The 50,912-nt window shown below is 40.3% G+C and overlaps 3 protein-coding genes and 1 pseudogene across 3 annotated transcripts; 3 read left to right on the top strand and 1 right to left on the bottom strand.

Annotated features, from left to right (window-relative positions):
• Nucleotides 1-2,629: 2,629 nt before the first annotated feature.
• LOC142853582 (olfactory receptor 1f45-like) lies at nucleotides 2,630-3,559 on the top strand. The gene has a single exon (XM_075978743.1). It carries the CDS (start codon nucleotides 2,630-2,632, stop codon nucleotides 3,557-3,559), a length of 930 nt encoding a protein of 309 aa, XP_075834858.1.
• An 816-nt stretch (nucleotides 3,560-4,375) lies between these two features.
• Nucleotides 4,376-24,845, bottom strand: LOC142854116 (class I histocompatibility antigen, Gogo-B*0101 alpha chain-like; annotated as a pseudogene).
• Nucleotides 13,026-13,985, top strand: Or12d3 (olfactory receptor family 12 subfamily D member 3). Its single transcript, XM_075979217.1, has one exon. The coding sequence runs from the start codon at nucleotides 13,026-13,028 to the stop codon at nucleotides 13,983-13,985; it is 960 nt and encodes a 319-aa protein (XP_075835332.1).
• A 5,700-nt stretch (nucleotides 24,846-30,545) lies between the features above and the next one.
• On the top strand, nucleotides 30,546-35,185 carry Or5v1 (olfactory receptor family 5 subfamily V member 1). The gene is made up of 2 exons (XM_075978742.1): nucleotides 30,546-30,690; nucleotides 34,178-35,185. Exon 2 carries the CDS (start codon nucleotides 34,232-34,234, stop codon nucleotides 35,183-35,185), a length of 954 nt encoding a protein of 317 aa, XP_075834857.1. The 5' UTR covers nucleotides 30,546-30,690; nucleotides 34,178-34,231.
• The last annotated feature ends 15,727 nt before the right edge of the window (nucleotides 35,186-50,912 follow it).

Raw genomic sequence — 50,912 nt, 5'->3', positions numbered from 1 at the left:
TGATGAACAAGAATATTTTTCTTTCTTTTCTGCTAGTAGTAGAGTTTAATTTATTGCATTAGCATAATGAACTCCTTCCTAAATCTCCATTGTTCACCCAATCTTCATATAAAAGAAAGAGCAAAAACATAAATAAGAAGAAAATGCAGTAAAGCAGAAATACTGCTGAGGTATAAAAAGACGGGGAATCACAAAGAAAAGAAGAAAGAAACAAACAAACAAACATAGAAAAATAAACAAGATAAATTGGGACAAAGTGTTGGAGCAGTCTCTCTGTCAGCTTATTCTTAGTAGTGCACAATACATTTTTCTCTACACTTTTAAGATTTCCTTTCATATACCTGGTGGGTTTGCAAGACCATTTTTTCCTTTAAAACAGAATAATGTTTTTCTTATTCTGACTCTCCTTGACAAGGTCATATGGAGACAACTTCCAGACTGACATCTTATTCTGAAGACCAGTAAAACTCCTTACAAGAGGCATGTATTCATTCACAATTTAGCTGAAGAGAGAAAATTTATATATCACAGAAACTGGAAAACCCCTTCAGACAATATCAACCTAAGCACCAGGTCACTTTTGTCTATATATTTAATAAGAGATAGGATAATAAAAGGTAAAGTATTAATAGTAGTTTAATGGTGGGGAAGAAGATAAAGTTATAACATAGTCTTGAAGCTCTGGTAATATTTGACTAAAGATAAAGAATTATCAGATGAGAGATAACAAGAGTGCATGATGTCAGGGATGACAATTAGTGGAACTACGGGTGACCAGCCAGAACAATACTGCCTGGCCAGGGGTGGAACAGGTAGGCAGAGGCACAGTAAGAGTTCCTGGTAACCAATCACAGTAGAGTATATGTAATTAATAGGAAAGCTTTTTTCCCTATTATTTGAGCAAAAGAAAGTTGAGGCAAAAATAGAAAGTATATAATTCTGTAAAATGTTTGCAGCTTGAGTCATAGTAATCAGAGTACATGAGTGTAGTCAGCTGTACTGTTGATGGAATAAGCTTTGAGTAAGTTGATGAGAAAATATCCACTTAAGGTAAGAAAAGAAAAGGTGAGCAAGGGGCTGCAACAAGGAAAATTTTGTGGAGAACAATGTTATAACACTGTTTAGATATGAAGGAATGGAGGAGAGATGCACCGATGCTTTCAAGTCATGGTAGCAGCACAATGCCTGGAGGAAAGGTGTTTCTTTCCTGAAATAGTAAAATAAAATAAACCACAGAAGAGAACAATGGAGTGCCTCCTTCTGCTTCTAATTTCTTTTGGTCAATTTATCCATTTATTGATATTTGTTTCTTTTATGACAAGCACTTTGAAGAGGAAAATCAGATTCTGCTCTGCTCTATCATAACATACCTCATTTTCTTGTGAATAAGACAATTACCTAAAACCTTACTAAATATCCAAATAAAATATACATATGGTAACTTCCTTCATATCACAATTGTGGTAATTTGTGGAGGTTCAAGGTAGATCTGCCAATCAAAGAAGCATAAGGAGCCATCCCAGGAAAGAAATTGAGATCGTAAGGATGAGCTCTAAGGGTTGAAACCATTTGTTCTCTCTCAGAGTCACATAAAAACTCAGTACTGAGAGGGTGGAAACTAAGTCTTACTGTTATATAGCTTTTGGCTGTCTTTTGGATTAGGCAAACACAATGATTAGATGCTAGTGGCTTAAGAAGAGCATCCACAAATCTCTCTCTCTCTTCCCGCCTCCCCCCCACTTCCCACATCTTGGTGTCTCTTTCTCTCTCTTCCCTCCCCCCTCTCACACACACTTCCCACATCTTGGTGTGTTGCTGTCTGTTCTCTCAGACAAAATGGGTTATCCTATCTTTTACTTGACCTGTGATTCAAAATAAATCTTTTTTGTTACTTAATTTGTAACATTATGCTAGCAACAGAAACTGATCAAGACAGAAAATTGGTACCAAGAGTTGTGACTGTTGCTGATAGGATTGGTAAGATATCCCCAAATTAAAAATACTTAGAGCCTTAGAAGTCATACAAAGACTTATACAGTCTCATAAAAAATATAGTTACCCTGGTAACTGTTTGTAAGCAAATAAGCTATATGCTTTTGTTTTTGAAGAAACTGTCTTAGCAGCACTATGAACAACACATTAGATGAGGCAACAATGGTCACAGCGAGTCACTCAGGTAAACAGCAGCACTCTTCCTAGTCAGCTGGAGCTGCAAACAGAGTGATGACTCTGTAGATGGGCAGGAGAATTTATTGAAATCCCACCGTGTGTAAGCACTGAGTTAAGTACTAAGATGCAACCTCTGCCTTTAAAGGAATCATAATAAAAAAGATTCACAGGAAAGTAGTTATTCTATCATGTAAGGCAAAGTTTAAATAGGATAGCTTTCGCCTAGAGAATTCCAGGAAGCCACTGCCCATCAACAAATTATCTTTATATCTTTGTAGGGAGCTATTTTTTAATGAACTCTAAGTCATGTCCCTCCCTTTGCTTTTCTAGTTTCCATTGTTCAATTGGTGCTATGAAGGAAACACATTGCCAAGGGACCAGGTCTGGATTGACGCCTATTCTTGCCTGCAGTGAGTGAATTGTCTTCACACCAATTCCTTCTTGAAACACAAGACTCAGAATGAACTGCAGTCAGGCTCTAGGCTTTGTCCTTTTAGGACTTTCCAGAGACCGAGAGAAATGGCTGCCCCTCTTTAGTATCTTCCTAGCTCTCTACTTGCTGGGCCTCCTGGGGAACTTGCTACTTCTGTTAGCTATTGGTGCCGATGTTCACCTCCACACCTCTATGTATTTCTTCCTCAGTCAGCTCTCCCTTGTGGATCTTTGTTTCATTACCACTACAACCCCGAAAATGCTGGAGGTTTTGTGGACTGGAGATGGATCGGTCTCGTTCTCTGGATGTCTCACTCAGCTGTACTTCTTTGCTGTTTTTGCAGACATGGATAACCTACTTCTGGCAGTCATGGCTGTTGACCGCTATGCTGCTATCTGCCACCCACTGCGCTACCCACTCCTAATGACGTCTTGCAGATGTGGGGTTCTGGCCGCTGGGTCGTGGGGAGTAGCTCATTGTGTGTCTCTGGCCCATACATTGCTGCTCTCCCAGCTATCTTTTCATAACAACCAAGAGATTCCTCATTTTTTCTGTGATTTCGGTCCTCTCTTACAGCTTTCTTGCTCTAATACACACCTCAACGAAACCTTGATGATGACTTTGGCTGGCATCTTAGGACTTAGTGCACTTCTCTGCATTATGAGTTCTTATGGTTGTATTTTCTTTGCTGTGGCTAGGGTGCCATCAGCACAGGGTAAAAGGAAAGCCCTGGCCACATGCAGTTCTCACCTCTCTATGGTCTTCCTCTTCTACAGCACAGTTTTTGCCACATACCTGAAGCCTCCATCTAGTTCTTACTCATCCGGGGCGGTGGTTGCTGCTGTCATGTATACCCTGGTCACTCCCACCCTGAATCCCTTCATTTATAGTCTGAGAAATAAGGATGTTAAGAGTTCATTGAGAAAGATCCTGAATGTGGAAAAGTTTCAGGATTAAGGATCGTCACTGAGGAAGAATCACACCCCACATCACTACTACATATGCAAAATGAGTCCGTTAACATTGTAGCTCATGGGAGAATTATATAATTGCTATGGCTAATCTTTAGTGTTAACTTGACTGGATTTGGAATCACCTGGAACACACATGTCTGTGAGGGTGTCTCTGGAGAGAATTCACAGAGGAGAGAAGATCCATCCTGAATGTGGGTGGCACCATCTGTTCCATAGGATGGTCCTGAAATGATTGTAAGGAGCAAAGGAAGAAAACCTACCTTACTGTCACTCTTCACTGTTGACCACAGATGCGATGCGACCTGCCACCCCATTTTCCTGCTGCCAGCCCTTCCACATCCCATGTACTGTATTCTTCATAGCATGAACAAAATGAAACTTTGTCCTTAAATTGTTTCTGTCAGGTATTTTGTCCCAGCAACAAGAAAAGTAATAAGCACAACAATCTGTTGGAAATAACACATGTTGTGTTCTCTAGCTTTTGTCTTCTTACACTCATTTTCCTGAAGCATGACTCTCCATCGCAATCACTACAGTCATCTCATAATTTTAGAATTTCTACTAGGGGTTTAGTAACAACAGCTCCCTGATAGCCTTATAGGCCTTACAGTCTCTCTTGTTCAGAAGATCAAGTGATTTTAAGTATTTCTGTTTTTCTCTAATATCCTTCCTCCAGTTGAAACTGGATGCCACTGACAAATCATGTTAAAGGGAGTTGTAGAGTTCACAGAAGTTAAATCACAAGTAAGAGGTCAGGAAATTGGTGAGGCTGGCAATAATCTAGGTCAACAGAAGCAGGTTGAGAAAGGATATCACTTTATTCTCTTTTATTGGAGAATATATCCCAGGATTCTTTTCAAAATAATTTATTATTGCTGCCATATGTATGCATACACACATATAATATGTGTAAAGTAAGATGTAGCATTTTATGGGAAAGTAAATTGCAAATTTCATCATCAAGTCTACATGCTCAAGCCCAAATACACACAATAGAAAAGGACCTTTCAATTTCACACTATAATAATAAGAAATGAGCATTGTTCTAGTTTTTTCTGTATTGGTGTTTTGTTTCTATAGTTTTCTTTTCATTAATCATTAGTAGCAGTGCTCTATATATTAACAGGCTACAGTGCGACAATTTAGTCCATGTCTGTACTGAGTAATGATTTAATTGGTGCACTCTTTATGGTGTGTTCAATAAACAATTCATAGTAGTTCACATAGTCTTTTAAACCAATTTGGAAATTGTTGAACTAACTGTTATTGTTCCCTTGGGCATAATCCAGGAAGCTTTTCAATCAAGGCATTTAAAGTCCAATAGAAAACCTTCACTATCCCCTATAGGTCACATTTCAGGTGCTTTGCAGTAGAGAAACCTGCTTAGTGCCTGATGCACCTCCTGGTCCCTCAAGGTATAGATGACAGGGTTGAGGATCGGAGTGACCACTGTGTAGAGCAGGGCTACAACCTTGGAGAGGAGCTGGGAATGGACAGCAGAGGGCGCAATGGACAAGACCAGGAGTGTTCCATAGAATGTGGACACCACAGCCAGGTGAGAGGAGCCTGTGCTTCTCCGCTCCTTCAGCCAATAGCCTGTAAGATACCAGCCCACTTGGGCGTAGTCTGTGCATCATGTAAATGCCCAGTGCCTGTGGAGACTAGAAGAGGGTTTTAATCCCCTGCAACTGGAGTTATAGATGTTTGTGAGCTGCTGCATTGATACTGCTAATCAAAACCAATGTTGATGAAGATGTGAGGCTTATTGCTGCCTCATGGAACCGTAAAAGTCTGACTGGGTTTCAAGGCAACTATATAGTTTGGCAGCAGCCCAGGAAGAATCTATTATGTTTAGAAAAAACATTGTTTCTAGCAATGCTCTGTTTATAATCCCTTTAAGGTGACCTTATTTACCACAATTGAAACACTTGACATTTTGATTTTTCCTCGAACCCCTGGAAATCACCTCTTATCCAAGTATCCTCATGGTCACTACAAAATACCACAGTGCATTGTGTGAGATTAAGAGGGGAAAGGAGGAGGTAGGGAGAGAGGGAGGGAGGGCGGGAGGGCGGGAGGGAGGGAGAGAGAGAGAGAGAGACAGAGACAGAGAGAGACAGAGAGAGAGAACATGCAGGAGAAGAGAGCAGAATTCTGAAACCTCTAACATGCACCAGACAAAGAAAATATGGAAGCAAGAAAGTCCTATGCGTGGCTTTGGCTAACAGAAAAAAGGAAACATTGTCGAATCCATGGCACATTGTTCAATTCTGCAGAACATAATTTTAAAATGGAAGGTTTGCAATCTGATCAGTAAATACACTGGAAAGGGAGCCTCTGTTCCTCTAGCATGTTCATTGGTACTCTGGTGGGGAATCTTCAAAGAGGTCTTGCAGTCCAACCTTTTGGTCACTATGAGAAGCCCTGGAGTTTTTCATAGGCTCTAAAGTCCTCCCTTTGCACTGGTGATCCCAGTAAGAATCCCCGGAGTCAACGCAGATACAAGAAACTGCCTTGTATACAGATTCATTAACACAGTTGGCAAGCTTGACTGAATGGCACGGGAAACAGTTCTGAAAGGTAGAGAAAACAAAGATGGCATTAAAACACAAATATTGTAGGCTGCCGTTTTGTCTTGTTGACCATGTCCTTTGCTTTACAGAAGCTTTTCAGTTTTAGGAGGTCCCATTTATTAATTGTTTCTCAGTGTCTGTGCTGCTGGGGTTATATTCAGGAAGTGGTTTCCTGTGCCAACGCATTCAAGAGTACTTCCCACTTTCTCTCCTATAAGGTTCAATATGGCTGGCTTTATGTTGAGGTCTTTGATCCAACCACTTTTGGGTATGTATATGAAGGATGCTCAATCGTGCCACAAGGGCATGTGCTCAACTATGTTCATAGCAGCATTGTTTGTCATAGCCAGAACCTAGAAACAACCTAAATGCCCCTTGACCAAAGAATGGATAAGGAAAATCTGGTACATTTATACAATGGAGTACTACACAGCAGACAAAAATAATGACATCTTGAATTTTGCAGGAAAATGGACGGAGCTAGAAAACTCATTTTGAGAAAGACAATTATCACATGTACTCACTCATAAGTTGTTTTTAAACATAAAGCAAAGAAAAACAGTCCACAAATCACAATCTCAGAGAACTTAGACAACAATGAGGAGCCTAAGAGAGACATACATAGATCTAATCTGCATGGGAAGTAGAAAAAGACAAATTCTCCTGAGTACATTGGGAGCATGGGGATCTTGGGGAAGGGTTTAAGGGGAGAGGAGAGGCAGGGAGGGGAGCAGAGAAAAATGGAGAGCTCAATAAAAATCAATAAAAAGATGACAAAAGTTAAAAAATAAACAAAAATATTGACATAAATTCTGATGAATCTAAAGTTGATTTTAGTGATGTTTGATGAATTGACACAAAATATATTACTACTCCACTTATAGTCAGAAATGATATTAATCATAATGTCAATTCAAAATGAATTTATTAGAAGGCTTGCAGTGTTTCAATAGGCCCACTTGCCACTTTTCCCAAGTGTCTATATAAATACCCGTCCTCACAGGGAAGTTAGGCAAACACTTAGGTTGCTCAGTCTTCCGTGTCTGATGGTAAATGATCAGATGAAGACCTCATTTTAATTTGCAGCATAGTGCTCTAAGTTTCATGACTTTTGCATTCACCAGTTGTTAGATTCTCGAGGAACGCGGCGGTGCCGCCTCAGCTTTGATATTATGACCACTCTTTTCTCTTTCATAATTGGCAAAGCATTTTACCAAATTTTTATTTTTAACATTCATGAAACTGTTTGATTAGAACAAAAGGAAAAGGAGTAAATTAATACTTATGGGAAAAGAAATTTGGACAGAATGAATCCTTGGGGAGAGGACCCCAAGATATGAATGCCCAAGACGCTGCTGGGGAAGTATGAGAGGAATCACCCTGATTTCTGCTGTCAGAATAGAGAGTGTGCTGAGAGTAACGCTGTATTTATAGATAAGTTCTTATTTCCACTCTAAAGTATGAAGAGCAGCTTAGACTAAAGGGCAAGCGTAATATTGGCAGAAACTTTCTTTTGTTTCCCCCCTCTTTCTATTTCTCTCTTTCCCTCCCTCCTTCTCTCCCCCTTCTCCCCTCACTCCCTTCCTTTTTTTATTAGACAGGTTGCCATATAGCCAAAGCTTGTCTGAAAATCACTATGTAGCCCAGGTGAACTCTTTGAACTTTTGATCTTCTACTTCCTGAGATATTGGCTTATGGGGAATATGCCTTCACATGGACTATTAGAACCAATTTATTTCTGAGACAAGGAAGTTTAGACCACAGCATTGGGTGAGTAAGGGTAACCTGGGGCTAGAGTTGGCTAAGTTTGTGAAAATTATAGCATAAACTGAGTAGGTTCACCTTACTATCTGGAAGTCTTTTATTTTCCTAATTTGTTTATAGATTTTTTTGGCATGCACATGTGCCAGGGGAGAATGTTCAGAGCTCACGGTAGGTTGTATGACCAAGCATATAATATGTTGGAAATATATGTGTGACTTTAGTGCATCTCGTGGTAGAAGTGGGCATGTGTGTGCGTGTAATGATGAGAGAGGAGATAAGGGGAAGGGTGAGAGAAAAGACTTAGAGGGTTAATCTCTTAGTTTCTGTTAATATCAGTGAGCTTCAGAGAAGCAGGTTGTATTTCAGTGTCGTTAACAAGTTAGGCTGTATTTGGTGTTAAATAAGCACACAAATCTGTAGGAGTGTTTTTGGTGGAAGAGGGGTAGTTCTATTTCAGGAAAAAATGAAAATAATTTGTGAACTATAGTAGGATATACTTCTTAAATTATTTCATGTGTGTATACCCAAGTCCTTGACCATGTGTGTAGTGATATTTCATTTGTATTTTAATAAATAAAGCTTGCCTGAAGACCAGAGAACCAAACAGCCATGCTAGCCAGTCACATAGGCCAGGCAGTGGTGTCACACAGCTTTAATTCCAGAAGCCACACTAGCTAGTCATGGAGGCTACGCAGTAGTGGTGCACGCCTTTAATCCCAGCACTGGAGACGAATATAAGACAGGAGGAGACTGGAACTTACTTTTTCAGTCTGAAGATTTCATAGAGGTAAGAGCTCTCTAGTGGCTTGTCTGCTTTGCTTTTCTGATCAGCAGGCTGAACCCCAAAATTTGTCTCTGGGCTTTTATTAATCGTGCTACACACATAGGTCAGTTAGCATGTCCTCTGCTCTGTTCATGATTCTTGAAATTCCCCACCATCAACATTTACATTTAGAACATTTCTCTTATATATGTGTGCGTGGCAGCCATCTCCTTGCTGTCTGTGTTGAAATTTTCATACTGCTTCTGATGCTGACTAATCCAGATGGGTCATGCCAGACAACAAAATTCCAAAACAACTGTCCCCCACCCTTGCTAAAGCCATTTACTGAATCCAGGACACAACTCCCTCATGTTCTGGTGTGTTGTTTTCACAAACTCTGACGTTAAGTTTAGCATCACAGTTAGGGGAATCTTGTTGGTAAAGTGTAGATACAAACTGTTATAAAAGGGAAATAAGACCTCAAGAGGTTTGTCAACGAACACTGAATATGTAATATTAAGCCATTAGTTAACCCAGTAAATGCACAGAGGAATTGGTGAAATTTCTACTTTATGCCTTTTGGTTTGTTGTTTTTGAGAGAAAGAGGTGTGCAGAAATAATCTCTATTTCATAGATTGCAAAATATAGACCATGACTCACTTCAAATCTCAATGTTCTTGAATGGAATAAGTGAGCTAAAACTTGTGTATCCTCAGCCCACTTTTCTATCTTACCATTCTAGTCAGGGACAATTTCCCCTTCCTGTTTTTAAACAAATGCTTTGAGTTATATTTTGAATAATTTGCATGTTAATATTTAACAACAAAATAAAAAAAATGTTCTAAGAGGCATGCATTCCCTACACTCTTGTCCACTCGCCCTCCAGGCCTTTCCCCAAAGATCACGATGGTTAATAGTTTTCTTTGTCCATTGGCCCTCCAGGCCTTTACCCAGATATCACGATGGTTAATGGTTTCTTCTGGTATGTTCAGAGGGACTGACTACCCACAAAAGAAGATTCAGTGAGAAATATCAGCACCTTGATCACCTTGTACTGAATCTTGATTTTTGTCAATCAGCAAATCATCCTGAAATTCAGAATGTATATCCCTATGTGTGCACCTGTATGCATATATGTATGGATGTACATACTTACATCTTATGAGTTTATCTGGTAGTTAAGATTTATTTTTGAGCATATTCATATACATATATGTATTTAAATTCTACATGCTATTTCCTTTTATAAATGTAATAATTTCATCATAGTTGTGGGTATTTAGAATCTTTTCATTCACTTGTGTTTAAAATGGTCACGTGAACATAATGGTGTGGTATATAATTTTCAACTTGTTGAGAGACATGTACAAGTAAAGTTTAATAATTATGCAATTGATTAAAATTTCAATTCTAGGGGGCTGGAGAGATGGCTCGGAGGTTAAGAGCACTGACTGCTCTTCCAGAGGTCCTGAGTTCAATTCCCAGCAACCATATGGTGGCTCACAACCATCTATAATGAGATCTGGTGCCCTCTTCTGGCATACAAACATACATGGAAGGAATGTTGTATACATAATAAATAAATCTTTATAAAAAAATTTCAATTCTGACAGAATTGAAAATTTATCTTCATTTAAATAGTACAAAATTTCACCGTGACAAATTCCTATTTAAATATTTTCAAAAATACAATTGGTTTGTAAATACTTTGATGTCAAACTACAGTCCTAACTGTAATCTTTGTAACATGCAGTTATGACGTTAAATAATGCAGAATGCTGTGTTCCCGTACTCCGTTCTTCCAGAGGTAACAGATTATAGCAGAGGATTACAGCCAGGTTATTGAGCTGCTGCAGTTCATCCGTCCAGTGATCAACCAGCTGTCCTTGCTCTCATCCGTTCTGTGTTTGTGTCTACTCCTTCATAATCTCATGTGTGTCCTCACAGCTAGCACTGCACTGAAAATACAGAATAGCGTCTTCACCACGGGGACCAGCCAGTATTCTTTTTATGTTCATGGCTACACATCTGCCCCTTCGTACACCACATTCTGCCAAGCTGGGAACTACTTATCTGTTCTCAGTTTCTAGATATTGCCTACGTAAAAGCATGCTACATAAGCACAAAGCCTGGGTGTAAAACCTCTTGGGAGAGGCTTAAGCAGATTCATGAGGATTTCACTGAATTTTTCATTTCTTTTTTGCAATTGTTTTTGTTTTTCAAAGACAGGGTTTTACTATGCAGCCCATACTGGACTGGGACTTATGGCAGGTCCCCTTCCTGCATCAGTCTCTCAAGTGCTGGGATGGCAAATATGAGGCACTGCATCCAGTTTGTTCATTCCTGTTGTTGCAGAATTGTTTTCTCTGGCATATAAAATTTGCTTTGCTATTCACTGATTGAAGGACTTCTGTTCTACTCTGAATTCCTGGTTTTAATAAATGAATATTCTATAAACAATGTGTAAGATTTTACGGTAATATATTTTACATTTTCATTTATTTATTTACTTTTAACACAGTCTTTTCTCGTTCCACGCAGCCATCCCTGGTCCCACTTCCTCCCCATCCCACTCACCCTTTCCCCCACCCCACCCTTCCCCCCCACACCCTGAAAGGGCAAGGCTCTTCATGGGGGGTCAACAAAGCCTGACACATCACTTAGAGGCAGGACCAAGGCCCCTCCCCATATCTAGGCTGAGCTTTCATTTTACTGAGGAAAAGGCTTAAGTTTTGAAGAACTACAGTGCAGCTGTGGCTGTAAATTCTTTTTTTTTTTTACATGACACTGTGTTTGTTGATACTTGATTGTTTTCTGTTTTCTTAACATTGATCATATCTGCAAACAGACTGTCTTTTAAGTTGGTAACATATATCTTATGGCATTAGTTTTCACAGTCTTTTAAAATAAGTTCTGTCTTTGTTGATTTTTCTGCTATACATTTTTTATTGTAAAATTCATGCTATTTTTATTATTTATGCCTTATTTTCTTTAGGTTCAAGTTTCAAAAAACTATTTGAATAGTTCAGCTTTCTGAAATAAAAACAAACAAGCAACAAAACAAACAAAAAATCCCCAAACTTTAAAAAGGACTCAGTCTATGCTTGACTTAGTAAATGTTCAGTGTGCCCTAGTGATAGCATGACTTCTTTTATCTTTCAGTTCAGTGCTTTACATGCGCTAAATGAACGTGGAAGCTGCGTTGTTCAGCTCTTCATATCCTCAGATACTTTTTGGCTGGTTATTTAATCAATTGTATAGAGAGGCATGTTAGGACATTGGATTGTATATTTGACTACCATTCTTTTAGCGTTTAAAGCTACTTACCGGGAGTTTGTATTGTATTCTGATACTCTGGGCACTAATTATCAGAGACTCTTCCCGTGGGTGGTGGTGGAAAGTAGGCCATACACTTTCCCCAATGCCTCAACTCAGCCCAAGGGCTCCACCTTCTGTTGAGCCTGTGCGGTTGGTTTCTTTCTCAAATGGTAGTTTCCCTTGTTCTTAAACTACTCTGCCCCTCCCTTCACCGTCAGTGTCAGTGTTCACGCTGTGCTTTGTCTTCCTCCTGCTAGCTCCCCTTCTCTCAAGATAATCTCATTGAAGATGGTGTTGTGATACTGCTGGAATTGCTTAGGATTTAAAGGTTTTCTGAGCTACACTCAGAGCCCTGCAGCTGTGCTGCAATCCTGTGATGCAGACTGCCTTACTTTTCCTTTACTTACATGATATTTGAGGTTTGTGTGCTCCCCCTTCCTCTCCTTCTACCTATAACTCCTGTCACCTGGTTCCTTTCTTTTTCTTTCTCCCTCCCTCTTTTGAAACATGGTCTCACATTGTAGCCCAGACTGGCCTCAAACTCACAATCTTCCTTTTACCTCACTGAAGATTTAGGTGGTCAGGGAGGATGTAGAAATCCCTTGTCAGTGTTTGAGTTTCAGGAGAAGTGGGGGAAATTCCCACTCTGCTGTGTCTGCAGGATTATCAGAACCTAAATCAGAAGATAAACAATTACTCTCTTAGTCTTTGTGCTTTCAACAAGTGTAAACCTTGATTCTCATGCTGTGTGGAAGGTTATGGTTAGATCCTGCAAAAAGTGTCCTTATCTATATCTGGTTTAGTCCTAACATGCTTCTCTTATTAGTCAGAAACAATTTTATAGGTTTGGAATTTATCATATATACTGATTTCTAACTTTGTTGTAAGTAAATGAGCCCTGACTCCCAAATGCTCTTCACAGCACCGCACCCTAGGTTTCTCCGTAGAGTCCGCTTGCTTTTCACTTAGTTCCTAAGAGTAATACTTTAAGAAAATACAACACATTGCTCTCCGTATATTTTCCCTTAGTGATGGAGAATGCCACTTCGGTGGATGGGTTCCTCTTGCTTGGTCTGACCAGTGCCCATGACCTGCAGCCCATCTTTTTTATGATGTTCTTAACCATTTACTTGCTGAATTTGGCTGGAAATGGAGTGATATTAATGATCATCACTTTGGAGAGAAGACTCCACTCCCCTATGTACTTCTTTCTAGGAAACCTTTCCTGCCTGGATATTTGTTACTCTTCGGTGACTCTCCCCAAGGTTCTCATCAACCTCCTTTCCAGGCACAGAACCATATCTTTCCTCGGCTGCATCACCCAGCTACACTTCTTCCACTTTCTGGGAAGCACGGAGGCCATCTTGCTGGCTGTGATGGCCTTCGACCGTTTCGTGGCTATCTGCAGCCCACTCCGCTACACTGCTGTCATGAATCCCCAGCTGTGCATCCTGTTAGCAGCTATGGCCTGGATCACCAGCTTCTTCTATGCTCTGATGCATTCTGTCATGACTGCTCACTTGAACTTTTGCCACTCTCACAAACTCAGTCACTTCTTCTGTGATGTCAAGCCCCTCTTAGAAGTGGCCTGTGGCAACACAGTGCTCAATCAGAGGCTTCTTTCTGTTGTTACGGGCAGCATATCCATGGGAGCCTTTCTTCTTACCCTCCTCTCCTATTTCTACATCATTGCCTTTCTTCTTTTCAAGAACCAGTCCTGCAGAGCGCTACGAAAGGCTCTGTCAACGTGCACCTCACACTTTATGGTGGTTTGTCTTTTCTACGGACCTGTTGGCTTCACATACATCCGCCCTGCCACGGCCTCAGCCATGAGTGAGGACCGGGTGGTGGCCATCATCTATAGTGCAGTCACCCCAGTGCTGAACCCCCTCATCTATACCCTTAGGAACAAAGAGGTGATGTTGGCTCTGAAGAAGATCTTTGGGAAAAAGTTGTTTAAAGACCACCAGCTCCATGGAGGACACCAATGAGATTCGTATCTTATGTATATGAAGGCATTTCTCTGTAGTAAACGGTGAGTTAACGTTTTCCCCCTCTCTCAGGGGTTTTGAGTATTTCATGAAAAATAAGAAGTTCAAATCACATGGGAATAAGCAAAACAATTCTATAGTATTTTAAAATATGAATTTCAGTGTGTCAAGGGGTTTAACAATATCCATGGCACATATGCCCAGGTAATTAAGTGATGTGGAAATCTAAAAGAAGGTAGGAGGGACTGAGAGAGATGTGACAAGGTTCTTGATATATATTAGATAACTTGTCTGGTCTTTGCCCTGCATTCCTGGAAGAAAGCTGCATAAACCTTAAGTGTCTTAGTAACTCATGGGCCATCTGGCGCTTGCCTGAGTTTATATTCACAATAGATTTATGGTAGGCACCAAACAAACCTCAGATGGGAGGTTGGTTATGACAAAAAGATTATATGATTAGAAATCTGAGGATTTGGTGGCAATAGCTTGATTCTTTAGTGAGGAAGGCTAGAGATTAAGTTCAGCTATGAGGTCAAAAAGAAAAAAAATAAAGCCATGTAAGGAAGTCTTAGTAGAAACTCAATACCAAGGTGAGGTCCACATGTTTGCACATCAGTGTTTAGAAGGGTTGTACACTGTGAGGACCTCACAGAACTTTCCCTTTGTCCTTTTCCCAAGCTCTTAGCGTATCCTGTTTATGATAAACTAAAATCATGAGCATAGCATTTTCCTGAGTTCCATGAGTCTTCTCTGAAACGAAGGAAAACTATTCAACTGCAGGAAGGAAGAAATCTATCATCACAACACAGACAGAGCTGGAGATCAATGTTAAAGGACATATGCCAAGCATACAAAGACAGCAGGGTGGTACTTTAAGAACAGAATCTACTTGTTGGTAGAGGCATCTCCAACTTTTCTCGCTTAAGGGTTAATCCAGTGGGGCTAGTTAAGAACCTGGCTAGGGACCAGCCCTAGGAAGTTGTTTCCCTTTAAGACAATGTGCTTTTCCCACTCAGAATTCTTGTCCACTAGTGAAGTCCCTAGAGCTTAGCCTACCCCTCCTGAAGACTGGGCTGGGCCTGCCCACCTTTCTGAAGCAGGAGTCTCAGAAAGGTGTAACTATTTCTTTTTCTCCTTATTTGTTTTCTTTTGGATGTTGGCTAGAACCTAAGCATGCTTTTAAACTCTGTAACTAACTATGAAATGTGTACTGCTTTATCTCAAGTAACATGGCTTTTGCTTCTTCACTTCTCCATCCTGCCCCCCCCCCCACCTCCTTCCTTCCTTCCTGGCAGTTGTGAGATTTGCAGGCTGCCTGCCCTGGGATTTCTTTTTAAGCACTAATAAATTTCCCTCTAGCTTCCATTTGAGGTTTTTCCTTTCCTTCCAGCTTCAGTTTGTGTCTGTTTTTAAATCTGCTTAATAATGGGACTTAGAACCCCAAAGAGGGGACTCTGGCTTCCCAGGTATTACCTGATGGCTCTGCTGGGGCTCCTCAAGACTTCTGGTAACACTTCTTTCCTGCCTTTTAATTCTTCAATCGGCAGAGAAAATGAGCCCATTTCTGTACCCCTAGACAGCAACAAAGTCGGATATGGAAGCTAAGGTGAGCTTGTAGAAACTGTGACTAGAATAACGGGAAAGCACTGGTGAAAGCAAGATGATCAGGCACTACATTAGGAAGGATCAGGAAGTTCTGATGAGCTTTGCCCAGGTAGGTGACTGGGCAACTAAAGATGAAGGGTACGAGGGGGCCAGCCTCCAGCAGCACAGGGCTTGACAGGAGTCCACGGAGTTGGTGAGGCTAAACTTTTCTATCTGAGGTGGCGTTAGGGAAAAAGGCACCCACAAACTTTCTTGATTGGCTTCTTCTTTATTTTCTTCCTATATTTGCTACAGCTTTTATACCCCAATAGAATCTTCCAGGCAGCACAAGAGTCAAAACAGTTGCATTCCATTTTTCAAGTAAATGATTATAAGTAAAAACATGTTTTTCATCTCCCCATGATTCAAAAAGAGTCATTCCCATAGCCCACACACAATATGTCTAGATAATAAGCAAGCAAGAGGCATTGTTCTCAGTCAACTTTTTTTTTTTGTTGGCAGGCCGCAAATTGTGGTTAAAAAGAAAGAATAAATTACTTAATTATGAAAGGTGATTTTGAGGGAGTTACAAAGTAAACTTTTATACATAAAAGACAGATAAACGCTAGTTCTCAGGGTGCACACCCATTTACCAATAACAGAAAGCTGAGGTCAGGAATTGATGCAAAAAATTAATCCTCACCTTTGTTTATTAACCAGGTTTAGCAAGAGAAGCTAGTAACAATTAGGCTGTTTTGTATTTTTGACCCTAACCTAATGAGACAAACAGCCCAGCTATGTGTCTTTGTGAACCTTAGATTGTTTTCTGGGGTTCTTTATTTTAAAACTACTAGCAAGGCATCTGATCTAACCTGAAGTTATATTGAGGCTTTGTTTTAGCTAATTGTACATGACCACCACTTTTCAGCATTAAGAGAATTAGAGACAGCCGGGCTCCTGACTCAGGAGCTTTCCTTTCAGACATTAACCTGAGCAGCTTCTAGAGTGGGGCTCATGAGTCTTAGCTATGAAACATATTCTTGTATTCACTTTATTCATTAAAACTCTGTATAGGCTATCATTATTATTATTATTATCAAATTGGACAGTACAGCTAAGGAGGGGGTCATCTTCTTGACAATTCCACAGGTAAAAATGCCCAGTAGAACAGGCATAAGACAAAGACACTATACTGCAGGCAGTGGAGATCTCCCTATGTCTACTCACACAGTGTCAGATACCAGAAAAAGAGAGCTGCAGCAAACACATAAAGGCACAGCAGAAACAAAAGATATTCTAGGTTCTGCAGTCCTGTGGTCTTGCCTAAACAAGATTGGCCCATCAGAGGGTTCCCTTCTTGTGGGAGGACACCTGGAACTTCAATTGCAACTCACTGTTCCTCTGGCACGGTCAATGACAGAAGGGATTCTTAGGGTTAGCAATGGCAAGAAGAGGGTGAGGGACTGAAGACAGTCACGAGAATCCTTGGATGCCAGGCTCTTCTTGGGCCACCCTATCCTTCTCTACTCAGAAGAGGTAGGCAGAGAGCCATGAATGCAGGAGTTAGAGCATGAAGGAAGACCCAAGCCTGCTGAAAAGGAGATAACTGTTTCCTAAGCAATTGAGGATTCAAAGACCCCTAAATATTTTACCCCGAGATAAAATCAACATCAGCTAACCAGTAGCCACCTGGCCTCACAGCCTCCCTCTATACAGTTAAAGCCTTAAGATTTAAAGCAAAGAGAAAATAAAGACGTTTAGGTATCCACCTCCAGGAAGTTCTTATTATTGGTGTTTTTATTTCTTTTTGTTTTATGAGATGTTAAAGGTGGGACACAGGGGCATGCAAGACAAATGACATCAAGTCACAAGACAGCACAGAAGGCTTACCGTGAGGGGTCTATCAAGGCAGCATGTGATATCAAGAGTATGTGTCCTTCCCCACAGATCCATAAACCGAGGGGGGTGCTTCTTCAGGGATGTAGCCACTCATACGTTATTCACACTCTTGTAGGCAGGCCTTTATATATGCTCTTATCAGTAACACTAATTAAACTTCTTGGTTTGCCAAATTAGATTTTGGGGAAATAAGTTCTTTGGTCTGTTATTAGTACCTTATCTTAAGAGAACAAGTATTCATTTTTTTCTCATCATTCCAGGAAATTAATGCAGCAAGCAAAGATGAGTTTGAGAGGAGATGTTGTATTAGTATAGATTAATTTAAATTATCTTATTATAATTTAATTAACAAGTAAATTGTATATATTTCTTATGTGTAGCATGATGTTTTTATGTAAATGCACAGTGGAATGATTAAGAAAACTGACTAATATGTACATGAGTTGGTGCCTTAGCAATATCACCAAGTTAAGAATAATTTTTGATGAGTACATTTAATATCTGTTCTCTTAGAAACTTTAAAGTATACAATTAATTGTTATAAGACTAGAGTTACTCTGTTGTACAAAATATCTCCCAACTCTGCCATTTAATAAAATCTCTTCTTACCAATATCTCTCCAATGCATTACCTTCCCTGCCTAGGCCCTGTTCATATTCTGGGTTCTAGTCCCTGAACAAATTGGGCATGGTGGAAGAGCCTTTAACCCATCAGCTCAGCATCTCCTCCACAGATGCTCTTGTCATATACACCTTGTAGGATCCTTATCCTCAGCTGAAGGTAATTCCATCTTTGTCATCATATTTTCATCATTTTAATGTATTTTTTACTCTTCTTACATTTTTAACCTTCTGGATTTGGTCTGGTCACAGAAGCCACAAAGCTTGTCTTTGACATGCATAGACCATGCCATCGTTTTCATTATCTCAACTGTTCATAAGCAGTTCCTGGAATCAACGTCACCAGTTGTCATCTGGAAGACCGAAGAGTTTCCTATGCTGTTCCCAAAGTTTTGCCAGTCTTGTCTTTCTGTTTTAATTCCATTCTCATCTGTGAAGCTGGAGGGACCCTTGCAAAATAGCCACATATATTCTGTTTGTTTAAAACTGCCTCACCACACTAATCATCCTCTGGTCTGTTTTAGATCTACAAGACCAGCTGCACCTCTCATCCACTCTCAGTGACTGCTCATCAGTCCTAGATCCTGTATCCCTCTAGAACACTCTGAGATCCTCCCCCGAGGGTACTGATCCACTCTCAGTGACTGCTCATCAGTCCTAGATCCTGTATCCCTCTAGAACACTCTGAGATCCTCCCCTGAGGGCACTGATCCACTCTCAGTGGCTGCTCATCAACCCTAGATCCTGTATCCCTCTAGAACATGCTGAGATCCTCTCCTGAGGGCACTAAAGGATCCCCTTGCTTTGAAAAAATGTCCTGAAGACATTCTTATAACTATTTTTTACATTTTCTTTATATTTGTCCTCACAGCCAACCTTCCCAATGAAGTGTACACTGAGAACTCTAGTAAAACAGCCATCCTCCCTGCACCCACACTTACATTCTGGATATCCTTCCCTGTAACATTTGTCCCCCCAGAATGTGATTGCCAGCCTCATTTACTACTCCATAGTGTGTACCAAGTGCCTCTTCTCACTACAACACATGCCCCACAAGACTGGTATACGGGCCTGGTATTTCAGTTCTTTGTTTTATCCTATATGTTAAAATTTTGTGTCATGTAGACAATCCTCAAGGAATGTCATCTGGATCAGCGATCACTATAGAGACACCCCCACTCCTGCAGGCACGATCTTTCCTGATCGCGACTTAGGCCAGCCCTTCTCTGTGGCCCCTGCAGCACAAGAGCCGCACCCTGAGCTCAGAGACACATGAGCTTCCTCAGAAGTGTGGCTCTTTTTCTTCCTTCTGTCTGTTCCTTCTAAAGCAGTCTTCACATTCCATAGTTCATGCATAACTTCTTACTTCAAAATGTATAACCCATCTAGGCACTTAGGAGGTTGCGGCAGGAGGACCGGGAATGCAGGGCCAGCCTGAGGCTCACTGTGAGTCTCTGTCTCGGAGTGGCTGGCAGCATATTGCACAGTAGAGCACTGGCTAGCACAAGTGGTGGTAGAATAAAGATGCTTGACCTATGGGCCCGGCTTTACATCCTCCTAAAAATTTAAACTAGCCAGGAGGTGGTGGCATGTGCCTTTAATCCCAGCATTCGGAGGCAAAGACTGGCAGATCTATGCAAGTTGGAGACCAGCCTAGTCTACAAGAGCTAGTTCCAGGACAGGCTCCAATGCTACACAGAGAGACACTGTCTCAAAAAACCAAAAAATTAAATTAAATTAAACCACACACACACATATACACACTCAACACACTATCTACATATATGTCCAAGATCTTGGGATTGAGCAGGGCCTTACAAGAGCTCAGGGCAGTAAGAGGGACAGGTGAGCAAAGAAGACAGGACTTTAATACAATTTTACGTCAGTTTATTAAATATCTCCTCTCTGATAATTTCAGAGTTTAAATTCTTTAAAAAGATTTCAGAAGAGATGGGTAATTCAATCCATGAAAACTGCTGTAGGAAGGAAAGAGTTAAAAATCCTGAAAACGCACTTCCACCTGCTTTTAGGAGATTCCCAGGGTCTTTTGGGGACAATGATAGACAAAACACCGCATTACTGTCAGAGATGAAGACATGCAGAGGAGAAAGAGATTTAAAAAGAGGCATCGTGCACACAAATAAAAAGTGAGAACACAATGATGAAGTCTGAGGGCCAAATTTAGGCCAGAGCAGACTGAGCTGTTTCTGCAAGGCCCAGGTATTTTTGAATTCATAAGATTGCAGGTCTTGCGAGCATGGAACTCAGGACCGCGAGGGGTGCACCCACACATTGAGACAATGGGGATGTTCTATTGGGAACTCACCAAGGCCAGCTGGCCTGGGTCTGGAAAAGCCTGGGATAAAACCGGACTCTCTGAACATAGCGGACAATGAGGACTACTGAGAACTCAAGAACAATGGCAATGGGTTTCTGATCCTACTGCACGCACTGGCTTTGTGGGAGCCTAGGCAGTTTGGATGCTCAACTTACTAGACCTGGATGGAGGTGGGGGTTCCTTGGACTTCCCACAGGACAGGGAACGCTGATTGCTTTTCGGGCTGGGGGGGAGACTTAATTGGGGGAGGGGGAGGGAAATGGGAGGCGGTGGCGGGGAAGAGACAGAAATCTTTAATAAATAAATAAATTTAAAAAAAAAAGATTGCAGGTCTTGGTGGAAGAACATTATACTGAAGGTCAGGGAGAGAGGAGGTGAGATGACCTGGCTAAGGATGACTACATCCAAATCCACAGAAGGCAGAGCCGTGACCAAGCCCAGTCACGTCCTATAGCCCTACTCAGCACATCAAACACATGGGTCTTGGATGTTTTCAGATTTTATTTCTTGTCAAGTTTTTTGTGACACTTTTAATGACATTGCCCTTTTAATGAACTCCCCCCCAACACACACCTTACATCTACAAGTTAAAAAGAAATCTTGCACCTATGGTTCTTTTTGTTTTTTTTAACAAGATCTCACTATGTAGCCTTGGTGGGCCCAGAACTTGCTATATAGACTAATGTGCTCTCAGACACACAAACACCTGGCCACATCTGCTTTCAGAGTGCTGAGATTACAGGGGAGTACCACCATGCCTGCCAACATCTGTTTTCCATAAGGAAGCAAGAAGCTACTATCAGGGAAAGCCAAAGCTCAGCAGGGGTTGGAGACTTCCCAGCTCCGCATTTGCTGGAACAGGGTGGGTGACACATCCTGTTGGAATGGGGTTTGGAGCTCAGGGCTGGGCTGAGGTCCTTACTTTCTCCCACAGAACTGACAGTAGACTGGTACTTGGACACAATCAGATGCCAGTTACAGAAGGAGAAGTCAGGAGTTCTTAAAACCACCACATGGAGAATAAGAGATCCAAACAAAACCTCTCTGGATCTGTATCCACATACGGTGTGATCTTATACTATGGAAGAAAATAATCGGGAAAGAATTCGGGTCAGTCACAGAGATTGGTGATACTTTAAATAGCCCATTACACACCTGTGTCCTCACTCCATAGACCAGGAATCTATTCTCTGCTCAAACTTCCTCCCATTTCATAACCTCTATCATGTCAAAGTTTTGCCCCAAGAAAAACGCATCGGATCCTTGGGAAATGTCTTACCTGAGACAGAATAAAACAAGACCTGGTTAGAGTCCACAGGAGATGGGGCTAAAGGAGGGATTATCATCTGGCTCAGCTCCTCCATGCACTTCACCCCCATCGTTATTACTGGCATGAGCATATCTGTGGCTTCTTCCACCTGTGGGGGAGAATAATCTATGAGGGACTAGGGGAGCAGCAGGGCTATTAAGATGTGGAAAGAATCCTAGTCCTGACACCGGGAAATTTCAGAATTCTGACTGCAGAATCAGAGAAGACTGAAGAAGCAAGTGTAAAGATGTTCAACTGTCCTCCTGCCGTCTGCCCTCAGAGGGACCTGCTCCTCTGACCTCTGGCTCCTGGGAATCAGACCCACAACAAACATGGTGATAAATCTGTCCTGTTTTTCCATTTATGACAGAGTATCTGCACAGAGGTCAAGGTTGCACATGTATACGGTATGGACTTTAAATCCCAGTCTGTGCTGAACATAATTCTGAAAGACAACACTGAATAACACAAACACCAATTCTAAACATTTATTTATTTTACTTTGTGTTTGTGTGGTGTTTGTGTGTGCATGTGTGAGTTAATGTGCACAATGCATGCGGAGTGCCTGTAGAGAGGACGGCATTGGATCACCTGGACCTGAAGGTACAGAAGGTTGTGAACCTCCTGATGTGGGTGCTGAGGAACAAACCACGGACCTCTGCAAGAGCAGTAAGGACTCTCAACCAGCTCTCCAGCTTCAATACTGTACATTTTTAAGGATTTAGAGCTTCATGTGTCTGAAGGAGCAGGTGGAATCTGTGGCTGGTTGGCAAAAAAAAAAAAAAAAAAACAAACGTGTGCATAGAGGATGCACTGGCTGTTTTTTTTTTTTTTGTGTGTGTGTGTTAACTTGACATAAGTTAAAGTTAGAGTCATCTGAGAGGAGAGAACTTCAATTGTAAAAATGCTTGATAAGGTCTGGTTGTAGGCCATTTTCTTAATTAGTCATTGATAGGGGAGGGCCTAGTCCATTATGGGTGCTCCTGTTCTGACATGCTTTTATGTTTTTCATTTTTTTAGTAAGTACCTTTTAAATGTAACTTAGTGCTTTTAACTAAATTAAAATTAAAGACAAAAATATTGTATTTTTGGAATTTTGAGCTTCTAAGATTTAAATATTTGGGAATATGACATTCAGAATTATGCCTTTGGGAATAATGGGACACACCCTTTCCCAGCAAGGAGGTATAGAAAATATTCTGGGGCTTGGTGTCCCTCAGTTAGAAAGAAAACTCAGGCTGCCCCTCTCCCTACCTGAGCTCTTCCTCCACATTACCACAGCAGCCAATGAAGCTCCCAGGAAAACCAAACCAACAGCAGCTACTACGATGTGGATGAAAGACTGGGGAGTTCTGCCTGGAAAGAAACAAAATATATACAACCCTGATCTCAAAACTCAACCTTGACCCTGCTCAAGGTCTCCAGAAGGACTTGCGCTTTCCCTGACCCCAGCTCTGCACCCACTCCCTCCTTACCCCATCTCAGGGTGAGGGGCTCAGGCAGCCCCTCATGCTGCACATGGCATGTGTATCTCTGCTCCTCCCCAGAAGGAACCACCACAGCTGCCCACTTCTGGAAGGTTCCGTCCCCTGAAGGCCTGGTCTCCACAAACTCCATTTCTTGAGTCTGTTCCTCCCCATCCCTCTGCCAGGTCAGGAAGATCTCAGCAGGGTAGAAGCTCCAGGCCCAGCACCTCAGGGTGACGTCTCCTTCAGGTCTGGGGTGATGAGTCACATGTGCCTTGGGGGATCTGAGGGTGAAGAGTTGGAAAATTTGCACATTTACATTTTTTCCCCTTGAGGCTCAGTGGTATTCTTGAGACCTTTTTGGGAACAGTCAGTAGAATAGGGTGGGGGGTGCAGTCTCACTTGTTTTCAATTCTAGAATCAGGGTGAATCAGCGTAGGGTAGGAGACTCAGGGTTACCAAGAAAAAAATACTTCTCGTTCAGACTGAATGGGGCTGAGAAACTGTATCACGGCAGGTCTGAGCTCCAACTCATTAGGATGAGTATTTTTGCCCCTAGTACCTGTGCGCAGTAGAGTCTTATTTCCCATCTCCAGGTATTTAAGGAGCGAGGCCACACAAGTTCCCTGCAAGTAGATCCTCCAGAACTCAGCCTCATTAGTTGTCTCCCAGTTTCTCTTGGTGATCTCAGCTGCCATGTCTGTTGCAGTCCAGGTGCTCAGATCTTCATTCAGGGTGAGGTAATCTTGCCCATCATAGCCAAACTGACGGTATGCATGAAGTAGGTGGCCGTTCGGTCCAATGTAGCAGCCAGTCATCCTTTGGATGGTGTGAGAACCTGGCCCCATCCCACAAGTCAGCCCCACCCACTTGGCCCACTCCTTTTATCCTCCCTTCCCACCCAACCAGATTTGACATTAAACTGAGAACTCCCCTCCTCCCAGCTCTTCCAGGTGAAGGCTTTCTATAGAGTAATTGCCTTAGGCTGAAATTTGAAATGGGTCACAGGGAGTTGTGAAAGAAGCTAGGCTACTACTTGGGCTCAAGGTCACTCACTGTTCTGACTCTGGTTGTAGTAGCTTTGAAGGTTCTGAAAGTACTCTTGAATCTGCTGTTTTGCGCCTTTGCCAATGCGTGTCTGGTGATCCCAGTACTCCTGTCCCACTTGGTCCATCCAGGGCACCCGGGGCTCAAACCTTGGATTCACTGCGTCACCGTTGAAGTGCACGAACTCTGTGTCGTCCACATAACCAACAGTCATGTAGAGGGCTTCCTTTAGGCCAGGTCTTGATATTGCGATGTCGAAATATCGCAAGGAGTGGGAACCTGGAGTAAGCAAGGGGCTGATGTCTGGCTTGACCCTCTTTTCACGGGGACCCAGGGCAAGTGGTGGAAAGGGAGCAGAAGGTGCAGGGCTCAGGGAGTGGGATATGATGAGCAGCCCAGCTGGGAGTGTCTGGCTAGGCAAGCTTTCCAGATATTCTCCCTATAAAAGACTTTTCCCTCAAGACCTGAACTCACCTTCAAAGGTCTGGGTCAGGGCAAGGGAAGCCCCTAACAGCAGGTGGAGAGTGCGTAGTAATGAAGTCTTCATTCTCTGGATTTGGAGAAAATCAAGTTCCTGTGGGTTCACGGTAACAATATACCCCGGAACTGCGACAGCAGTTCGCTGGGAACTTGATAGCCAATGAGAATGAGAACTGGTGTTTAGTCATCAGTATCCATGCAAAAGGTCTTCATTTGGTTTACAAGAGAAGGAGGGAAACTCCAGGGTTGTGAGTCCTGCTGTTTCTGGGAGAGTCTGGAAGCCTTTGCCCAGACGCTCCGACCTGCTCCCAGTGTTCATTGTTACACTGTTTTCCCAAATATTGCTAAGGTTTCAGTGTCTCTGTACGGCTTTAGGAATTAGGGTGATTTCCTAGTTGTAGTTTGTCTCTATCAGTATTAATCACATTAGAAATAAAACCCTAAACATAATTCACTTAAGAAATTTTACTAACCTACTATAGGAGTATTGTTTTTTGAAAGACAACTAGTTTCCAAAATATACTAAGAAGAGTGGAGTTTTTTAAAATTACATGCTACAATTTTCATGTCTTTCACTTTTGGATTTTTATATCTACCTCTGCTTGTAAGCTGTTACATTGATTGCGTATACGCAAAAAAAAAAAAAAATCAGCCTGAAAACACCACATGTGGAGAATTGTTTTCAATAACATGAATGTCCATCTTTGTTGAGACGATGAAAGGACACCAGCGTTAGCGTCTTCAAAGATGCTTGCAATGCAGAGTCTGAAATCTACCATGTGAATCTATCCAGCAAGGATGGTGGTTCACAGACACCTAGAGTCTGAGACAGAATGGGAGGTGTGCATTAATAGTGTGGAAATGTATGGGAGGGGAAGCAGTGAAAAGGAGACAGAAAGGAAGTGAAATCCAGACACACTGACCCTTAGATCTGTAACAGAAAATAGTCTACCCTGACACCAGACACCTGGCATTAACAACAGAGAAAGGGAAGGGTACCCCTTGGAAGGACTTGAGTGAAAGGGAAAGGGAAAATGTTGCTAAACTTCACAGGTACAACATTTGGGACTCTGCAAAATTATGATTTAAGATATGGGCAGCAAACAGACACTGGCAATGGGACCTTCTTCAACTTCTAGCATGATTACAGGTAGCCTGATGGGAATCATTTTCAAAGATTATAAAGTCAAGCCTTTTGGCCATCAAGAGCAGAAGCCCACGCATTTTTATGTCTTGAAACCATAAATGCCTACTTCTTCAGCCAATACGCAAGTGAGCACTGCTCCCCCTCCCGCAAGAAGCATTGTGTCCACTGATTCGGACACAGATTCACAGACACAAGTCAGGGGGAGTACACATTGCTGCAGTTGAAGCTAAAGATGCGGCCATGTGGGAAAGGCTGTGATACCCCTGTGGGGGGCGGGGGGACTATTAGCTGTATTTGAAGAGCGATACTGGCAGCAGCAGGCAGGCAAAGTCAGTGCTGACGCCTGTGAACCAGGAGAGATGACCTCTGCTTCATTGCTTTCGGTACTCTCGGAGTCTTAGAAAATATTTGGTGGAAACTTGCCACGGTTCCACGGTTGGGGAATTTCCCATGCCACACTCTTAATGGCATGTTCCTGTTAGTATGTGGGGGTGGAGAGTGGGTGAGTCATGGGAGAAGGGGGAGAGCGACATGTGAAATTATCTCTGTGCTGAAGGAGAAGCTGGCAAGAATGCAACCCAATAATAATAATCTGTCACCTGCATCAGACAAGGCACCTGGTAGGAAAGCAGAAAAAAATTTCTCCAAAAACCCTTTCTGATCCAAACTGTTAAGTCTTCAGAGGGAAAGTAACTCCACGTTTCCCTTCCTGCCCCTGTAAAAATAAGCTATATTAAAGGTTATATATGACAAACATATAGCCAACATTGTACTAAATGAGAAAAAAGTAAAGCATTTTCTTTAAAATCAAGGACAGGACAAGGTGTCCCCCTCTGTTTATTCAACATAGAGCTTGAGATTGTAGCTAGGTCAATAAGGCAGGAGAAAAGAAGGGACTGCAAATAGGAAAAGAAGTCTAATTATCCTAATTTGTAGATGACATGACCCTATGCATAAAATATCCTAATGACTTTTCCAGAACACTCTTATAAATGCTTTAAGCAAAGCAACAGAATACAAATGAACTAGCTGACAAATGAATCACAGAGAGTACTCATTTATACTTGTTTCCTAAAGTTGAAACATGTAAGAGTGAACCTAATGAAGAAAGGGAAAGACCTTTTCAAAGGAAAATTTAAGATACAACTTAAGAAACTGAAGGAGACACTAGGAGATAGAATGCTCATAGGTTGGCAGAATTAATGTAGTAAAATGAATATATTACCAAAATTGTAATGATTTTTTTTAACCAAACTATAAAAACACTCCTAAGGTCCATATGGAAACACTGAAGACTCAGGGATCCAAAGGAATTCTAAGCAGAAAGATAATTCTGGGAGCATTATTACACTTGATCTCAAATTATATTATAGAACCATCAATACAAACACAGCATGGAACTAGCAAAGACCACATTTGGAACAGTGAAATAGAACAGAGGACCCAGAAATATACCCATACAGAATTATAGAATTAAAGTTCTATAATTCTTTACAAAGGTATAAAATATATAAAATATATCTTGGAGAAAGTGTTGACAGAGGTTTCTGTCTCATCCAGTCCCTCAGGTGTTCAGTCCCAAAGAAACACACAGAGGCCTACATTAATTATAGACTGGTTGACCTATTAGCTCAGGCTTCTTTTAATTAACTCTTACATCTTACATTAACCCGTAATTCTTGTCTGTGTTAGCCATGTGGCTTGGTACCTTTACCCATGAGGCATTCTCATCTTGCGTCCTCTGTGTCTGGGTGAGGACTGCAGATTGAGCCTTTCCCCTTCCCAGAATTCTCCTAGTCTGGTTGTCACACCTATACTTCCTCCCTGGCTACTGGCCAATCAGTATTTTATTAAACCAATACAAGTGACAAATCTTTATAGGGGACAAGACCATTGTCCCACAGCACTCCCCCCTTTTCCAAAATAAGAACTCTGAATCTAATATTCTTTGTTTATCTTTTTTTCCTGACCATTATCCATAAGAAATTGTGACTAACACTCGTTCTGCTGCAAGAAAGCATTTTAACATATGAAGTATAGAATATTGGATTTCTTCACATAAAACCTACTAAATTTGTACCCCACATTCTTGATGGAAATCATTTCAGAATGGAACAATGATCTTAATGTAAGATCTGAAATGTAGCATGAATTCTAATTGATCTTAATAGTAAAACCTGGAGTCAGTTACCAGGGTGAAAGTTGAACTATCAGAGAAGTAGTTCAGACAGCCACTAGTTCTTACCTCTGCTTCAGATCAAACGGACCATCCTGTCTGTACGGATCCTCAGACCGAATCCTGAGCTACTGTATACTCCTGCCTTATATTCCCCTCTCCATCCAGCCATATCCCTTTCTGTCTCCACCTCTCTAGTCCTGGGATTAAAGGTGTAAGCCCTCACTAGGTTCTGTTTCTCTTTTAGACTGATTAGCAGCCCAGGGTGACCTTGAATTCACAGAGATTCATCTGTCTCCAAGTGCTGGGATTAAAGGTGTGTGCCACCACTACCTGGCCTCTATGGCTAACTAGTGTGGCTAGCTCCGCACTCTGATCTTCAGGCAAGCTTTATGTGTTAAATCACAAACAAGATATTGTAACACTGAAACTTTGAATCTGTTAGAGGAAAACATCAGGAAAAAAATCTTCAAATTTTCTGAAAAAGTCTGTAGTGTACAGAAAAAAATAACAAAGATTGATGAATGAGATTGTATGAAATAAGAGTTTCAGTATAGAATAGAAACTCACAGAATGAAGAAACAGCCTATAAAATAGAAAACCTTTGCTAACTCTATATTAGATAAGAGAATGGTACATAGCATATATAAGGAACTGCAAAGTTAAATACCACCCTCTGCCAATTGTGCAACCAGTAAATAAGTTGGTGAGCTGAAGAGGAAGTTCTTAAAAGAACAAATAAAAGTGAAGTGGCCAACAATACTTGAAATAATATTTCACATCTGTATCCTGGGAAATTACCAGTTAGAATTGTTTAGAGATTCCATTTTGTCCCATTCAGAAGGATTATCATAAAACATACGACAACAGTTGCTGCTGGTGGTAACGTAACTGGTGCAGACACTATGGAAATTATTATGAAGAACTTTCTCAAAAAAACAAAAATAAAATTACTATATGACCCAGCCATATATTTCTTAGGTATATGTCAGAAGAATTTAAGGTAGCATTCCAGATACTTCCATGTTTTTGTTTGCTTGTCTCTTACCTACACTTGAGAAAAAGAACAGCCATGAAATAGAAACAGCTTAGATTTCATCAACAGATGAATGAGCAGTGTAGTGTGTACATATACACATTGGGCTTTTTACTTGAAAAAGAAACGAAATCATAGCATTTGTAGAAATGTGGTTAGAGCCAGAAAACTTTAAGTAAAATCAGACAGACTCAGAAAAAAATGTTTTGTCTCATATGCATAATTTCTGTCCATATTTTGTATGTATGTTTATGTATGTATGTATGTATGTATGTATATGTATGTATGCATGTATTTCATAGCCATAGATACACATGGGTCCTGAAGCTAGAAATAAGACCATGAGGGAGAACATTTTCTTAAAGAAGGGAGAAAGAAGGGGGAAAGAAAGGAGAAAAGAGGGGAAATTTGGTAATGGATTACATGTGACATAAATATGGAAGATGGGACTGTTTTGTGAAGAGAAAGTAGATCAGCAGGGTCTGAGTATGAGGTAGGGGAGCATAGGGGGGATGATAAAGTGGGACAAATGTGACACACATGTCTTAAAATGTAGGACTGCGTAAATCATTCCCCATGTTATCATAAAACATTAATTTTAAAAAGGACAAAAATAGGGTCAATGGAGGAGAGCCAAAGAAGGAAAAGGGTCACCTCTGGACTGTCCTCACATACAGTGGATGCTGTTGGAGGGCTGAAGTAGTTGGTCCAGAGCATGCTAGCTCTGGACTGTCCTCACATACAGTGGATGCTGTTGGAGGGCTGAAGTAGTTGGTCCAGAGCATGCTAGTGTCAGGACTGCCTTTTCTTTACAAGTTTCTCTTGTTTTGCAAACCAAGAACTACTGCTTCTTACCTCTGAGTTTTGCAGCCCATGGGCTAGGCAAATTTTCACCTCCTCCAAGGTCCCCCAATTTACACACCCAGTGGGAACAAATGTTCAAACCCAGGGTGAATAAAATAGAAGATTTTTTTGCATATATTTTAGGGGTATAAAACTGGAAAACTGAGCTCAGCATTGGATGAGGAGACATAAAAGATCTGGGCACTTTGTTAAATTTTATATATCTTTGCTGTAAATGGATCCTTTAACCACACTTTAAATATAAAGCAGACTCACATTGACATCTTTATTTTCAATAAGGAATTTGCACTCAGAGAATGTTAAAATTTCTTCAGAGTGGCAACTGGGGAAGAAAAAAAGGGAAGTGTGGGAAAGGGATCAGTGCTCAGTGCCAGCCTGGTTTTCTCACTTCTCACAAGAGACAGGCACTGGGCACAGTCAGTTTCAAGAAGAGAAGTCAGGAGTTCTTGAAGTCACAGTAGGTAAGAGTGAAACTGGAAGAAATTCTGTGCAGTTCAGTTTAACATAAGACAACTGTCACATCCTGTGGAAGAAAACAGGAAAAAAACAAACCAAACCAGGGTGTGGGCGTTCTTGTGTCTGGAGGGTGCTGTCCTATGAACTGGCCTGCAGAGACTGAGGCTGCCCTTGGCACTCTAAGACTCTCTAGGGATATTACTCTGCACCTCTTAAAAGCAGTTCCACACCAGCTCTCGCGTCTGCATGGTGATTCCTGCTGAATACTCTTGATCACAGCTGAGTGAGTAGTTTATAGTTGCTTAGCTATAACTCCATTACTCCCAGAGAGAGACTTTTTGGCCTTGATCTTTTGATGAAAGACACCAGAGGGCTGCCAAGGTGAAGAGTCCAAACATTCTGTCCCAGGATGTGAGGACCTGGAGAGGGCTGAGTGCACAAACTAGGGAGATTCTTTAATGTTGGTTAATCTCTATGTTATGGGTCCTTGCTGGCCTGGTGATTCCTTACCCAGTAAAGAGCACTAAAGTGCTGACTGGATTGCACAGAAGAGTCAGGAGGACACTTTGGGTGTCTCACAAGAATCATCCGATAGATACTGTTGCATCTGTCTCTTCTTTATTATCGGGCTCTTGTATGACAATTTTACATGCTTTTCATGTGCTTTCAGTTACAAGTCGTGGATGATCCACGCTCCCCCTAGTGCTCTGCAGAAGATATAGTTTAGGTGGTCTGTGCTGTAGAAAGAGTCTCCATTTCTAAGGCTGTTTTCTTGAGTGCGCTCTATAAAAAGAGGCACTAGATACTTTAGAACTGAAAGTTACCAGACAGAGAGGCACTTTTCCCTGTGAATATTTTGAGAAACTTTCCCCATGGGTGTTTAGAACCATTCTTGGTCCCTACTTCATTTGGGACCACTTACAGGATTTTGTTCTTTTTGGAAATGGAAAGATTGCTTTTCTGGTTTTAGTGTGAATTTATTAACTGTGCAACCTTAGCATTTCTTTATAATAATAAATTTCTTAACTCTGATTTCTATGAAAATAGTGATATACTTGTTCGGGATTTTCCCTAAGTGCTTCAGCATTCTGACCATGTAAAAGAGAAGTAAATCTCCTCCTTACTCCCCTCTCTGTCCCTCTTTTCCTTCCTTGTTTCCTTCCATCCTTCCTTGTCTCCTTCCTCCTCCCTTTCTTCCTTCCTCCCTCCTTCTCTTCCTTGTTTCCTTTCTTTCCTTTTGGAAAATTTACCAGGATATGACATTCCAACAGGTTTGGGCTATTGTTAAATGTTTTATCACATACGTTCATTATTCTATTAGGAAATACATAAGACAGGCTATCTATTCTGAAAAGATTTATGACCAGAATAGGTGATAAAAGTCATAAAAATAAACAAATTATATTTAAGTTTTGTTTGTGATAATGAAACAAAGGTCCCTAGAGTCTCCAGGATGGGAGAAACATTCTTTGTAACTGAAGAGAAAGTGGCATTTAAACTGAGGTTTGAACAAATAAAGGCTGGCAGACTGAAAGAGGGTCAGAATAAACATACAGGTTGAGTGTCTATAAATACTAAACTTTTGAAGCCTGCCCTGGGAAAAAAGTATTCTTGTTTCAAGGCAAGAACCCTAGAGAGAAACATTCATGGTTTCAGTTATTCTATCCAACTATTTTACCACCTGAGCCTACTGATGAGCTGGAACAAAGAAGGAGAGGAGAGAAGATCTCAGGGTACAGGAGATTTGGTGCGATCCTAGGTGTCAAACATGTGCCTCAGGGCCTTGCTTGGAGAAAGCAGTCTGTTCTTGAGTGTGAGGCAGACATGGAAGCGGGAGATGGAGCTGTGACAGCTGCTTGCTGTCACTCACCTGTAGTAGATTGCTGATGTCGTGAAGGGACAGTCAGTCGAGTGGGATAACTAGGGCTTCTCCTGAATTTACAAACAGCTTCCTTGCACCAGGCTTTATCCTTCAACGTGGACTCAGTGCTTCCCTGGATTTCTTCTATTAGTTTTTTCCTTGTCATTCCTTTTGTTTAGTTAATCAGTGTGGCGTATTAATTGAGTCTCCAAAAAATATTCATCTCCGTGTTCCTTTTTATCTTTACTTAGCCTCTCCATTGGCATGCATGTTGATGTGTGGTACAATTTATCTCTCCAGTGCATACATGTCTTCTGAATTTCAAGTACCAATTCTCTTAAATATTTTCTTGGCTATCTCAGTGATGCCTCCAGTTTAACATGGCCATAACTGAAGCATGATCTACCCCAGCTCTAGACTGCTTCCTGCTGTCTTTGTTTCAGTGAGAAATTCCACCGACCGTTTGTTAAACCAGGAGCATGGTACATTCACTATGACTTCAAACGCACTGAAATGAACCTCTCAATATTACCATTTCTATCAGTATCATTCTAAGAAAATTATTTAATCCCCATCATTTATTCATATTTTTCTTTTAACTTGGCATATCCATTTTATATTTACTTTTTTGCTTTGTCAGTTTTTGTGTGTGTGTTTGTTAGAACAAGATGCCATAAGACTCATCACATGGCTCTTTTTAAAAGTACTTAAATAGGTCAGTTATTATCCTAAACCTGTTTTTCTTCCTTATTTGAATTTTAAAGATTGCATCCCCTGATGTAACACGTTCTGTCATTTCTTTCTGTTCCAGCTCTCGAGTGTGAAGTTTTGTGACCCTTCTCATGGACACTATTGGCTTCTGTTCCCTTCATTTCATTCTCTGCACACTTACCTTTCCCAGAATACAGTTATCTCATGCCTTGAACGTTTTCCTATTGCTCACAGATCCTTCTTTCACAGAGATGTCTTTTTGGCATTGCTCCCTGAAGTACAGCAGCATCTTTGCCTCCACCACAGACTCATGCTTTCCCTGTAACTGGAGCCTTTGTATATGTCCATCTGTTTGTGTGAAGAGATTTCTACACCCTGCTTTCCTGATTTATTCAATTCCTATTTATTCATAAGACTCAAATGAATTCTTTTTTCTGGGAGCTTTTTCTCCAAACCAGGCCATCTCCTTTACTGTTCTCCTATAAAGCAATGATTATAATCATTAGGTATTATGAAATTATTTTATACAAGATAAGTTTTAACATATCATTCTAGAGCATGATGAAATGCTGTCTTATTTGTCATCTTGAGTAAATATGCCCATATGTGGCAAACAGAAAGTTATTAAAACAAGTTTGCTAAATAAAATGAACAGAAAACATGAACCTAGAGACTTGGCTTAATTTTTCTGTAGAAGTACAAAACCATTTTAAAATAATTGAAAGCAGAGGCAATAATAAGGAATGGAATCATATATGTATCAGAGAATAGAATTTGGGTATTTTTCTGTTGCAGAATGAATTCATTTATTCTGGAGATAAGAGATATCACAGTATGAAAATGCAAATCTTTTTTAGTTATTTGCTTGTTTGTTTATTTATCGTGTGTGTGTGTGTGTGTGTGTGTGTGTGTAGTCAGAGGACAACCTGAGGGAGTTTGCCCTTTCTTTTTACCACTTGGATTCTGAAGCCTGAACTCAAGTCCTCAGCTTTCTCTGTAAGCTCCTTCACTTGCTGAGCCATCTCTCTGGCCCAGCAGTTCACAGGGATCTGCTTCTTGGGTGAAACTCTGGGAGTATGTACATATGTCTTGAGTGGCAGGTATGGATTGTGCCATGCAAAGAAATGTTCCACTTGCCGTTTGGTATCCAGTTGGTGGTGACATTATTGGTAACAACACTTGTTTTCTTGGTTTGCAGACTATTATCTATGCATCTGTTTGTTAAATTCACAAAGAGAAAACAGCTGACATCATGGAAGGAAAGAATCAAACAGCTCCATCTGAATTCATCATCTTGGGTTTCTCCAACCTGAATAAATTGCAGTTTTTACTCTTCACCATCTTCTTTCTGACTTACATATGCACTTTAGGAGGGAACATTTTTATCATCTTGGTGACCATGGCTGATTCCCACCTACATACACCCATGTATTATTTTCTGCGAAACCTTGCCTTTATTGACATCTGCTACACCACTACTAATGTCCCCCAGATGATGGTGCATCTTTTGTCAGAGAAGAAAACAATTTCCTATGGAGGTTGTGTGGTCCAACTTTTTGCCTTCATTTTCTTTGTAGGCTCAGAGTGTCTCCTCCTGGCAGCAATGGCATACGACCGATACATTGCTATCTGCAAGCCCTTAAGGTATTCATTTATCATGGACAAGGCCCTGTGCAGCTGGCTAGCAGCCTCATGCTGGACAGGTGGATTTCTCAACTCAGTGGTGCACACAGTTCTGACCTTCCACTTGCCCTTCTGTGGTAACAATCAGATCAATTATTTCTTCTGTGACATACCTCCTTTGCTGATCTTGTCTTGTGGGGATACTTCCATCAATGAACTGGCTTTGCTATCCATTGGGATCTTCATAGGTTGGACTCCTTTCCTCTGCATCATCCTTTCCTACCTTTCCATCATCTCCAGCATCCTGAGGATCCAGTCCTCTGAGGGGAGGCACAAAGCCTTTTCTACCTGTGCCTCCCATTTGCTCATTGTTCTTCTCTATTATGGCAGTGCCATCTTCACATACGTGCGGCCCATCTCATCTTACTCACTAGAGAAAGACAGATTGATCTCAGTGCTGTATAGTGTTGTCACCCCCATGCTGAACCCTGTAATTTATACACTGAGAAATAAGGATATCAAAGAGGCTGTGAAGACGATAGGGAGGAAATGGCAGCCACCCGTCTTCTCTTCTGATATGTAACCTCTCTTACCCGTAGTCAATTATCTTGTATTAGAAAGTTAACTTTTACACCACTCAGCTGTTGCTAGTTATGTTTCACTTAACGTCTATCTGATTGTGAGGACTGGAGAGATGACTCAGAAGTTAAGAGCACTGGCTGTTCTTCCAAAGGTCCTCAGTTCAATTTCTGGCAACCACATGGTGACTCACAACTATCTGTAATGAGATCTGCTGTCCTCTTCTGGCCTGCAGGCAGACATGCAGACAGAACACTGTATACATAATAATAAATAAATCTTTTAAAAATATTTGATTATGATATTTTTGACATAGATTGTAAGTGTTAACACACTCAGACCTAAGTGTATACATCTGAGCTTTTGTTAGTCTTAATGGAGTTTCTTCTTTAAGTTTCTATCATTTTACTTGTCTTTTCAGTTTTGGAATTCTCATCAAAAGATGGTGCCCCTCATGCCATATTTACTTGACAGACTTTATGGTTTATTACTTACCATGAATGACAGTCCTCCTTGTCAAACAACTGCCATCTTGGGACATTGAACCTCACCCCGTGATGAAAGTTCATCCCATCTGAGATTGTTTACTGTTTATGTCCTCTCACGGAGGGTTGAGAGGGTCACAAGACCCTACCTGAGTTTTCAGGTGCTCCCTGCCAGCTGTTGTATGCATCATGGACTCAGGGAAAGGCTAGAGTATATAGGGCTGAGGAAGAGTCTCCATCAAGGGACTATGGAGAAGACCTCAACCCTGATTGATAATGCTTTTCAGATGCAGCCTATTGGAGGAGGAGCATCCACAGCCCTGTAAGTCACCCTTCACCTATGCTCTGTAAATAAACTCAATAAACCATCCACAGAGTGAACTTTGGCAGAATTGTGCTTTTGTTTGCTCTTGGGATCTTAGGAGAAGGTGTATATACTTTTTACATCTCTTTGTGACTAGGAATTTTAGCAACAGTTCTGTATTTCTTATGAGTAAAGGAATGAGGGGCCTCTGAGGTGACTCAGCAGGTAAAGGCTCTTGTTAAGCCCGAGTTTGATCCTATGGTCCCACATGGCAACTTACCATTTGTTCTCTGGCATTGATTCACATATCATGGCACATACGTGAGCACGAGCGTGCACATACATGTGCACACATGCACGTGTGCGCACACATGCATAATGAAAAATTTTAAAAATGTGAATGGCACTCCTTAAATGTTTGCCTTATTTTTATCCTTTTCTTTGTAAGTAACGCTTTCAAACTTTATTTTTTAAAGTAAGCATAGCTTCACATAGAAAAGAAATTTATTCACTGGACTGAGCTTCCAAGGTCCAGTTGAAGAGCAGGAGGGAGAATATGAGCAAGAAAGTCAGGACCACGAGGGGTTGGTTCATCCCCTGAGACAGTGGGCCTGAGTTAATGGGAGCTCACCATCTCCAGCTGGACTGAGAATGAATGAGCATGGGATCAAACTGGACCCTCTGAATGTGGTTTACAATCGGAACAGACTGACGTGCCAATGATAATGGCACTGGGATTTGTCTCTACTGCATGTACTGGCCTTTTGGGATCTTATTCTCTTTGGATGCATACCTTCCTAAGCCTAGATGTAGTAGGGAGGGCCTTGGACTTCCCACCAGGCAGTGTACTCTGCCCTCTTGTAGGACTGGAGAGGGGTGGGGAGGAGGGTGTGTGGGGGAGCGGGAGGGAAGTGGGAGGAGGGGAGAAAGTGGGAATTTTGATTGGTATTATTTATAAAGTAATAAAAAAGGGGAGAATAAATAAATAAATAAGTGAACAATGATCAAAACAAAAAAAGAAATTTATTTGATTTTATCAAATAAAAATATACTAATTTATACACTGTATACCATGCAATATTCAGTAAAATGAGTAACAAAAACATTCAAAAAGATTCTACCTTTTTTCTCCTTTTTAATTCAAAATTTTTCATACCAACTATTTTGATCATGTTTTCACCTCCAAATTCTTGCCACCTCCCTCCTACCTAATTTTATGTTCTTCTTCTCTCTTAAAAAAACACAGAAATAAGCATCAAAATAAACAAACAAACAGTAAGACAAAAAGGCCAAAACAAGGAGCATACACAAACACACACACACACACACACACACACACACACACACGAGATGTAATTGATTTGTTGTCGGTCAACAACTCCAGGTCACAAGGCCTGAATAGAGTGTAGTTGATAAATCCAGTGTCACCCCATTGGGGAAAACTAATTTTACTTTTGCAAATAGCCCCTTGGTTAGGGGTTCTCTTTCCCGCACTAGGATTTTGTCTGGTTTGAACCAGTGCAGGTCTTGTGGGTACTGTCACAGTCTCTGTGGATTCATATGTATCTAAACACGACCACCACCAGATTACATCTAGCTTGTTCTTTGACTTTTGACAGAGAAATGCAGCTGTGGTGAGGTGATTTTACTTCCACATCATTTGGTAATTAATTTAATTTTATCATCTTCTACAATGGGCCAAATTTAACACCTTCATATTTGATAAACAATCAGATATTTCAGTTCATAGTCCCAACTGTATCACAAGATGGAATATCCCAATGGGATTTTTTAGGTTCATGTGATTATTGTATAGAGTGTCTTAAGCTTAGGAAACATTTTTCTGAAAATATAGAAAACCATGATGTAAAATATATAGAAAATAAAATAGGAATTTTGAGAGGGAGTAAAATTTTTTATTTATGTAAAAACTGGTAAGAAAAGGTATGGTCCTATATTACTATTAAATTTTTGTTTTTATATTTTTTTACCAAGCAAGAGGTAAAGACCAATTTTCTAGTGAACATAGACTCAAAAAGACTATAAAATAGTTGCAATCTGAATTCAAGATCACATTAAAATGATACATTGTATTCACAGTTGTTTTTATCTGTGGGAGACAAGGTTGGTTCAATATGTGCAGACATTAGTTAGGAGTCTCTAGAGGAAACAGAATATAATAGAACAAGAACACACACACATGATTTACTAAATCAGCTTACACAATACGGTTTAAATAGTTCAATAACTACCGCCTCACACCTAAGAGATTAAGTACTCAGTAATTGCTTAGTCTAAGAGACTAGGTGCCAGTTCCAGTCTGGAGCTGAAACTCAGAGGGATCCTGGAGATCCCTGGTCCTCAGTCCATGTTGGAAGCCTGGGAAACTTCTCCTAACATCAGAAAAGAAATCAGCAGCAGCTGCAAGAGGGTAAATTAACTCAGCAGTGAAAGGGAAAGTCAAGTGAGCAAAAGGCAAACAAGGCAAGCTTCCTTCTTCTGTGCCTGCTTCCTTTTCTAATCTAGACCGCCAGTAGTCTATTTGGGTGGATCTTCCCTCATTAATTAAGGAAATCAAGACAATCCCACAAATGAGGATCCCTGATGAGGTGGTTAGAAGTTGTGACAAGCTGGCCTTTAAAACTTAGAATCACACACACACAAAAACTTAGAATCACAATGTGCAAATCACACATGTAATACACAATATTAATAGACTTAATGTCAAAAATCACATTATCATCACAAGAGATGTAGAAAAAGCATCTGCCAGTCTAAAACAGCTTTATGATAAAGTGCGTTTAAGAAAATAGGGATAGATGGAACGTACTTCAAAATAACAAAGGTTTCACATATGGACAAAAGCATAGACATTTTACAAAATAGGGAGAATTAAGAGCATCACTTCTAACAACATCTGTATCAAGACAAAGCTGACAACTCTTTTACTCTTATCGAATACAGCAATAAAAGTTTTTGTTTGAGCAATAAAATAAGAAAGAGATACAAAGTAGATCAAAATTAGAAAGTAAGAAGTTAGTTAGCTTTGCTTATTTGTAAATGACATGGTTCTACACTTAAAATACCCCTCAGAGTTAACCAGAAAAATTTAAATATGATAAACACTTTCAATAAAATTTTCTGGTACACAATCATTACATAGAATCAGTAGTTTTATATACACCAATAACAAACTTAATGAGAAAATACTGGGAAAGATATCTTACTTATACTATCTTAAAAATAATACAGTTATAAAGAAAAACCTAACCAAGAAGGCAAATGTCCTTTAACAAGGAAAACTTTAAGACACTATAAAAAGGAACTGAAAAGGACAGTCGATGATGGGAAGACCTTCCATGCCTAGTATTGTGAAAATGGCTAGACTCCCCAACACAATTCACAGAGTCAATGCAATTTTCATTTTGTGGAACAATTTGAGGAAGTGGCAGTGTTAACTCTTTAGTTGTTTGAGTTCTATATTATCAGTTATCAGAATGGCCACATCAACTTGGCTTCCATTTGCCTTATATATTGGCTTTCATTCTTTAACCCTTGTCTGTGATGCACACTTCTCAGAGACCGCAGGCGGTTGGACCTCATTTCTTTCTGTAGTCATTTGCTCTGCATCTTTTAATTGGAGAGCTGTAGGCAGAGGCTGCTCATTTGTTCCTGGCCGCCCAAGACCCAAATGATCACACAGAAACTATACTAATTACAACATTGCTTGGCCTATTAGCTTAGGATTTTTATTAACTAACTCTTTCATCTTAAGTTAAACCCTTTTTATTATTTTATATTTTACCATGAGGCTCATGGTTTACCCGTATGGTTCTGGCTGGCGGCTCCAGTCTTTCTCCTTTGGCAGCTACATGGCATCTTCTCGACTCAACCTTCTATTCTCCTCTATCTCTGCTTGGAATTCCTGCCTTGCTCTATTCCGCCCTGCCAGAGGCCCAAAGCAGCTTCTTTATTAGCCAATGGTAACAACACACATTTATGGCATACAGAGGGGAAATCCCACACCAGAGAGCTAAGGTGATCTACAGCTAGAGTTACTATTAGAGATGTTTATTAAATCCTGTGATTTGGTTGGTTGTTTCTCTGGTTAGTTGTATTATTTTTTATTCTCTGAATTTTTTATTAGTGTTAGGAATTTGCTGGTTTATTGCCTGGAAATGATGGACATTTTATCTCCCTCTTGTTTACCCACTCCTCTCTTAAAATATCTAGGAATAAACCTAAACAAGAGGGTAGATGACTTCTGCCAAGAAAGGTTTAAGACACAGAAATAAAAAATTTAAGAAGAAACTAGATGATGGAAAGACCTTCTGTGACGAGAGATTGGCAGAAATAATATAACTCTGTGGGTAGGGGAAACAGAAGAGGGAGATGAATATGAACGGGATTGCGATGTGTTCAGCTCCACTGGAATGGAAGTGTAGCTCTGTAGTAGGAACTGATAGCTTCCACTCCCAGTGAAACTGTGCTACTGTTACCATGGAACTGGATGGGCATGGAAACACAGCATAGCAAAACAGCATCAATAAAACCTAAATGATAAAAAGTGGCTTGACTACAGCACTTTCTTTTCCTTTGTGTTCAAGCTGAGAGCCTCTGGACATGTCTTGCAACATCAGCTCCTTTCTAGGTCTGCTGCTTACCCGCTCTGTGGTTTTGAAATTAAGAATCTCCATAATGCAGTGAGTCAATCTACTAAATACCCACTGCCTCATGTGCACACACATTTGTCTTTGTGTTCTGTTCTGCAGGGAAACCATGACAGATACAACTTTTAGGCTTTTCTGTTTCTGCTTCTGAGTACAAGAAGTACTTTTCAGGTTCCTTGACTCAAAATTAGAGGGTTTTCCCTATAGTTTTCTCTCCTTTTGCTATAGAGCTGGCTGTGGTGTTTTGGTGTTTTGATTCTGATTTTGCTAGATCCTGGCCCAAGAGAGGATGGAAGCCTCTGGTGGATCTTTAAAATCTTATAGTTTTCCTCAGTCTGGCTGCTCCTCTTCACTTTCCACCTTGCTTAGGTAGATTCTTCAGGTTGCTCGGGGTTTATGGCTGCATTCTGTGGAGGAGCCAGAGTGAGTGAGATTATGTTACCAGTAATCAGAACCTATATCTTTACACTTCAAAACTTTCAATCAAATAAATTAGCCAGTGTTTACTTTACCCAGGTGTAGTTTTCCGTTCTGTTTTAATCTCTGTGGACAAGGAAGGGGTTGCAATCATTGGCTACTATAAACATCTGTGAAAATAGACTGGACTCACTACCCTGACTAGACTTACAGTTGGAAGACATAGGTTTTAAGTTGGGAGAAATTGCTGATATGCACACATCTTAAAAAAATTTGTAATCTTAGCATTTATACTACTTTATATTAAAAATTATGAAGAGATTTTTCTTATTGTTTTTTGTTGTTGTTATTTTGAGAAAGGGTTTCTCTATGTAGACCTGGTTGTCCTGAACTCACTCTGTAGACCAGGCTGGCCTCAAACTCAGAGATCCACCTGCCTCTGCCTCCTGAGTGCTGGAATTAAAGGTGGGAACCACTACCTGCTGATTATTGTTTAATGAAATATTTTAAAAACTAGTCCATTAGTAATATTTCATTGTATCATTTTAAACCTATTTAATACAAAACAAAGAATTAAAAATTGGAATTTGAATTCTTTCAATGTAAAGTGGCAATCACCAACAAAGTCTTCTTAAAACCCAGTTAATCTGCACTGAGATTCTACATCCTCAGGCACTTATACTGGGAAATCATGCACTTACTGCACAGAGCACACTGCAGCTGATTAGAGCCCTCAGTTTTCACATTTCCTGCATCTAGAAATGGTTTCCTGGAAACCTGCTCTTGTCAAGAAAGTTTATTCTCCTAGTGCGCCCCTTGGGGACTCATTAGAAAGCTCTCCGACAATCATGTTATTGAAGTGCTATTAATGTTTTAATAAGGTCAGAAAGTGCGTAATTGCTAAGGTTCAAAACTCTTCTCTGAAGAGGAAGGCTATTCAACGGGTCACACACTAATCATTCCCAAGGTGATCCCCAGGAGCAGCTTCCCTGTTAAGTAGCCCCAGTGCCTCTGTCTCAACTTTGCTTTATGATCTTTAGAAATTATTCTCAGAAGAGGCCTTTGGGGGCAAGCCACTTAACAATAGTGAGATAAACTCCTGGAAGTTGAAGTTCTCCTCAGGGAAAAATTAATAGGTGATTGTGCACAAACCTCCAGTCAATTGTACACAAGATTCATTTCTTTTGAAAAAGGAAGAAAATTAAAGAAACCTCAAAATGCTTCCTTTTTTTGTTAAGGCCACGTATTCCAGAATGTATAAAAATTGGAACCTCATTAATAGCAAATATATAGATGTATACAAATGTGTGTGTAAATATATGTATGTATCACTCAACAAATGGACAAATTATATGTATATACATATATGTCTATGCACATATATATATCCACTTACTTATTGATTCATTTATTCATCTTATTGAGTTTATTATTTAGGTACACTAGAGAATTGATATAACAGTTATTTCCTATTGCTATAAAAAGGTACCCTGAAAAGAGCAACTTAATAAAGAAGGTTTGTTAGTCAGGGTTTTTATGTTATAAACTTTGGATTATTAGATCGGCTTACATGGCATGGCCTGAGTAGTCCAGCAATGTCTGTCTTCACACTAGGAAGGCTGAGATTGGTACACACTCAGTCCAGGAGGCTGTGAGATTGGATGAATCAGTAGTTTCAGTCTGTCGCTGAAGGCCTGGGGACTCTTGGAGAATCGAATGTCTTCAGGTCATATTGATGTCAGCAAAAACGACAACAGCAGAAGCAGAACAGATGGACTTGAAAATAGAGTAAATCAGCGTAATTTCAGATAAAATTAACAACTTAACCATCACAGAAAGGCTTATTTTGGCCACTGTTCCAGGCTGTAGTGTTTCTTGCTCAGGGAATGATGGTGGTGGAGGTTTGGAGAGTGATGAAACCTTATGCTCATCTCACGTTCTCATTTTTATATGGTCCAGGACCTAAGCCCAGGAGACGGTGCTACCCACTTTTAGGATGAATCTTCCCACCTCAGTGAACTTAAGACAACCTCTCACAGGTGTGCCCAGTGACTGGCCTCCTTAGGCAAGCCTACCTAGTTCATAGTAAGTATTAATGACCACGTTTTAAGTTCTAATTCAAGCAGAAATAACAATCCAAGAGATATTGAAGAATTTCACTTCATATTCATAGCGAAACATTTAAAACTATCTCAATCCTATAATGTGATATGCTTTCCTACACTTTACTGTTATGTTATGGGCTTATTGTCTGTGAACACACAGTCTTATTTCTAATATTTGTTACTCAGTCATTCATAAATTCTTTTTGTACTGCTATGAAAATACAGATGTTTATTGTAAGCTTATTTATACTCTTATATGCACCTATTGCATTGTATACATTTATAAACACACAGACATATGCAATAAAATTATGAATTTTATATATTTTCTTAGATTACTCCAATCCACAAAACATAAATCACCATGCATACTAACATGAAAAGTGATTATTTTATATTCTGGTTCAGAATATAAAACTTTATTTGAAAAAAATGAGAGTTCTGATGGTTTCCTTTTCCATAGAAGCATCATTGTAAAGTCATAGCTCAGTTGCTCCACTATCGAAATTCTTCTGTCGTTGCATTTGGGAGAGCCAAGTTCATCCTTGTGACTCTCTCCCTTGCTTTCACAGCATCCAGAAACTAGTGACAGTGGTCTTTTGAAGAAGATGGATGGAGGTAGTAAAAGATGAGAGAGATAATATCTGTGCATATTCCCTTGTATATTAATACTTTACTTTCAAAGTTATATGACAGTCTATTCAATTACCCTAAAATATGAGTACAAATAAGGATTTCACAGGGCAGAGTTACATTGTATCTGCACATTCTTATGTTCCTAATTTGTTATAAAATCATTCTTTAATTTTTCAATATTAAAAACTTATGAGTATTAAAATTATATAATTTATTTAAAATTTAAAACTGATCTGGTTTAGTTTAAAACTCATAAATCAAAATTTTAACTTTCTCTGACTTTCTAGTTGTGACCTCCTCCATTCCACTAGAACAGTCTTCTGGTTTATAAAAATGTGAACAAACTTAATATGAATAAAAATAAAAGCCATGAGGAAAATCTCTTACTGGTTTACATTAGTGCATTTGAGTAATTTTTATAACAATGTATTAAGATAATGTGACTTTGTGAGCAAGCATTATATCTTGGTTTAGAGTTAGATGGTGCAGTTGGTAGCTCACTCAGATCTCGGAACTATTTCCACTACTGTTCCGTTAGATCCTTACTCAAATGCATCCATACTCACACCAGATAAGAAGAGACATCTGGCCAAAACACGAGTAGTGAGTGCAGTAGCCATTGTTTTGTGTATCTGTGTACTGTCCATTTTCAAACAGTAAATGCAACGAAGTATTTCAGTTCTTAGCTTGAAAATATGATCGGTCATTAAAACGAGATGCATGCTATTTCCCAAAACATCAATAAAATATGTTAAAGTAAAAAGCTAATCTCAAAGGAATAAATGCTGTGCAATCCACAGAAAGAAGGCATCTCTAGTAGTAGCAGTCAATGCACATTGAAATTAGCAGTATGTTATGTAATGTGATCATTTGGACAGGGAGTGAAACGAGGAGATGGGTTATGGCATGTATAATGCTTTTGTTTTAGAGAAATACCTCTAGATGTTTATGCACCACACAGTGCTGGTAGTCACCTACACAGTACTGTGTTTGTCATAGTTTATTTAGAGGGTGGAGCTCGACACACACAAACACAATACAGGGAAACTTTGGAATGTAATAGATACATCTATTACTTTGATTATGGTAATGGATTTGGGGAATATAAATCACTATAACAATTCTGGAAAACAACATGGGAGTTCTTTAAAAATTAAAACGACTTTTGATTTTATCCATCCTTCCCACTACTGGTTATATGAATCCAAAGGAGGTGTATTATGTAAAAAGAAGTAAAATTATTATAGCACACATTTTGTATGTGTATATATAAATATGTTTAGACATATGTTCAATGTTGTTTATAACTGTCAAGATATAAATTTGTGTTCACCAAATGAATGGGTAAGTACAACATACTGTGTCTATACAACAGAATACTACCCATGTATGAAGTAGAAAGAAACCCTTACATTTGTGATAATAGACATGCAGAGGCTGTGACGTTAAGTTAAATGGATCATCTTCACAGAGAAAAATACTGTACCACCTCCCTCATTTGTGAGAGTTATTTTGGAGCTGATTAAAATGTAGTGTTAGTTATTATAGGCTGGAGTGGTGAGAGGAAGCATTGCAAAGATGCTGGTCCATGGATTCAAACTTTAGATAGACAGGGTACAAGTTCACAAGTCTCCCAGACTGCATACTCACTGTAGTATCTAGCAATATATTGTATTCTTCAAAATGGTGGAGTGGAAGTTGTATAACTATGTGAGGCTGTGAAGATGTTAATTGGGTGGATTTAGTCATTTTACAAAGCAACTATACTCAAACATCATGCAAAAAATTTTAAGTACATACAATTTCATCATTTTTATTTAGTTAAGGGTCAGCGCTTGGGATGGTACCAACTTACCTTCAGAGTTCATCTTCTCTCCTTAGTGAACCCATTCTGAAAATGCTCTAATAGGCATATTCAGAAGTGTTTTTTGTTTGTTTTTGTTTTTATGGTGATCCCAAATTGAGCCAAATTGACAATTAAGATTACTTGTCACAGATCTCACTGGAAACCCACTGACCACACCAGCCAGGTTAACAGGTAAGTCTTCGCTCTCCTTCCTTTCCTCAAATTTCAATTTCCTAATTTTTTTTTTTTGAGAAAAGGAGGAAAAAAAAAAACAAGTTTCCACCTCCTCCCAGCCTCCCATTTCCTTCCCCCTCCTCCCCCCACTCCTTTCCCCCTCCCTCTCCAGTCCAAAGAGCAGTCAGGGTTTTCTGCCCTGTGGTAAGTCCTAGGTCCTCCCCCCTCCGTCTATATCTAGGAAGGTGAACATCCAAACTGGCTAGGCTCCCACAAAGCCAGCACATTACGTAGGATCAAAACCCCTTGCCATTGTCCTTGGCGTCTCATCAGCTCTCGTTGTTCGTCATGTTCAGAGATTCCAGTTTTATCCCATGCTTTTTCAGTCACAGTCCAGCTGGCCTTGGTGAGCTCCCAATAGATCAGCTCCACTGTCTCAGTGGGTGGGTGCACCCCTCGTGGTCCCGACTTCTTTGCTCATGTTCTCCCTCCTTCTGCTCCTCATTGGCACCTTGGGAGCTCAGTCCAGTGCTCCAGTGTGGGTCTCTGTCTCTATCTCCATCCATCACCAGATGAAGGTTCTATGATGATATGCAAGATATTCGTCGGTATTGCTCTAGGATAGGGTCATTTCAGGTTCCCTATCCTCAGCTGCCCAAGGAACTAACTGGGGACCTCGGCTTGGGCACCTGGGAGCCCCTCTAGGGTCAGGTCTCTTGCCAAACCTAAAGTGGCTCCCTTAACCAGGAATTGTGGTTCCGTGCTCCCTTGTCCACCCTTCCTTTATCCCAATCCTCCTGTTTCCCCAAGGCCCCACCTCCTTCCCTTCTACCTTTTCTCTCCCCATCTCCCCTTACCCCCATCCCACCCCACCCCCAAGATCCCAATTTTCTCCCCGGCAATTTTGTCTACTTCCCTTAGCCAAGAGGATAACTATATGTTTTTTTGGGGGGGTTCCCCTTCTTACTTAGCTTCTTTAGATTCGCCTATTGTAGACTCCGTGACCCTTATTTATGGCTAGAAACCAATTATGAGTGAGTACATCCCATGTTCATCTTTTTGGGTCTGGGATACCTCACTCAGGATAGTGTTTTCTATTTCCATCCATTTGCATGCAAAATTCGAGAAGTCATTGTTTTTTACCGCAGCGTAGTACTCTAATGTGTATATATTCCATACTTTCTTCATCCATTCTTCCATGGAGGGCATCTAGGTTGTTTCCAGGTTCTGGCTATTACAAATAATACTGCTATGAACATAGTTGAACAAATGCTTTTGTCATATGATAGGGCATCTCTTGGGTATATTCCCAAGAGTGGTATTGCTGGGTCCAGGGGTAGGTTGATCCCGAATTTCCTGAGAAACCGAAACACTGACTTCCATAGTGGTTGCACAAGATTGCATTCCCACCAGCAATGGATGAGGGTACCCCTTCCTCCACAGCCTCTCCAGCAAAGGCTATCCTTGATGTTTTTGACTTTAGCCATTCTGACAGGTGTAAGATGGTATCTCAAAGTTGTTTTGATTTGCATTTCCCTGATTGCTAAGGAAATTGAGCACGACCTTAAGTATCTTTTGGCCATTTGAAGTTCTTCTGTTGAGAATTCTCTGTTCAGTTCAGTGCCCCATTTTTTAATTGGGTTAATTAGCATTTTAAAGTCTAGTTTCTTGAGTTCTCTATATATTTTGGAGATCAGACCTTTGTCTGTTGCGGGGTTGGTGAAGATCTTCTCCCAGTCAGTAGGTTCCCTTTGTGTCTTAGTGACAGTGTCCTTTGCTTTACAGAAGCTTCTCAGTTTTAGTAGGTCCCATTTATTCAATGTTGCCCTTAATGCCTGTGCTTCTGGGGTTATACCTAAGAAGCGATCACCTGTGCCCATCTGTTGTAGGGTATTTCCCACTTTCTCTTCTATCAGGTTCAGTGTTTTCGGGCTGATATTGAGGTCTTTAATCCATTTGGACTTGAGTTTTGTGCACGGTGATAGAAATGGGTCTATTTTCATTCTTCTACAGGTTGACATCCAGTTGTGCCAGCACCATTTGTTGAAGATGCTTTCTTTCTTCCATTGTATACTTTTGGCTCCTTTATCAAAAATGAGGTGTTCATAGGTTTGTGGGTTAAAATCCGGGTCTTCTATATGATTCCATTGGTCGACTTCTCTGTTTTTATGCCAGTACCACACTGTTTTCATCACTGTAGCTCTGTAATAGAGTTTGAAGTCAGGGATGGTAATGCCTCCAGAAGATCCTTTATTGTATAGGATTGTTTTGGCTATCCTGGGTTTTTTGTTTCTCCATATAAAGTTGATTATTGTCCTCTCCAGATCTGTGAAGAATTTTGATGGGATCTTGATGGGGATTGCATTGAATCTATAAATTGCCTTAGGTAGAATTGCCATTTTTACTATGTTGATCCTCCCAATCCAAGAGCAAGGGAGGTCCATCCATTTTTTGGTATCCTCTTCAATTTCTTTCTTCAATGCCTTAAAGTTCTTGTCAAATAAATCTTTCACTTCCTTGGTTAGATTTACCCCAAGATATTTTATGCTGTTTGTGGCTATCATGAATGGTGAAGCTTCTCTGATTTCCCTCTCTGCTTCCATATCCTTTGTGTATAAGAGGGCGACTGATTTTTTGGAGTTGATCTTGTATCCTGCCACATTACTAAAGCCATTTATCAGCTGTAAAAGTTCTTTGGTGGAGTTTTGGGGGTCGCTTAAGTACACTATCATATCATCTGCGAATAATGAAAGTTTAACTTCTTCCTTTCCAATTCGAATCCCCTTGATCCCATTATGTTGTCTTATTGCTATTGCTAGAACTTCAAGCACTATATTGAAGAGGTATGGCGAGAGTGGACAGCCTTGTCGTGTTCCTGAGTTAAGCGGGATGGCTTTGAGTTTCTCTCCGTTTAATTTGATGTTAGCTGTCGGCTTGCTGTATATAGCTTTTATTATATTTAGGTATGACCCTTGTATCCCTAATCTCTCCAAGACTTTTAACATAAGTGGATGTTGAATTTTGTCGAATGCTTTTTCAGCATCTAATGAAATGATCATATGGTTTTTTTCTTTTAGTTTATTTATATGCTGGATAACATTGATAGATTTTCGTATGTTGAACCAGCCCTGCATCTCAGGAATGAAGCCTACTTGATCATAATGGATAATTTTTCGGATGTGTTCTTGGATTCCGTTTGCCAGTATTTTGTTGAGGATTTTTGCGTCGATGTTCATGAGTGAGATTGGCCTGTAATTCTCTTTCCTAGTTGAGTCTTTGTGTGGTTTTGGTATCAGAGTAACTGTAGCTTCATAAAAGGAATTAGGTAATGACCCTTCTGTTTCTATATTGTGGAATACATTAAGGAGTATAGATATTAGCTCTTCTTGGAAGTTCTGGTAGAATTTCGCATTGAAATCTCAATTTCCTAATCTTATCCCTAGCTTTGGGGTTCTCCTTCCTCTCTGCCCTCATTCCAAAGGGACTAAGCAGAGCTTCTCCTACAGCCTTCCTTCTTCACCCCATCCCTTTGACCCACCAACACCCGAAGTGCTCTCCCTGGAAACCCACTGGCCACATTGGTAAGGGAGTCAGGTAGGTGATCTCCAGTCTTCTTCTTGTCTTCCAATTCCAATTCTCCTATCTTGTCTTCAGCCCTGCAGCAGACCACCTGCAGGAGCCTGTCTTACCTCTCTTCTTCCATTAACAGGGGACTTCACAGATCCTTGGGGCAGACCCATTTTCCTCACCCTTGTAGGTCTTCTTATCCCCCACCCTTTCAGCCTATCCCCATACCTTCTTATTGGCTCCCAACACCTAGAAACAAGTTCTATCTAAGAATCCCCAATGTCCCTTCTGGGCAGGGACACAGAAGCACTCCAAGTCAGATAACCCACAGCTACCACACACTCTTAAGATCCAGTAAGGGCAATAAACAACTAAGAGTGGAAAACTCACCCAACAAAGACAAGACCTAGAATTACAATCATCCTAAACCCAGATGCTTAGATGCCAGTGTAAAAACATAATCAAGTAGCCACCACAATATGTTTCCACTAGAGCTTAGCAACTCTACTACAGTAGGTCCTGAGAAAGTAATATAACTGGAAGCATTATAAAGGCATTTTACAGGAAGCCTGCAGTCGAGATCAACTTAAATGGAGAAAAATTCAAAGCAATTCCACAAAAATCAGGAACGGATAAAGTTGCCCATTGTCTCCAGATCTATTCAATATAGGATTTGTAGTCTTAACAAGAACAATAAGACAACTGAAGCAGATCAAGGGGATACAAATAAGAAGGAAAAAGTCAAATTTTCTTTATTTTTCAGATTATGTGATTGTATACATAAGTGACCCTAAAAATTTCACTAGGAGACTCCTATAGTTGATAAACAGTTTTAGCAAAGTAGCAGGGTACAAAACTATCACATAAAAATTAGTAGCCTACATACAAAAGACAAATGGATTAGTACAGAAATCAGAGGAAACAACACCTTTCATGATGTTGTTCAAAAATGTAAAGTATTTTGTAGTAACTCTAACCAAACAAGAGAAGGACTTTTATAATAGAAACTTTAAGACACTGAAAAACTGAGACTATCAGAAGTTAAAAAGTTCTTCCTTGCTCACGGATCAGTAAGATTAATAAAGTAAAAATAGCCACCGCACCAAGCAACCTACAGATTCAATGAAATCACCATCAGAATTCCAACGCAATTCTGAAGGGACAATTTTCAGCTTCATATGCAAACAGGAAAAAATTCCCAGCATAAAACAGTCCTGAATAATAGAAGAACTGCCGAGGGAATCACTATCTCTGACTTCAAATTTATTACTAAAGAACTAAATTAATAAAAATAGCATATTATTGGCACAAGGTAGACATGTTGATCAATGGAATGGAATTAAGACTCAGAAGTAAGTCTATATAAATGGACATATGATTTTTTTTTACAAAGAAGCCAGAAAAACACACTTACATAGAACTTTCACCCCTAAATGCTAGTGTCTTTAGTACAGGAAGGAACTCTGCATACTACCAAAGGAGAAATGTAAACACCAAGTCAGTTGCAAACTCTTTGATCTACATTGG

This window comes from Microtus pennsylvanicus, chromosome 7 (genome assembly GCF_037038515.1).
Source record: "Microtus pennsylvanicus isolate mMicPen1 chromosome 7, mMicPen1.hap1, whole genome shotgun sequence".
Lineage (NCBI taxonomy): Eukaryota > Metazoa > Chordata > Mammalia > Rodentia > Cricetidae > Microtus > Microtus pennsylvanicus.
Note: the sequence above shows the minus strand (reverse complement) of the source record. Positions and strands in the feature narration are given on the sequence as shown.

Bases quoted from the DNA above. Each gene is read 5' to 3' on its own strand.
- LOC142853582 (XM_075978743.1), top strand. From the start codon at position 2,630: ATGAACTGCAGTCAGGCTCTAGGCTTTGTCCTTTTAGGACTTTCCAGA.
- Or12d3 (XM_075979217.1), top strand. From the start codon at position 13,026: ATGGAGAATGCCACTTCGGTGGATGGGTTCCTCTTGCTTGGTCTGACC.
- Or5v1 (XM_075978742.1), top strand. From the start codon at position 34,232: ATGGAAGGAAAGAATCAAACAGCTCCATCTGAATTCATCATCTTGGGT.